The sequence below is a fragment of the Narcine bancroftii genome, chromosome 7 (genome assembly GCF_036971445.1).
Source record: "Narcine bancroftii isolate sNarBan1 chromosome 7, sNarBan1.hap1, whole genome shotgun sequence".
Lineage (NCBI taxonomy): Eukaryota > Metazoa > Chordata > Chondrichthyes > Torpediniformes > Narcinidae > Narcine > Narcine bancroftii.
Window position 1 is genome coordinate 35,044,386 of NC_091475.1, and position 72,089 is coordinate 35,116,474.

Consider the following 72,089-nt stretch of genomic DNA (forward strand, 5'->3'; position numbering starts at 1 on the left):
ATCAGTCCATTTCATTCAACCTTCCCTCATTGCTCACTAATCCTCGATAACCTGTCAACATACAGCTGCCCACCTCTACACTGTCCATGTGGTAAACCATTCATTACTTACCTGACCAGTTGTCTATGTAAAGAGCTGTGGTTACAGTAAACCATTGTGGTTGTAACATAATTTAAAGGATGGGACAGAAGGAAACGGGACAATGTCATGGATCAGAAATGCAGTGCAAACAGGAAAAGGTTTATTGTGGTCTCAAATCAAAAGGCAAATACTGTACATTTAAATAAAAGCCAGGCCGGTATCAATCATATGATAGACCAGCAAAAGAGTTTTACAAAACAAAAATAAACCAATATACTCTATACAGTAGCAAAAATTTGGTACCTCAACTAAAAACTGAAAATTATAGGATAATTATAACTTTTAAGATTACCTTCAATATATATTTATGGAGAAAAGGATAAGAAGGGAAAAAGGCAGGTTCATTTAAATTAAGGTTCAAATCAACCAAGGCCCAAATAAATTGGGAGAGGACCAAAAGTATGAATGGCAGCTCCTGTTCCTATAATTATAGTCCACCAATAAAAGCTCACTCCATCCTCATCATTCACCAATCAAATTCTAAGCTTATTTTCATCTTCACAACATTTGCTAATTGAAGATATTGTCCTCCATATCATTCATCGCTCTCCACAGTAAACAATGGCCATTCGTCTCCACCAACATCACAACATTGGACTTGACCTATTAATCTCTGCCACTCAAAACAAATCAATCATACAGTAGTCAAAGCCCATGAACCAAAGCTATGCCCTGCCCCACATCCACCAATTGAAGCCCACTCCTCTTCCTCAAAAATCAAAGGCCCCTCATGCATGGATGAGTGAGAGAATCTGCAGAAGTTGATGGTAGTTTTGGGAGAATACAATGAATTATGTGTATAGGTGGCTGTCAGGCAGCATGCAGTTAGTAGGCCAGAGGGCTTTTTCTCTTGCTGCATTATGAGATGTCTCTATGACATCCTGACCCATCTCAAGCAGAGCCTGGAGCTCCCACTTTGACTATCTCAGACCCACAGAACTGGAGTGGAGGGAACTAATCCTTGTCCCCACAGAACCACTTGACTCTCACAGTCATAGAAATGTTGAGAGACCCTTCAGCCCATCACACCCATGATGACCATCATACTGATCTATACTCAAGAGAGAAACACAAAGACTGAAGAGGATGAGCCAACAATGAGCGGCTGGAGGGACTCAGTGGGTCGGTCAGTCAGTGGATTGACTGAGTCCCTTCAACAGCTTATTGTTTCTTCACTAATCTAAACTCACTTGATCTTTTGGCATCCATAATCTGCTGATTCATGTGGTTGCCCAGATACACCTTAAATGTTGAGAGAGTACCTGTCTCCAAAATCTTCCTTAGGCAACATATTCCAGATTTAAACCAATTGCTGAATGAAAATAAAATCCTCAGATCCCCTATAAACCTCTTATCCATTGCCCTAAAACAATGCCCTCTGATTTTACATTCCTCTTCTCACTGCTACCTTTGAGCCTAAGCTACAGAAGCTTGAATTCCAGCACCTCTAGATTTGAGAACAATTTCTTTCATACAGCTTACCTGCCCTTGTTACACTCATCAGGACTGCTCCAGCACGACAAGAAGACTCTGCACCAATGAAATGCCACTTTTATTTTTCTCACATATCTATAACTGAATATTTATTTTCTATCATTTATATATATTTTTCTGACAGTTATTTAATATATGTTTTTTTTAAAATGATGTACCAAGTAAGAATTTTGGTGCATGACAATAAACTCATTATCATTATCTGCTAAGGGGAATAGCTGCCAATCTACCTAATCAATGCCCTTCCCAATTTGATGTATCTCTACGAGGTCCTCTCTCAGCCTCCTCCACTCCAAGGAAAATAAACCCAGTCAATCTATTGTCTCCTCATAACTGACACACTCTATCCCAGGCAATATCCTGGTGAATTTCCTCTGCACTCTTTCCATTGCTCTATCACATCCTTCCTGTCGTGTGGTGAACAAAACTACACACAATACACCAGCTGTGCTCTTTGTGCCATTTGCTTCATGCTCTTATATGCTTTGCCCTGACTAACGAAGGCAAGATTTATGACATGAATAAAAATGCTAGTGATGTTTTTACCAGCAAATTTAACACTAACTTACAAAACACTGCCTAGTGTTGCTTGTTTAAAGACTCAGAAATGACCCATGTAGGATCAGTTACAGGGTGCTACTCCCACTGTTCTGATCTAATATTATTCCTCAAAATTAAAAGAGCTTCTGAAGTAACCTATCTTGGCCAAAAAAAGGAGGGTATGGCCAAAATAAAAATAAAAGTGCAACATATCGTTACAATTTAAAACTTTGAGAGGAATAGTTTAAAGGATTTAAAAATCTCTTGGTACACTACTCAGGGAATGCTCCAACACCACAAAGGACTGTCTGCACTATTGCTAAGTCTTTTTTTTGCACAAGGATAACTGTGAATATTTATTATCTATCTTTTTTTTTTCTGTGTGTTTATTGTTTTTTTTTAATTCAATGAAATATTTAGTATGTTTTTTTTTTAGTTGTTTTATAATTGCTTTTTTTTTAAAACAAAGTACCTGTTTGGCTGCAGCAAGTAAGAATTTTGGTGCATATGTACATTGTACAATGTACATGACGATAAACTCATTATCATGATCTTGAAGTGACCCCCAATATTTCACCCTGAGGGAAATTCATTGTGTAGGATAAGTTCAGTACCTAATGTGCTTGAAAACTGTTTTTTAAGCAGTATCCATATCTCTGAATGGGCAAATTGTTGCAGATCACCATCACAGTATGTTCAGTGCATTAAATAATGTAACAGCAACTTCAGAAAAAATAGTAACAGTTATGTATTTACAGGCCTACAGCGAGAACACTATTTGTGTGCAGAATGTTTCTGCGCAATCCTTTAGTGAATGAGTAGACACCCCATAAACCCTACTAGCAGGTTGTAACATGACATTCACCCCCCCCCCCCCCCACCCCTCAAGTAAAACATTCCAGCAATTGCTTTGGAGACAAAGGTGCAATCATTTGTCCGGAATAAAAGCAGCCTATATCCACCATTGGTCCAAAATGAATTAAATGACTAACATATGAGATTTGTGCCAAATCAGAAGATTTGGGACTGAGTAATCTTCTGTTTTTTTCTCCTCAATCTATTAATTAACTCAAATCCTGAGCTCCTCAGTATGTGCTTGTTGTCATGTGCAGGACAGTGAGGTAAGTTATGTTCTGTGAATAATCGAATTAGTTGTTAAGGTGGTTTATATCTAGCTAACTATTAGAACTGAATTTCTGAGAATTATCTAGGAAATCAATAATTCTCCTTCTAATGAGATCCAGTGTACTTGAAGTCCAGAAAAGACCAACTGATGCTAGAATTATCTAAATAAGGAATCAGACACATCAGGAAAGCTCACTAAATCAGACTCCTTTCCATCATTCACATGTTCAAATGTAATGTTCAAACTTGCCTATCATGAATTTAATGGAGCAACTAACAACCAGCATATTCAGGCCAGAATCTGCACCAGGTCATCAGGCTTTCACTTTCAAAGCCACCGTTTCATTCAGCAGGACATGAAGGAGGAAACAACTTGCCTCATCCTTGCAATCCAGCCACGAGCTGGCCACAGTATTATGGGGGATCTCCGTGACAGAATTGGAAACGGGGTTCGGAAGGCAGATGTATGAGCAGTTGAAACCAGAGACCATCAATGCAAGTCCGGCGCGGAACTATTTTCATCCAGGGCCTGGCGCTGCCAAACAAGTGTAGTTTGGGTGATTCATTCAACAGGAGACACAGGGAGGACGAAGTAGGTGGTAAGAGCTCGTGAGGGGCATAAATCATCGTCATAAACAGTTTGGACTGTTTCTGTGCTGTAAACTCTTAAATACATCAGCAAGTGCTGCGTTTCTCTCTTGCTGGCAGTTTTTCGCCCCTCTCTCCCCCACTCCCCTCCGACAGATTTCCTCACCCACAATTTCACCCCGCCCTCCCCTCTCTCCCTCAGCATTCCCTTGTACGCAGGTGTCCATCAGACTGAGGTGATGTGGTCAACCACTCGTGTGCCATCCAAGTCCACCATCTCCATGCATTCAAGCTCCTCGAGGTTGCTGGAGCTTCTCCTCTCCGGCCGCTTCTTCGAAGGCGGCACAAAGGTCAGCATCACAGGTAGAATAGCAAAGCAATGGAGAAAGGTGAAGAGCGCAATTAGAAACAAACACCTGAATAGTGTACAGATCAAGTTAGAAGGCACCGAAGTTAGTGGGATTATACCGACCATGTAGCAAAAGTTGCTCTGCAAAATGGCCACTCCATGCAGTTCCAAAGCATTTTTAACCCACTTCGTCCTGGTTAGGTCTTTGCCCAAGACAAACGTAGATATGAATGGTGCACAGTTGTCAATGGTATAGTTTATCCCATAGATCAAGCAGAGGACAGAGATGCAGTCCAGCTCCACTTCCCACAGAGTCATGAAGCCAATCACCCCAAACTCCACTGACGCCACTGTCACAATCAGCCAAATGTTGACCAAAGAGTTGGCCACCAGGAACACGGTGAAGAAGAGGACGAAGAGCGCACTGAGGCACGAGTTCTGCAAGGGAGCCCCCACGGACGAGGCATATCGATCCATGTAGATAAAGGACGGGTTGAAAATCATAAACTTCACCTTGTAGGTCAGGGAGAGTTTCCTCAGCGTCTCCAGCAGGTCATAAATCTCTTCTCTGGTGTTCTCCGCTGTCTTGGCCACTAAGTACATCCGTGAGGCGATCACCTCCAGCTCCACATTCGGTTTCCTCACCAGTATGATATCATCCAGGAACTGGGTGTATTGAGGAGATTTCAGGAAGGAATTCTGTAGGGTTTTTAGGAAGTACCTTCTTGACACTGCACTAGTTACATTCATTTTCTTAAGGTAATTTAAATATGTTTCGAACCATGATATTCTAACAAACCCTTCTGTTATTTCCAGCAAATCCTCCTGAACGCTGGCATTCCAGTATTCTATTGGTTCATAAATGTAAAACCCAATGACAGGACTGAAGCTACTGAAATATCTCTGCTGGATAGTGTGGTAGGAGACAGTGCGGGACTCAGTCGCCACCACGTTGTTAAGATCTAATCCTTCGCTAACCTGCAGGTAGCCCATTAAGGCAAAAGAGATATAAACGAGATAAAACAGAACCACAAAAGGTTTGACATAAGTATTTGTAATCCAGTCACAATAGTACTGCTTCAGAAACCAAAGCAGGAAATGGTTTTCATAGGTGCTTGTGTCGCCCGGAGCCGTTGCCTCCTCCTGAAACTTGGACATCATGATAAACCTGTACCATGCGGGTTTACCCTGTAGATCATCTGGTTTTGGCACTTTCCTGCAAAAAATGCTGTGCTGGTAATTGTTTTCCAGGTAACCAGTGAAGACCAGATTGGAGCCATAGAATGCCATTAGGTAGAGGTAGTTAAAAAGTACAGATATGCATGTGTTCACACAGAACTCCTTCACGACCTCTATATTGGTGAAGGGGCTGGCACCAATGCCGAATGTTACCATGTACATAGCAGTGGTGAGAGTAATGGGAAGCATGGTATCAGCATACACCGTGGCAATCCTCTCCTTCACATGCTGATCCTCCACAGTCTCCCTCCAACTTGAGAGCATCTCAAACATGCCATACAGTCCGTGTCCTGAGGAAAGGGAGACACAAAGGCATTGGTTAAAATCAGGGAGTCAAAGAATTGAGGCAGTCCAGGAGGATATATGGTGCTGTGGCAAGTTGCAGCAATGCCAATCTTCTTTTAGCTGTTTCTTTCCTGCTGTCATCTGACTCTTAAATGGGCCTCTCATTGGGGAAAGATGATGCCCTTGCAGTGTTTTAATTGGACTTTCCTCTCTCCCCTGCTTTTTGTGTTTGTAACACTGCACCCTGTTCTCTTTGACTTCCTGTAACACTACACCCTGCACTTCTGCTTTATTATTGCACAAGTTGCTGGACATAAAGACAAACAAAAAGTCCGCAGATGCTGGAAAACTGGAGCAACACACAAAGTGTGGGAGGAACTCAACACTTCTGCTCAGTTCCTCCAGGACCTTGTGGGTTGCTGTGCTTAAATACGGATTGACTTGCCTTGATAGCATGCGGAACAAAGCTTTTTACTGTAGGTATGACAATTCAGTTCAATCTCTAGGTCCCTTCACACTTCTTTTCCTTGGATATCTTGGCCTACTGACAGCATGTAACAAAAATAGAGCGTATGGGCTGTTAGGGAAGGGTTGATGTTGAGTAGGTTTATGTAGGTCAGCTCAACATCGTGGGCTGAAGGGCCCATACTGTACTGTTCAATGTTCGATGAGGTGGCTGCCCTCAGAGGAGGCCTCGCCTTTGTTTAGCGATCTTGATGTGCAGGCAGACAACAAGCTCACCAGATCTTTCAAGCTTATCTAATCCCCTTGCACAGCTTTGGATACCCACCAAGGGGCTTGTTTAGGTGGGGGGTAGGGGTAAGGGTGGTGGTCAAAGGGCAGCAGCATCCTGTTTTAGTTTGTAACCATCAGTGAATGCTAATTGAGTGCCCAGAAGAAGAATGGGGGTTCCTACCTATGGCTGGCCCTCTTTGGTCCATAGAACAGTTCAGAAACCAGAGACTGCTTCCCTCCCTGTCCCCCTCCCAACTACCTCCTCTCACCAAGTTTGGCTTTCTTTTACATATTCTAAATGAGAGAGAGGGAGAAAAAGAGAGAGATAGGGAGGGAAAAGGAGTAGAGAGGGAGGGAGGGAGGAGATAGAGAGAGAAATTAATCTCAAAATAGGAAATCAAACATCAAACAAACCATGCAATACAAACCCAAAAGAAAATGATCTTAAAGTTCTACAAATCATAGAACACAAACATAACAGATCGAGATCTGAAACCTTGCTAGATAGAGATCTCAAAATGCTGTGAACAGAGATCTAAAACCACTAAATAACAGTAGAGGTCAGGACAAACAAAGGCTTCAAACCCTTCACATTGGGTGCTTTTTTTGCATCCTTTAGAAGGAGGCTGCTTGAAAAGTAGGTTAGGTAACAAGTCAAGGTTGTGGGTCACTCAGTGGGTTTAAACATGCGTGTTAAGGAAGGCCACTACCACTGATTGGCTTAGGATGAGAATTTATGATAAGGAGCATTGTCAAGATGATGCAGTTACAGCTTGGGCAACATCACCATGGCACATTCTCAAATAGTTCAAAGCTACTGTATAATGGTTTGAAATATACAAGCCATTGCAGAGGAAAGATGACAGAGGAAATTAAACTCCTGATTCCTGCAACTGCACATTGCACCAGAACTTAAGCAAGAGTTCTGCCATTGATTATGAAACTTAGGAAACTTCTACAATGCACTGTGGAAAGTATACCAGCAGGTGGCACCACAGCCTGCTTTGGGAATTCGACTGCCCAGGAATGCAGAAGGCTGCAGAAGATAGCAAACGTAGCCAAGTCCATCACAGGCTCTGATCTCCCCATACATTGCAGACATCTTTGAGAGATGCTGCCTCAAGGAGGTATCTAACATCATAAAGGAGCCCCATCACCCTGGTCACAACCTCTTCTCACCACTACCTTTGGGCAGAAGGTACAGAAGCCTGAAAACCAGCACCTCTCGGTTCAAGAACGGTTTCTTTCAACCTCCCCTTGTTACACCAATCATGGGCTGTTCCAACAGCTATAAAGTACTATCTGCACTCCTGTGAATATTTATCTAGTGTAGTTATTGCCTCTTTTAATTTAATTCAATTAATTTACCATTATACTTTTTCTTTACAGGTGCAAGTATTTCAGTGCAAATGTAAATTATACAATGTGTATGATAATAAACTCTTTATCATAATCGGTGTTCTATCCAAGAGCATTAACCATTTATTAGATGACTATGAGATTTGAGCCAGGTCTGTTGTGAAGGCTTAAACTCCTTTGTTATAAGAACTGCCTCAAAACCAATTGTACTGATTTGTTCTTGAAAGGCCTTTATCCACATAAACTGTCGAAGATGTAAAAAAAGAAATCAACAGATAGAGAACTCTCTAACACCTATTATTAACAAGCCATATACAGTACATGAACATCATCTCTTATTACAAAGTGTAGACGTGACACATCTGGAACAGAAACTCTAATAATACAGTCACAGACAAAGATTGTAAAGTTCTAATTTTTATACAAAGTTCCTTATTCCCCAGATTCCCAGCAAATGGGGCAATTGCCTTGATTTACCCCCTAATATCTTGACATTAACCCTTAAATTCCAGCAAATACAATTTATTCCATCATTCAGAATTTATTCCTTGGTGTTCCGGGTCTTTCTCGTAAATCTGTACTGTCACAGGTTAGGTGTGGTGCAGCTAAATTCTCATCAAGGTTTCATCCAATTGTAGGACACCATCCATTCTCTTGTTTTGTAGTCCCAAGGTATATAATCCAGCATATTAATAGCCCTCTGTATTATATTCAGTGTCATCCATGAGATTCTAATGATCTGTGTGTGCAGACTCTTCAGGTCATCACAGTTTCTAACTTTGCATCATTTGGAAAATACTCTAATCTATTCCTTTTTAGCTCCAGATTAAGTGATTCCTCATTCGCCCACACAGAAATCCAGAGGCCACACATACTATTTCCTGAAAGAGATAAGCATCTCATCAGAAAAGCAGGGCGTCCAATTATGGCATATTGCCTCAGCAATGGCAGGTGTCAATCTGGATTGGGATTGAATGCAGGCTTGTAATTTCAAAGAGAGTGTGCTTCCCTTGCGTCAAGCGAAAGTTGCTGGAAATATAATTATGAAGCGATTTCAGTGAGACCCCAAAATTAAAAAGGCCTGGGACATATTTGTGGTTAAAGAATGCACAAATAAACTGAAAATAAAAATTATACACAAAGAAGTATGGTAAATACACAGACACAAAAGGACTGTATATACTTTTGCAGGTCACTTTTTTGTTGCTCGAGAAGTAATGTAAATATTTATTACCTTATGTTTTAATTGTCTCTTTTCATTTAATTCAATTAGTTTACTATTAGCATTTTTCTTTATAAGCACCTGTTAGGCTGAAGCAAGTAAGAATTCTGGTGCGTCTGTACATTGTATAATGTGTATGGCAATAAATCCATTATTTTTATCACCAAGCAAATAAGCAAGTGCATAGCAGTGAGACCCAAGAACCACAGATGCTGAGTTTTATGAGCAAACAATGAGAAGCTGGAGGGACTCCAGAGGTCAGCCTGCATCCTGGAAAGAAATGGGCACATCACGTTTCAGGTTAGATCTGAACAATATGGAGGTCCCAACCCAAAATGTTGACTGACCGTTTCTGTCCACAGATGCTGAAAAGCTGAGTCCATTCAGCTTTTCATTGTTTACTCAGGAACATGCCAATGCTTACACTTCAAGCGATCCCGGTCACAACTCTACTTTCCTGCCTGTTCAACTTTCCCCTGGTCACTTCTACGACCACTATTCCCATCAACATATTTTCTCACTATTCATCTAATAATGAACATAGTTGATGAATGATGACAGAATTACTGCCTCAACCATTGAGGGAGAAGTGAATTCTCATCTAAATTCTCCTGTCCTGTTTCCTTGCAGTTCATGTCCTCGATCTAGGTCCCTCTTCTATTGGAAGAGGGTTCTACTTGGCTAAGATGTTTCATGCATTTCAGGCTCCAACAATGAGAAACAACTTTTCACTTCTTTCTTCGGAATTGTATTCTTTACTTACAGGCAACGGTTCAGGAATTGGAAGTTGTAATCTCGACATTTTTCCAATTAAGAGAGGAGTGTAAGAGTTACAGCGTCTTGCAGCAGTGAAACAGACCTGTCAGCACACCAAGTCCGCATTGACCAAGAACCACCTATTTACACGAGACCTACTGTGAATCTCTTTTCTTTTAATTCTCCCCAGATTCACGTCAACTCTCCCCAGATTCTACCTCTCACCTATATTCTAGGGGTAATTTAAATTAACCAAGCAACCTGCCAGCCAAACTGTGGGAGGAAACCAGAGCACTCAGAGGAAACCCACGCGGTCACCGAGAAATCACACAAACTCCACACAAGCAGCACCAGAGATCACATTGAACTGAGGTCTCTGGAGTTCCAAGGCTACCCCAAAGAAGTTTTTAAAAATAATCACGACCACAGAAATTTGCAGCTAACTGTTGTGAATATTGATTAGAATGTAAAATATGCAATTACCTTTTCTGGATGGTAGACTCATAGAGTTCAACGGCATGAAAACAGGTTCTTTGGCCCAATTTGTCCATGCTGAATAGGTTATCTCCATTTATCTGGATTCCACCCATATTCCTTTAAACCTTTCCTATCTGTGCACTTGTCATCAAAATGTCTTTTGAACACAACAATTATCCCCTCTTCTACCATTTCTTTATTTGCCCGCCAACCTCTGGGCGAAGAAAGTGCCCCTCAGGTCTCTTTGAATTTTTTTTTTAAACAGGAGATGGTAGGTGTATGGAACAGGCTGCCAGAGGAGGTGGTTCAGCCAGGTACTATTGCAGCATTTAAGAAAAAAATTGGATGGATACATGGATATGCTAGGTTTAGAGGGATATGGACCAATTGCAGGCAGGTGGGATTAGTGCAGGCAGGTGGGATTAGTGTGGTGGGATATTTTAGTCGGTGTGGGCAAGTTGGGCCGAAGCGCCCGTTTCCACACTATATGGCTCTATGACCAAATCTTTCCCCTCTCACCTTATTCTACACCCTCTGGTTTTGATTCACCTCCCCTAGGAAAAGTCTTTTATTATATACCTTATCTATGCCCATTGTGATTTTATAAACCTCTATTAAGTTCCCTCTCAGCCTCCTATGATCCAAGTAGAAAAGTCCCAGCCTATCCAGCCACTCCTTAGAATTGAAGCCCACTGGTCCTGGAAATGGTAGGATGAATCTTTTCAGCTTAATGATATTTTTTTCTCTGGCTTGGTGACGAGGACACCACACAATACTTAAATGTGGGCTCACTCCATGCCCTGACCCAAGAAGGCAATACACAAGTACAAAAATGGATGGTAAGTCCAGTTTTATACGTACCTAAAATAATGAAGGGAATCCCCAGGAAGGTTGAGTTATATTTCCCTCCCATTAAGTTGATGATCCCTGCTGATGTGAGGGTAGCCAAAGCCATGGTTACTAAACCCAGGAGTCCAAGCCAAGGCTTGCTACGAACACAGTCTTGCATGGAACAGCACAGCATAGCCAGAATCCACACTACCAGCAAGCTAGTCACCAGGTACCACTCTGAAACCTTGCTGCTCTTCTGAAAATCTTCCTTCAGTGATGAAGATGTAAAGGGATAGAGCTTCAGCTCTTTGTTGGATTTCTGGAAACTCTCAATGGTCTCACAAAAAGTCGACTCCCACTTCTCTGCCACCAAGTCATTCAGAGAACTGCTGGTTTGCAGGTAGTAAGTGATCTGCATTGCCCGAGCAGACCGCACCCGGTCTCTGTTCTGCAGAGTGACGCCACCAAGCTGATGCCCGATAAACACCTCCCGGCCATCCTTCAGGTAGGTGTTTGGGTAGTTGATGACGATTCCTGTGTGGTTCTGCGTCCAGGCTGCCCTGAGCTCCTCCAGCACATGCACAATGTCATCCAGGACGCACATCTTATTGTCCTTGAGAATACACATGTGGGCAAATGAGTAGTTGAAGCCCATCATTGGTACCTGAATCCGTGTCACAGACGAATGCAACTGGAAAGAAGTAAGAAGAGGTTGTGGAGTAAATTAACCAGAAAGCAAATGCTTGACATAATTCCCCATTCATTACTTGAGATACTTTCAATTACATTCTGACAAATCAGATCAAATTAGGAGGCCAACCAACCTAAAGAAAGTGGTGTCTCTTGTTACCAAGTCCGTTCAAATCTCTGGACATTGACAATCTACGCAGAAAGTTTCAGTGGATGATTCCCTGAGTTAATGGGTGGTGGGTGTATGGAACAAGCTGCCAGAGGAGATGGTTGAGGAAGGTATGATTACAATGGTTGAGAAACATTTGGATGGGCACATGGATAGGATAGGTTTAGATATGGAGGCAGGTGGGACTAGTTGTTGGGACATTTAGTTCAAAACACAGAGATGCTGGAGGAACTCAGCTGGTCTCATAGCGTCCAGCAGAGGTAAAGATTTATTAGTGATGTTTCAGACCTGAGCCCTTCTTCAAGATATATGGTACTGGACATTTAGGTCAGCAGGTTGGGCAAAAGGACCTGTTTCCATGCTGTATGATTCTAATTTAGCTCATACTTAGTCACAAAGAGAGATTGAACACAAGCTCTTCCTCCTATAATGTGTGTATGGCTGCTTACCTAATGCAGAGTAGAGCAAATAAAGAGGCACTGATCCTCGCTTTCAACCTTGAATCCTGCCAGATATTCTCCCTTCTGCCTATATTTAAATACACAGAAAAAACTAATATGCTCAGAAGTTGCCTATTATTGAACAAACAAACATTATTTATGTATATCTCTGGCTTTTAATCATGTCCTGGCTGCAGCATTGGGAGCATGACCAGTAGGTGTCCAGGTGAGCCCACAATGTGTGCAAGGGTTAAGTGGTGATAGGGGCTGAGGGATTCTACAATGGATGTACTGGATGTCACAGACATGGTTCAGTCATGGGCCTGCCTCCAGCTGGAAGTGGGGAGGTCAGGGATTGGTGGTCCTGGGCCAAAATGGAGCTCTCAGGGATGGAGGGATTGCAGAGACTGAGAACTCCATTATGGGACTTTACCAGAGTGGAGTCCCAGGTTTGTAGTGATGCTTTAGTCGTCATACACTTAATGTTTCCTGTTTGGCAATTGGTACACTCAATTAACTTGGCATTCTTAACTTGAGTTGTCGGCAATCCACTGCATGCATCTCTGGAGGAACTATCAGAATGTCTTGCAGTAAAACTTGTTAAAACCTGGGGACAAAGAAGAAAGTACCCCTCCCATAGGAATGTAGACTCAAGTGAAACCACACACATGATTTTCTTGCAAGAGCTTTCGAACCAACTATGGAAATCACTAGGTCATAGATTTAATCCCCATCCACTAAGAGGTTTTCATTCGCCTATGTAATTCCTGTGTCCTAATGCAACCAAGAGAAAACACCCTAACATATACTTGAGATCTGCAATAAATGACCTATATTTTATACAATAAACACAGAAATTTACTGGAAATACTCAGCAGGTCAGGGAGTACTTGTAGAGAGAAAAATAGAACTGTTCTGATGAAAGACCATCAACCTGAAGCATGAACATTGTTTTTCTCTCTCTACACATGCTGTCTAATTTTTTTTAAATAAAAAAAAATTAGACGTACGGCACGGTAACAGGCACTTTTGGCCCAGAAACCCATGCTGCCCAATTACACCCAATTAACCTACAACCTCTGGAATATTTTGAACAGTGGGAGGAAACCAGAGCCCCTGGGGAAATCCCTCTCAAAAACAGGAAGAACATACACACTCCTTACAGATTCTTTGAGAAGCCCCAGAAATTCCAGTTTTTAAATTTAGCTTTGCAAGATCTGAAGTTTCTTACTTATCAACTATATAAAGTTAGCATCAAAACAATGTGTATATGCAGAAATTAGCATTAAGCAGTTAGAATGTACTAGAATTAATACTAAGGGTCTCAGCATCTACAGCCAGTAGGTAATGAAGTTAACACAATACACCCTACATATACTGGAGTTACTCTAGAGTTTGCATGTACAGAGTTAACTCCAAGGCTTGCATGTACAGTCAGTATTTACAGGAGTCAGCAGTAAAAAGCAGCAGGCAGATATAGGTGTTTGCTTCCAAACAGCCTGTATGTATGGGAGTCAGACTGAAGCAGCCAACATATCCTGGAATACCAAGTAACCTGAAAATAAAGCAGAAAGTATCACAAAGTCTTAGTAGGATAGACAGCATCAATGGAGAGAGAAACAGAGTTAACATTTCATCAAAAGTGACCCATTCTAAGACAAACTGGAAAGGTGAATTATATGAAAGTGTTAAGTGCCAAGTCAGAAGACAAAATGTTATTCTTTGAGCTTAATGTCATGCTCCTTTGGAACAGTGTAAGAGGCCAAAAACACAGAGGTCTTTGCTGGAATACAGAATTATAATGGAAGCTCAGGATCATCCTTGTAGACCAGTGGTTTTCAAACTGCCCTCCCCCCTAAACTCATATCCAACCTTAAGCAATCCCTATGCCATAGGTGCTCTGTGATTAGTAAGGGATTGCTTAAGGTGGTGTGTGAGTGGAAAGAAAAAGTTTGAAAAACACTGTTTTAATCGTATCTAATTGACTCGTTATGTGCACGGTTTCATAACTCCAAATGAAATGGGCCAATGATAATTTTTCTCAAGCAAAATATTTCAGTAACAATTGGGTCTAAAGCAGTGATTCTCAACCTTCCCTTCGCACTCACGTACCACCTTAAATAATCCCTTACCAATTATAAAGCACTTATGGCATAGGGTTTGCTTAAGGTAGAATGTGAGTTGGGGAGTCTACAACCATTGTTGTAGACTAAACAGAGATGCTCTGCAAAGCAGCCACTCAGTCTCTCATGTGGATCAGACAGCTTTGTTAACACCAAATCCAGCGCACTAATTTGGATGAGAATCGTGGCTTCACCTTGAGTTGATCATTGACCCAAAATATTGACCAATTTTCTCTCTCTAGAGCAGCCCCTTATATATCACGGAACTTGTATGTAGGTAGCACCAGGTAGTCTTATATGTAAGGTGGCTTATATGTGATGAAATCTGTACTGGTAACCTCATTTAAGGACTCTTGTGTACTTTATTGATTTTCTTTTTGTTCTCTCTGTATTGCACAGTTTCTTTACATTCAGTGTCTGTTAACAGTTTTTTGTTTGTTTACATGTTTATGCTGTGTTCTGTTTATTTTTTTGCACTACCAATTAGTGGTAATTCTGCCACACCTGCAGGAAAAAGGAACCTCAAGGTTGTATGTAATGTCATGTATGTACTCTGACAATAAATCTGAACTCTAAATCTAATCTATTACAAGGGTAGCACTAGCCAGTTCTCCTACAATGCAGTTAACTAGAGATGAACTGTATATAATGGAATGAGTATCATGTTACGTAGCATTCTTATAATGACACAGAAGGAAACCATTTAGCTCATTAAGTCTGTGTTGGCAGGCAAGAACAATTTCAACAGTCCCATTTCCCCTAATCGTATTCTTCTGTCACCCTATTACTTCCCTTAGCCCCATCAACACCTTTCAAATATTTTACCACTTACTTGTAAAATTATGGGAGGTGGAGGAGAGACATCTAGATCATCTTGTTTGAGGGCAAATGGAATTTAGCAAGTGTGACCAGAAGTGTACTGCTTGGCATGAGGCTACTGACCTTCAGCACCAATTAATTAACGAACCAGCATGCTTTCAAGATGTGGTGGGAAGTCTACTTAATCAGAGGGAAACCCCAAATAGATTTGTCAAACATAATTTCCTTTAAGATCGACTCTGCCAAGTCCTATTACTATGTGATACATAATTAATGCAGACAAGTAAAATTCATATAAATAGGCACGATGGTTGGCATAGACATGGTGGGTTGAAGTTTCGATGCCATATGACACTGTAAATAACCAGCTTGCTCTCCAGGACCAAAACTGCCCAGTTGTCCATCTACATTCGGTCAAACTGAAAGGAAGCAGCCAGGTTGAAGCTCTAGTCAGGGCAGTTAGCTCAGAAAACATAATTGGAAGGCATCCACATGGGGCAATTACTCAGGTAATTAGTTCATATTAATGCATGAGTAGTAGGTTTCTTTTGTCATTATTATTTTGACATTGCCGTTAATTACAAAATTTAATTTCAATCATTTTAGCAGTAACACTTTAATGAGTATAGGTGGAGGGTTTGCTGGGACTTCTGAAGAATGGATGAAAACCTGATGAAATCAGAATTGCGAGCAGCAGTCAGCTTTATTGCTCATTGGGTCTGCTCATCTATTCATTAAAATTGTGGATGATTTGATCGTGAACTCAGATTTCAGGATTATTGTCAGAGTACAAACATGACATCACATACAGCCCTGAGATTCTTTTTTCTGTGTGGGCGAGGCAGAATTACCACTTGTTGGTAGTGCAAAAAAACTGTACGCAACATGAACATGTAAACAAATAAAAAAACTGTAAGCACATAAGAACATAGAACTTAAGAAGTAGGAGCAGGAGTCGGCCATCCGACCTGTCGAGCCTGCACTGCCATTCAATAAGATCATGGCTGACTGTATAATAGAGAGAATTTTTAAAAATCAATAAAGTGCACAAATACCCTAAATGAGTCCCTGATTGAGTTTGTTGTTGAGGAGTTTGATGGTGGAGAAATAGCAGCTGTTCCTGAACCTTGTTGTGTAAGTCTTGTGCCCCCTATACCTCTTTTCCGAAGGCAGCAGTGAGAACAGAGTATGTCCTAGGTGGTGTGGATCCTTGATCATCATTGCTGTTCTCTGACATCAGAGTTCCCTGTAGATTTTCTCGTTGGTTATGTGAGTTTTACCTGTGATGATTTTGGAGGTCTTTATGCTCAGGGGTATTGGTGTCCCCATACCAAATCATGATACAGCTGGTCAGCACACTTTCCACCACACATCTAGAAATTTGCCAGGGTTTCGTGTCATACCAAACCTGCACAAACTCCTGAGGAAGTAGAGGCACTGACGTGCCTTCTTCACACGATGTCATTAGTATATTGGGTCCAGGAAACATCCTCCAAGATAGTGACTCCCAAGAACTTAAATTTGCTCACTCTCTCCACCTCTGATCCCCCAATGAACACCAGATCATACACCTCTGGTTTTTCCTTCCTGAAGCCAACAATCAGCTCCTTAGTTTTGATGACATTGAGTGCAAGGTTGTTGTTGGAGCACCATTCAGCCAAGTTTTCAATCTCCATCCTGTACGCTGACTCATCCCCTTCCTTTATACAATCCACTCCGCGATATTGTTGGCAAATTTGTAGATGGTGTTATTGTCCTACCGAGCCATACAATCGTAGATGTGAGTAGTACGGGGACTAAGAACGCAGCCCTGTAGTGCTCTGGTACTGATGGAGAAGTTCTTACCAATCCTCACTGATTGTGGTCTGGAGGTGAGGAAATCCATATCTAATTACATAGTGGGGTGTTGAATCCCAGGTCTCGGAGTTTGCTGATCAGTTTTGAGGGCACAATGGTATTAAATGCCGAACTGTAGTTGATAAAGAGCATCCTGATGAATGCATCTTCACTCTCCAGGAGTTAGGGCTTTGTGACAACTGGAATGTACCCATGTCGCCGCTCAGACAGGAGCTGATATGCTTCAACACCAGGCTTTGTTGATGTAAGTGTTACTGGTCAATAGTCATTAAGACAGGTTACTATGCTCTTTCTGGGCACCGGTATGATTGACAGCTGTTTGTATCCTGCCAGAGTGATATGCTGAAGATATCTGTAAATACATTGGTAAGTTGGTCAGCACAGAATTTTAATACTCGGCAAGGTACTCACTCCATCCAGACTGGATCCTTTCCTCGGATTCACTCTCCTGAAGGCAACACGCACGTCATCTTCAAATATGGACAGGATAGGATCATCAGGGAATGTGGAAGTGTGGAGGGGTGGCTCTTCCCTGTTGCTGTGGTCAAATCGGGCATAGAAAGAATTGAGATCCTCTGGGAGTGAAGCTTTGCCGTCTCCTACTGCACTAGATTTGGTTTTGTAGCAGGTTATGTAATTTAGACCCTGCCACAGCTGTCCTTTCCTGCCTAATCCCCACTTAAGAAAAATCATTCTTAACCATAACTATTTCTGCCTCCACACCTGCTTTTAATATCTTCTTCAATGAAAACTGGAAATATTTGTCCATAGTCTCCAATGTTTCCTTATTTCCAATTATTAATTCCACCCTCAAGCCTAGCCATTCTGTTCCTTGTGTTATATTTGTGTGTGTGTGTAAAGAGAGAGAAAGAAACACAGAACACTTACATTTCTTGTAAGTTTACTCTCACATACTATTTTTCTTCTACTGGTAGTTTATTCTCATAAACTATTTTCTCTCTATGTATCATTCCCTTGCTGATTTCTAATATTTTGCCAATGAAACCACATATTTTCAGAACATTATTTAATGTTTTCAATTTGATACCATCCTTCATTTAACCACATATAGATCACCCCTCTCGTATATTCTTTATTTCTCAGTGGGATATAACTGTATTGTAAATTGTGAAATAGCTCCTTAAATGTGCACTGTTGCTTGACAACCATGCCAGTTTACTTTGTCGGTGAGATCAAGTGGAAAGAGTAGAGAGATTCAAATTCTTAGGAATAAACATCTCCAATGACCTTACCTGGGCAAAGGACGTTGACACAATGGAAAAGAATGACACTGATGCCTCGAACAAGACTGAGAAAGTCCTGCATATTCCTTTGTTCCTCAACACTTTCTGCAGACTTTCGTGTTTCCCTCCCTCAACACTTTCTACAGGTATACCGTTGAAGGCATACTTGCTGGATTTATCACTGCAAGGTGCAGGAGCTGCTCTGTTCAAGATTGGAGAAGCTGCAGAAGGCAGTGAATCCAGTTCAGAACTATGCAAACTTCCCTCCATTCCATGGACCCCATCAACATTTCCTGCTGGCTAGAAAAGGCAGCCAACATACTGAATGGCCATCCCACCCTGGACACACTCTCTTCTTGTTCCTCCCATCAGGGAGAAGACTGAAGAGTGTGAAATCACATACCAACAGTTTCTTCCCTGCAGCCATCAGGCTCCTGAATAAATCCTACATTGCCATCATGCTGTCCTTGCTTGGTATTAATTAATTTTTTTAATTGTGACGGCAGTATAAATGTTAGTCAACTTGTTAGACTACTCATAGAAGAACCCTTCTCACTGTACCAGGTATAATGCAGCAAATAAACTTTAAACTTAAACCAACACTTGGTATAATTTACCCTTAGTTATATAAATAGTATCAAACAAACTCATTTCAACCCTACACTTTGAGAGTGAAAAACTGATTATAAAAATTTGATCTTGATAGGAACTCTCTTTCCCAAAGCATCATCTCCTATACATCATTACTTAATCCCATATCAATACACATGACCAGAAGCAGCCTGACAATGGCTGTACAATGTGTGGTTGTAGGATCTGTTCTGAAGACTCTGTGAACTTATCCTTTAAGCTACCCTTACAAACTTCATTTGTCTAATCAACATAAAGATTCAAGTTTCCCACAATTAATACCTTTCCTGCATATCTCAGTGTTTCTTTATTAAAACTCTTTCGAGCTTATAGACCACTCCCAGCTGTTTCCTGTCCTCACTCAAACTAATTTGGATTATTCCAAACTAAGATATTTTCTCACTACTGTACTGATCTCATCTTTTATTATCAGAATTACTACTCTCCCTTTCTGCCCTTTCTTCTAAGATATCCGGTACAAGATCACCTCTGTTCATCGTTCATTTAATTTTTTTTTGTAATTATCAGCTTTTATTTGATAATTATTCAAAAGATATGTCAGCTTTAAACCCCCAAAGTATTCAGAACACAATAACAAAAAAAGTTGCATCATCAATACACGTAGTCAGAAATAATTTGAGTAAGCTGCTTCTCTGTGATAACTGAGATGCCTTATACATATACAATATTGAGAACTTCAGGGCAAGGAGATCTCTGGATCACCCATGACAGTGCTCCCAAGAACAGAAACAAAAAAAACTGAAGTAATATGGTTCATTTAATTTCTGAATGTACTAAAGCAAACACACTTGAGGAGATGCGGCATTGATTTAAAGTGCAGCAATTCAAAACCCTTTGCCATTCTCCATCAGTTGTCACTGCCAATGCCAGTCATGTGGAACATGCATTGTAGATGATCAGCTGGGAAGCCACATTTACAACGTACTGAGGCATCACCCTTTCATGAATCTGTCAATTTATTCCCACAGAGGCCCACACTGTTAAATCTGACACAGGAAGTACCTGTAAAATGCAGAGGAGATTCACCCGTATGTTTACCCGATTGACCTAAAAGGAGCATAGATAAGATAGAGATATTTTCCTCAGCAGAGACATCTATAACTGGAGGGCACAGATTGAAGATTTAAAGGAGGTTTTTTTTTGCTCCCAGAGAATGGTTGATATCTGGGACATACTGTCTGGATGATTGAGACAGTTCCATCATAGCATTCAAAGAATACTTAAAAGAATATGGGAAACAGGACAACTTATAAGGCTTCAGACTGGGTGGAGGAAAATGGAATAAGACCATAGAATAATACAGCATAGTATGGGCCCTACAGCCCATGATGTAATTGCCAACCTATATAAGCCTACTCCACCATCAATCTAACCCATACCTCCCGCCCAGCCCATAACCCTCTACAGTAAAAGTTCAAAAATCCAGATGCAGAAATCTGGAGTGCCCAAGAATCTGGACTTCTCAAAATCTCTCAAATGTTTTAAGTTTATTGGGCTTTTGTGTTCATGTGTGCGAATGATTGAAGAAATACATTTATTTTTTGTACTTTATATTAAAAAAATGTTAATAAACTATCAAAATGTACCCGTTTATCTCTTCATTATTCTCTTTAAATTTGAATTTTATAATTTTTTCCAGATATCTACAAGTCAGACATTTTGTTCAGTCCAAGCTCTGATTTTCCATGGATTTCTGAAACAAATATACTTGATTTACTTTTTGACTTTCAATTTTCTCATAGAGGCTCATTATCAATTATTTATAGTAATTTGATGAATTTGAGAACAGTTTCACTTATTAACATCAAGAGTGATTGGGAGCATGAATTGGATTTGTCACTTCCAGATGAGGACTGGGATATTGTTCTAAATTTGATTAATGAATCCTCATTTTGTGCACCACATTGTTTGCTGCAATTTAAGGTTGTACACAGAGCACATATCTCAAGAGTTAAACTATCTCTCTTCAATTCTGATATTGATCCATTATATGATAAATGTAACATTTTTGAGGCTTCATTGAAACATATGTTTTGGACTTGCCCTAGTTTAGAAAGTGTTTGGAAAAAATACTATCAAACTTCATCAATCATTTTTAAGGTCAAATTAGAACCATTCCCTTTAATCACTCCGTTTGGTTTTTCTCAAGAAGAAGAAATATTATTGACTTCATCACAGAAGCGAATTTTAGCTTTTACCTCATTGATAGCTCGACGGGTAATTTCGATGAAATGGAAAGACAGTGCTCCACCTACTCATATTCAATCGTTACTCATTATGTCCTTCCTAAGTTTAGAAAAAAAATCAAACACAGTGTCAAAGATGTAAAGGTGAAATTTTATAAGACGCCGGGCCCATTCATGGAGTATTACCATAATTTAAGGAATTAGAAGTTTGGATGCTCCTGAACAGCAGTGTCTGGTCTCCAAATGTCATCCTTTGTTTCCTATTTTTATTAGATATGCAAGTTTACCTTGTTAGAGGGAGGGGTTTGATTATTAGTCGGGGGGGGGGTTGTCTCTTTTTTGTTTTCTTTTTTCTTTTTCAATATTTTTCAGATAGTAGGTTTGATCTGAAAGGGTGCACACAATTTACATTATGTATAATCAAGGTTTTATTTGAAATGTTCAAATTTTTTTCTTTTCTCATACTCTAGCAAAAGAAAAAAAACATCGAATTTTAAAAGTACTGCCCGAGAATCCAGAAAATCCCTGAGCAGTCCAGATTTTAGGACCTTTACTGTATTTTTATACATCTATTTACCAATCTAAGAGTCCTTTAAATGTTCCTATTCTATCAGCATTCCAGGCACCCACCACTCTCTGAGTAAAATACCTACCTCTGACCTAAAGCTTTCTCCACTCATCTAAAACAGATGTCCTCTAATATTGGCCAATGCCACCCTGGAAAAAAAGTCCAACCTATCTACACCTCTCATACGCTTTAATTTTTAATTTAATAGACATACAGCACGGTAACAGTCCTTTTCGACCTACGAGCCCATGCCGCTCAATTACATCCAATTAACCTACCACCCCCAATACATTTTGAATGGTGGGAGGAAACCGGAGCACCTAGAGGAAGCCCACACAGACATTGAGGAGAACGTGCAAACTCTTTATAACAGCACGGGATTCAAACCACAATCGAATGAATGCAATTTGGAGGATCCTTTCATCATAGCCTTTTTGGATGACTGTATTTTTATGCTTAGGTTGTGCTGAGACTTGGTCCAGTTTAAGGCCAACTCTTTGTTCATTCTGTAAATATAGATGAAAGAACTAGGAAGCGAAATGTTTCAGAAGAATATGCTGCCTTCCTTGTTCTATCACCTTCAAACATTTACATGCTGTGGTCCAGACATGACAATATTGTCCCAATTGGTATGTGTAAAATTCCACTGCGTTAAAAGGAAAAATGATACTCTAAAGTCTTGCTGCCTTCAGTGTTCTGAAGTGTAACGACCACCTGCTTTTCCACAGTGGGTCTTGGACAATGGCAACAAAATTTCCTGATCAGCACCACTGATAACCCACTAGTCCCCAAGCTAAGAGCTTCCTCTGGTCGATATCTGCTACATTAGCAATACATCAGTCTATATTATATCATTGACTTTTTGGGTTGTCAAAATGTAAATACAATGCTTCTGTTAAACACCCACACTGCCACTGGATTCCAATAAATATTTTGACCGTGCACTGAAACATCCTGATGAAAGTAATTACTGCTGGTGGAGCAATGATTGTGGAACCATTGGGTCTGTGTAAATGAGAAACGTTGACATAGGTTCCCCACAGTGGGGATGTGCAGGCCAGGCTGCGGACGATGCAGGAGTTCAGGAGGAAAATCCACGGACAGCATCTCTGAAGGGACTCTCTTTTGCGTCTCTTTCCCTTACTGTTGGAGGTGCAGTGCTATGCTCCTGGTGCACCTTTATGGGAGGCAAAATTCGACAAATTTTGTGCATTATTACATTACATAAAAGTCCAGGTGAAACTTAGCAGGTTACACAGCATCCACAGAAAGTAAAAGGCAGTAACCTTTCAGCCCAGAGCCGTTTTCAGGAGTGCCATAATCAGGCAGACACCCGAATAAAAAAGTGGGGGGTGAGAAAGGGGAAGGAACATAGGCTAACAGGTAATAGACGAATACAGGAGGGAGGATAGAAAAGAAAAGTGAAGTGATCAGGGGAGAGGGCAGAGGGCTACGAAAGATAGACCTCTGATATAAGAAAGGGAAGGGGTTGTGGAGCTGGAGGGAGACAGAGGGATGATGAAAAGAGAAGATGAAAATGAAAAGGAGAGGGTTAATGGAAATTGAAAAAGTTGATATTGATGCCATCTGGTAATGTTTTATTACATTATGTATTTCATTAGTTAACAATAAGGGACTGTGAAAGGTTGTTGTAGGTTTCTGTGCAGACAGGTTTGAGGCTTTCAGAGGCAACTTTAGGTGCTGCCCTACCACGGTTGAATTGCATATTGGGAGTCAGACTTAAATCTCTCTCCTCATGGGACTTTGGCATTGCTGACAGTAGATCAAGAAAGGGCCTCTGTTCACTGATGTTTGCGAGAAGCCTACCCCCTGGGGACCTACTCCTTCCAAACTTCCTCCTGTTGGAATTGGAATCTCCACTGGGTTTTATGTGGCCAACATTGTAACTGTATTCAGCTACAGTGATGAATCACAGATCGACACCAATGGAGGGGGGCCCAACTCTTAATGCTCCATCACGTGTGTGAAGAAGGCACACCAATTCCTCTACTTTCTAAGAAGTCTAAAGAGATTTGGCATATTGTTGAATATTTATCAAACTTTGAAAGTATACTGGCTGGTTTTCACAGATGCACCAAGCATCAGAGCTTGGTTTGGCAACTTAAGTGCCCAGGAACACAGAAGGCTGCAGAAGGTAGCAAACATGGTGACCTCCATCACAGACCCTGTCCTCCCATCCATTAAAGACTTCTATGTGAGGTGATGCCTCACAATGACAGCCAACCTCATAACAAATCCCATCATCTTGGTCACAATTTCTCACTGATGCCTTCAGGCACAAGGTACAGAAACCTAAAGACCAGCACCCCTAGGTTAAACAAGTTTTTTTCCCAACATCAGGCTCTTGAACCTCCCTTGTTATACTAATCATGGACTGCCCCAACACTACAAAAGGTCTGCACTATTGCAAGTTAAACAGAAGCTGGGGTTGAGGGCAATTCACCAACATGCTGGAGAAACTTAGCAGGTCACACACCATCCAAAGGAAGCAAAGGTAAACCACCTTTTTTTGGCTAGGGCTCTTTGCCAAGTTTCAAGCCTGCACCTGGGCATAACTGAGTCAGTGGATGGGGTGGGGTCTGAGTGTAGGCTTATCATGGGATTCAGAGTCACATCCAAGAATGATCTGGAAGTTGGTGAAGTGAGACGCGTGGATAAGGGAAGGACCTGGTGTAGATAATTAGTAGAGTTTACCCAAGTGAGATCACAATCTGGAATACTGTCACATATCTCTGAGGAATGTCAAAAAAGAGACACTTTTGCGATAATGTCCCCAGATATTCCTGGCAATGATCAAATAGAAGTGATATCATTTCATGCACCTCTGTATCAAGATGAGGCTAAATCTCAAACGGAAGAGACGGTGGGATTTCATCAGGAGTGGTAGGATCAACCCTTCTGTCCTGCAAAAATTATAGATTTTTCAACACTTGGCACTGGGAAAACACCCACATTTCTAGACCCAATTCCAGTACTTTGAAGACGAGCATGTGAATTTTTCTTGGTGTGAGGTAGGCTGGGAAATGTTCATCCCTCATTTAGCGTCACTAAAAACAGATTTATCTGGTTATTATCACATTGTTGATATCAGATGCAAATTTGGCTGCCACAGTTCCTACAACATTGACAGCACTTCAAAAGGAGACATAATGTAAGCATTCCCGAGACACTTCACAGAAATATAATTAAATACTTAGATACATGGAAATGTGTTAGAACATTGGTCCAAACATTTGATCACATGGGTAGATTTTACAAAGTGAAGGCAGATGACAGTATTGTATAGCCACTTGCATGGGAGTAACCAATGTAAACTGGAAAATGGGCCAGAATTGGAGCAGAGATCTCTGGATTAGTGAAAAAGGAGGGATCGTAGAGATGTTTGGTTCCATCAGCCAAGACAGGAATAGTCCTATCAATCATGTCTAAGATGACAGACAGATCAAGAAAGCTGAGGAGACATTTTACTGCGGTCATGATCACATCAGATATTGTGTACAATTTTGAAAGGAAGTCTTAGAGATAAGCAGTGAAACTATTATGCTACATCACCTATCACCGTGGTGGCTTGATTACACACTTTGCCCGTCAGTATGTTTTGTTCTTTGTAGCAAATGGTTTCATAAATAACTTAGTATTTCTGTACTTTACCTATTAACAGCAAAACATTTCACTTACATCTTTAATTTGAGAAATTGCATTCTTTGGCTTCTGAACTGATTTCTGATCACTTGAGTTAGTAGCAATTAACAAGTTCATAAAGTTAGCACCTAGGGTCTTGCATAAAATAATTAATACACCCAATTTAAATTTTTTAATTTAGACATACAGCACGGTCACAGGCCATTTCAGCTCACGAATCCATACCGCCCAGTTTACACTGGAGCCCCCCCAGAGAAAACCCACGCAGACAGGGGGAGAAGATACAAACTCCTTACAGACAGCGCGGGATCCCAATCACTGGCGCTGTAAAGGCGCTGCACTAACTGTTATGCCAACCATGTTGCCCTATGATCATGTCTATTTTATAATTGTGCAATGGTTCAAATTCAGTGAGAACTAACTTGGAACTCTTTCTTATTTACACGGCCATTTGAACTGAGTTTTATTTTTCCAATCACTGATTTTCATAAGTACTTAAACATCTGCTTTTTTGTTTAAGAAATAGGGCAGATCATTCTCTTGACTAATTCAAGGCAAGGTGACCTGCTCAAAGCCTGGATCCTTGAACAGCATGGTGACTGAGTGCAGCTTGGTGCAGGTAACTGTCTGCACTCGCAGAATTACTTTGACAGCTGCTGAACCCCTGTTGCCAAGTTCATTGGTATCAACACTGAAATTTGGAAACACTTGGGAATAATTAAATAGAAATATTAAAATTAATTTAAAAATTAAAACTTTAAAAGTATTCACACCCTTAAATTAACAATTAAATCATATGAAATGCTCTTCTTGACCTACTCTTAGCAACCAATTTTTCCCATACTTTTCAATGGGACTGTTGTACCAAGTTTAACCTGGCACAGATTCAGCGGTCAAATTTTCCAGTTGGAGAGCTCAGTCGTCTGTGGAAAGCTAGACCCTATGAGGAGTTCATCAGAGCAGCTGGTCACACAGGCAAGGTGCTGCCATTGGCTTAATGCCACGATGAGGGTGGGCTTCAATATTTCATCTGAGAAACAGGAATAATTCAGCAAAGGAGCTGGTGCCTTGGTAGTAGATCTGTCCCAATGTTAAACTTCATGCAATGTCAAACATTGCCAAAATTCAATTACAATTTTATACATCAAAGCTACGATGTCCTCCTATCGAAAACCAAAAATAATTCATGATAATGTTATGAGAGGAAACTTTTTTTTCACTCAATTGTGAGAACAATTTTAGAATTTAAGGTATGTGCTATTTCCCAAGAAGTTTTAAAATTAAGACGTCAAGGCAGCATGAATAAAAAACTTTCAATTATTAATAAGGTGGAGTAACAGAAAACAGATGTTTAAGGTGGATGTTAAAAGAACCCGTGGAGATATGAGCAAAGTATTTTCGACATATCACCTGCCATTCACTGTCTAAATGTGTAGTGGAACCAGGTTTAAGTTTTCACTTTCAGACAGAAATTGGATAGATATGAGGGAATAAAACGCAGGACTGGGGAGAAAGAGCTGGGAAATGTACTGAGCAACAATGCATTGGTGAAAGTAGGCAATCCTCAAGTGGGATTGGATGTCCAACATTTACAGGGCACTCACAGAATTAGTTCAACCAGAGAAAGTAGCCAGGATAGCCAGTGACAAGGAAGCAAAAAAAACCTCATGAAATGTAGAAAAAGTGCACAAGATGAATGATCACCAGTATAGCTGGCAAACAACTCAACACAGAAATAGATGGTGATAAGGATGTTGCAGGAGTTTAAGATAAGGGCTATTATAACTTCAGGTCTAGGTGGATTGAATATTGAATTTGCATGATATCTAAGAAAGTGAAAGTATGAAGGGTTACAGCCAAAACATTGATTTCTATTGCCTTCCATGGATGCTGCATGACCTGCTGAGTTTCACCAGCGCTTTTGTGTGTGGCTCCTTAGTATGAATACCACTTCTTAAGAGGAAAATATAAATTAACCACGATTTGAATGGTGGAGAAGCCTCAATGGGCCGAATGGCCTAGTTCTGCTTTCATGACTCATGCTCCCATACTTGCTTTTCTCTCCAAATTCTTCCCTCACACCCCATGGTCTCTTCCCCTACCTGTCTCTCCTCTCCCAACTTCATTCTTCCTGTATCTGCTGACCAGCTTGTTTTCCAAAATCCTAATTCATTTTGCCCAGTACTCTCTTCATCTTCTCATTTCATGCTCTTCATCCAGGAAGGGTTGTTTTAAAATTTTCATCCAGTTCTTTTTTCTCCAGGTCTTTTTCTATGTTGTATCTTAAACATAGATCGACATTTCGGGCTGAAACCTTTCACGAGTCTTGGTGAAGGGTTCCAGTGAAAAATCTTGACCATTCTCTTTCTCCAACTTATGATGTTGATCCCAGTGAGTTCCTCCAGTAGAATGTGTTTAGCTCCAGCTTCCAGCATCTGTCATCTCCTGTGTATCTCCTGGCCATTGGTGCATGCTCAATTTTCAGCATTTCCATGTTTTGAGCCATACCTACTCCTAAACTCTGACATTTTTTTCCCAAGTCTTCCTTTCTTATCTTAGACTAGCCTTATAGTCTTCATTTTTGGTCACCTGTCCAAAAATCGTCCATTTTAAGTATGGTGTCGTTTTGTTTGAAGGCTTTCTAATGAAAGAAGAGGCAGAAAGGCAGACACACATAGAGAAGTTGAGGGAGGAAGAAGGGAGAAAGAATGAACAAACGCATATAGCACCTCAGAAATTTGGAATGTACCAAAGTGTAGAGCCAATAAAACATTGTCACTGTAACAATGGCACCCACTTTGCACACTTTCCCACAAGTTGTAAGTAATGTATTAAGCAGTTTTAGTACAGTTAGTTGAGGGATAAATTCTGGTCAGTCATTGAGACAAAATTCATATTTTTCAAGAAGTTACTTGCATCTGTTTGTCTAACTCAAAGAACAGCTATAAATTAGCATCTCATTCTGAAAAATGGTAACTTCGATAGTGCCATACTACCCCAGTAATCGACTGGATCGCCAGATGGGATTATCCAGAACTCACAACTTTTTGACTCAGAGGACGGAATGCTGTTAATGAGCCAAGGTTGAGAATGGCATTTCTCATGAAGAGGGCATTTTAAATTGTGAGGATCATACTTGGGTGGTGCAGGGAAGATAACTTGTGTATGAGGGTGATCTCTATGATGTTAGTTCTCAACCTTTTTCTTTCCACTCACATACCACTTTAGGTATTCCCATCGGTGCTCTGTAATTAGTAAGGGATTGCTTAAGGTGGTATGTGGGTGGAAAGAGAAAGTTTGAAAACCACTGTTATAATGGTACCTAATTGACTTGTTATGTGCACGGTTTCAGAACTCCAAAGGAAATGGGCCAAAGACAATTTTTCTCAAGCAAAATATTTCAATAACAATTGGATCTAGAGCAGTGGTTCTCAACCTTCCCTTTTCACTCACATGCCACCTGAAGCATTCCCTTACTAATCACAGAGCACCGATGGCACAGGGATTACTTGAAGTGGTATGTGAGTGGAAAAAGGTTGAGAACCTCTATGTTAGCATCTTTAGGCATTCTGAGTGGTATCATGACATGGAAAAACAACAGTATGCTTAAGGGGTAGTGGGTAGAGATGATAGCTGGATGTATGAGAGAGGATAGCTTGATGGTATATTTGATGACATTTGAATTATATTAATGTATGTGTTTATTGTCTAATCATTGTATAATATACATATGCACCAAAATTCTTTCTTGCTGCAACTGAACAGATATTTGATTAAAAAAAGACAACTAAAAACAACCATATATTAAATATTTAATTGAATTAAAAAGACAATAAATACACAAAAATAGATAATAAATATTCAGTTATTACTAAATGTTATTTAGTAATAATGCAGACTATCAATAAGCAGAATGTCTAAATATGTGGGGATGTTCTTTAGATCTGATGATACATGGATGATATAAAGAAATGGATTTTCGGTGAATATTTGATTGTAATAGGAATACTGGAATGAATAAGAATGTCCATGTTGAAAGCATGAGTTTGGGGATCTAATGGCAAGCTTGAATGAGGATACCTATCTGACAGCATGAAGGGACATCACTCACAAACATGATTGGAAGAAGGTACAAGGATGAATATCTTACAAGATGGTATCTGATACTTTGGGGCTTAGATGTGACCGTGTTTACGTTGTGATCACGTGGTATGAAAAAGAGCACAAGGTTTGATAACTGATAACAAAAGAATACTTGATAATATGAGGGAGAGTACTGATAGAACACAGGGGATACTAGTATCTGAAGTGACGAAAAGGAGTAGCCACAGAAACAGGCCCTTTGGCCCAACTTACCTATGCTGACCAATTATCAAAGAATGTGTAGTTTAAGGATAAAAATTTGAGGATATGAGTGTGGATAGCTGAATCTGGATGGAACAATAGTATCTGATAGCATATCAGTGGAACCCTACTGATATGAGGCTAGGAGATAATTGAGTTTGGATGGCACCTAAGGGTAAATAGTGGAGAACATGAGATTCAATTATATCCCACATTGAGGATAGTTATTCAAAAACATAACCAATAGATGCAGGAATAGGCTATTTGTTTGCTTCTGTCTACTCCACTATGCAACAAAATCACAACTGATCTATTATAGTACTTCTCACACCACTTTCCTGCAATAATCTTTTATTCTTTCAATATCCAAAAATATATCAGCATCCATTAGAATATACTGAGTAAATGAGCCTCCACAACACTCTAGGGTAGAGAACTCCAGAGATAAACTGCCTCTGGGTGAAGTGATTTATACAGCTGATACAGCTGATTCTTTATTCTGAGACCATGACCCTTGGTATGAGTTACCCTGGGCACAGGCTGCATTTACTTTGTTACGCCTATTGGGAAGTTTCCATATTTCAATGAGATATCTCATCTTCCTGAACATAATGCATCTCATTCCTTGGAATCAATCTGGTATATGTTTGTTGCAGTCCTATTCTCTTCATTGAATAGGACAAAATTCCACAGATGCAGTTTTACCAGAGTGCAATACAATTGCAGAATCACCTCTTTACTTGTGTACTCAAATCTTCTTATAATTGACTGTTTGCCTTCCTAATTACTTGCAGGGCCTGTTCACTTGTAATGACTCATGTATAAGACAAACAGGTATCTCATAACATACTGTAAATACTTTTCAATGTCTTACCATTGAAAAGGTACCTATTTTCCCCTAATAACTTGAAAGATTTCACAATCTATCATATTATGTGCCCTACCCATTCACCTACATCTTCCTGAAGGCTCACCGCAGTTCAGACTGCCTCCCAGATTAATATCATTGGTAAATTTAGATTACATTTGGTCCTCTCATCCAAATCATTGATGTGCACTTTGAGAAGCTGGGATCCCTGCAGTATTCTACTGGGCAGAGCCTCTAAACCCAAAAAATGATCTATTTATTTCTATTTTCAACTTATAACCAGTCTTAGTCTATGCAAATATATTGTTCCCAATAATATGCATCCTAATATTGTTTTAAAATCTCTTGGTGACACATGTAATACCTTATTTAAAGCCCTGTGAAATATGTGGCACCTACTGGATTACCCTTATCTATTTTGCTTTTGACCTCCAAAAAGTAAAATTGATTAGTCAAATTTTATAGGTTAGGGTGAGTATCTTACAATGTGAGGTGGAGAGGTGATGTGATGAAAATGCTTTTCTGTTGACACTGGCTGAATGAGTATGATGGTTTGCAGTGCCCGATGATCTGAGGCAGATATTACGCTATCTGATGGCGTGTGGATGATATGAAGTAGCTGATGAGTGATGAGTGCAGATAGCTCCAGGTGGTAGGAGTTGGGCTGATGCTGGGATACTCTGGCTTGATGCTGAGGTGAGATGTTTTGGGATGAGGGGTGTCAGTGCTGGATCAAAATGGGTTGTTGCAGGAGATTGAATAAGGCATGTTGCTGCTGAGATGGATTGGTGCCAGGATGACCTCAACTGGTAGCCTGGATGAGGTGGGCTGGTGCCAGGATAAGATGGAATAAGGTGGGCTGCTGATAAGATTGGTTGGGCCACTGATTGGATGAGCTGAGGAGAGCCATGATGGGAATGAGATAGTTCCAGGATGGGACGAGGCTGACTGCTAATGGATTGGGCCGGGACGGTGCCAGGATGGGATGGGTGGAGGTGGGCCACTGATGGAATGAGCTGGTGCCAGGGTGGGATAGATTGAGGTGGGACAAGGCGAAGCACTTATGGAACATTGATGGGATGTGATGAGGCGGGCTGCTAAAACGAGAACATGGGATTAGGCAAGATGCTGATGGGATGACCTGATGCACTGATAGAATGAGCGGAGATGTTAAGGGATAAGGTGAGCTGCTGATGGGCCGTTAATGGGATTGGGCAAACTGCTGTCTGGACGTGTTGGGACGCATCGGGACGGGACACGTCGGGATGGGACGGGATGTGTTGGGATGGGATGGGATGTGTTGGGATGGGATGTGTTGGGATGGGATGGGATGTGTTGGGATGGGATGGGATGTGTTGGGATGGGATGGGATGTGTTGGGATGGGATGGGATGTGTTGGGATGGGATGTGTTGGGATGGGACGGGATGTGTTGGGATGGGACGGGATGTGTTGGGATGGGATGGGATGTGTTGGGATGGGATGTGTTGGGATGGGACGGGATATGTTGGGATGGGACGGGATGTGTTGGGATGGGATGGGATGGGATGTGTTGGGATGGGACGGGATGTGTTGGGATGGGACGGGATGTGTTGGGATGGGACGGGATGTATTGGAATGGGACGGGATGTGTTGGGATGGGACGGGATGTATTGGAATGGGACGGGATGTGTTGGGATGGGACGGGATGTGTTGGGATGGGATGGGATGTATTGGAATGGGACGGGATGTGTTGGGATGGGATGTGTTGGGATGGGACGGGATGTGTTGGGATGGGACGGGATGTGTTGGGATGGGACGGGATGTGTTGGGATGGGACGGGATGTATTGGAATGGGACGGGATGTGTTGGGATGGGATGGGATGAGGTGGGCGGGCTGCTGACCTGGAGGATGAGCCGCGTGTGCTGCGGGTCGAGCAGGTTGCCGCCGCCTCTCCCTCTGCCTGGGGCGGTGATGATAACTCGACCGTAGGGGCCCGGGCTCTGTAGGTCGGAGTAGAGCAGGTGCTTGGACTGGTTGACAGGGAAGAGGCTGTTCACCAGAGTGCGCTCGATCTTGGCCAGGCTGTGGCGCGGCGCGAACAGGTACTCCATGTTGTCCTCCACCTGGTAGCGGCTGAAGCTGGCGCCGAACAGGATAGCAAGCAGCACGGGCGCCGAGGCGAAGAACACCGGGTGGTTGCCGATGAAGAAACCCAGGCGGTAGAAGCACGTCTTCAGGCCCCGATGCAGCAGCTGCCGCAGCATCGTGAGCGGGGCCCGGCCGGCGGCCTCACACGGTGGCGGCGGCCGCCCAGGCCTCGGAGCCGGCCGCCATCCGGGAACGGGGCCACTCCCTCAAGCCCTTGCGATCCTGCCGGGGCCTACCCGGGCCGGGCCGGGCCACCTCCACCTTCCCTCACGTTGCAGCACAAGGCTCGGCCGCTCCCTGACAACTGAGCAACAGGCTGCAGGCGGGGCTTGGGCTGCCCGGCGAGGGAGGGGGAAGGGATGGAGAGCAGCCTCTCCTCCTCTGTGGCACCGGCTGCGAAATAGGCGACAGACCGCCCCCCCCCCCCCCCCCTCCCTCCCTCCCCCCCCCCCCTCCCTCCCTCCCTCCACCACCACACACACCGGGTCCTCCGTCCTCTCGGTCCGATCGCAGAGGGGAGGGGGCAGCTCTCCCCGCCCAAACTCACTCCACTCAGCTGCGGGAAGCTGCCTAGCCGCGGTGCCTCCTTGCTCAGCAATGGAGACACGGGGCATCCTACAGTCAGGACCATACGAGCCATGATTATTCGGCGCGGCTTCATTCTTGGGTGTAATCCTAACGATCTTCCTGCAATGGCCTCGAATTCTGGACTTAAACCAGGTTGTCACCTCTTCTCTTTCATTATTTTAACCCCCCCCCCCCACCCCCAGTAATAAGTCTGATGGGGTCTGGGAGAGAACCCCCTTGCACTTTTCTAGCTTTAATCCTCATGGCCTCATCTTTGCAAATGATTTTGTATTTTGCATTGCCTTTGATTGTCTCCAATCGTGGATTAACCAGAACTTCATGCGCTTACCATTTGCCCATTTTTCAAATATTTTTGAATGTTGATTGTGTTTTGTTCTTGATTTATACTGGTGTTTTAATAATTTGGGAATCACTACTTGAATGATTATGTCGATCCAATCTACTTCATAATTTTTAAACAATTGGACTCCTGTTTGTAACTTGTTCTAACAAAAAGTGCAATGTCATAGATCAATTTTGAACTTGGTTGAAACTTGGTTGATTAAAACCCGTTTACAGGTTAACGGTGTGATAGTTCAGAGGTTTAACTTTGGACTATTAGTTTAGTTGACCAGTACTTTCCAAGTTCAATATCCTTCCTCCAGAGAATGTAGTAGAACTATGTTAACATGAATGCACATTAAAAAAAATGGACCCCTTTAAGCTTATTGAAGCATTTAAATAACATGGATATAGCCCAGTCAGTCATATTGAACTGAATTTGTAAATACAAAGCCCTCTGTAGTGCACTACCAGTAACCACAAAGACTAGGCTGAGGGAACAATAGGCTTTAATGTACAGAAGAACCTTGCTGGCCTGGATCCAGGTATAGGAATGGCAGGAGGGGAGAGGTGGCTCAACCTTTATGGCCCAGGACCACAGGGGAGGAGTCATAGGGTATGAGTCATCAGTGGGCAGGCCAGCTCCCTATATACAGTAGTCAACAATAACTATATCTTTGGCTTGGCTTCGTGGACGAAGATTTATGGAGGGGGTAAATGTCCACGTCAGCTGCAGGCTTGTTTGTGGCTGACAAGTCCGATGCGGGACAGGCAGACACGGTTGCAGCGGTTGCAGGGGAAAATTGGTTGGTTGGGGTTGGGTGTTGGGTTTTTCCTCCTTTGCCTTTTGTCAGTGAGGTGGGCTCTGCGGTCTTCTTCAAAGGAGGTTGCTGCCCGCCAAACTGTGAGGCGCCAAGATGCACGGTTTGAGGCGATATCAGCCCACTGGCGGGGGTCAATGGGGCAGGCACCAAGAGATTTCTTTAGGCAGTCCTTGTACCTTTTCTTTGGTGCACCTCTGTCACGGTGGCCAGTGGAGAGCTCGCCATATAACACGATCTTGGGAAGGCGATGGTCCTCCATTCTGGAGACGTGACCCACCCAGCGCAGCTGGATCTTCAGCAGCGTGGACTCGATGCTGTCGACCTCTGCCATCTCGAGTACTTCGACGTTAGGGATGAAAGTGCTCCAATGAATGTTGAGGATGGAGCGGAGACAACGCTGGTGGAAGCGTTCTAGGAGCCGTAGGTCAACAATAACTATATACTATGGAAGAAACACATCACCACATCCTCCAAACAGGAACGTGCCATGCTATCTACATCACGGACAACAATTTTTTTCAAAAGGTTTGCTTCCTGAAAAAAAAGGGAGATTATGACAGACAACATCATGCACAATCAACACAAATAATAATTTCAGGAAGTTGGAGAATTTAACATGTTTAATTGCATAATGAGGCAGTTAGTTCAACTGACCTCAAAAGGTTTTGCTTGCTGATTTTCATTTGTACTCGGTATCTGATCCCTCTCGTGTTAGTGTCCAACAATAGTTGGCCAGCATTGATGGATTCCAGTTGCTCTGATACCGCTTTTCCATGGTTGCAATGTCCTGGTGAAACCTTTCACCATTGTTCAACACTGACTACACCAAGATCAGCAGGGAAAGAGTCTAAATGCGAATGCATAAAATGAATTTTCAATGACATGTTGCACCTCATGGTGCAACAAAGTAGGCTTAAAATATTACAGGAAATCACAAAAATAAGTTACTAGAAAAAAGGTGTGCGATAGAAAAATTTTTAAGGTGAGTTTTGTGATCAGCAGTCTAAAATCTCTAAAATACACCCAAACCTATTCAGGAAGCAAAATCTGTGTTGTCCACTTGTATTGAAAAGCATTAGTGTGCTTGAGAAAATGGAAATGTTTTGTTGCCAGACACTTGGCCCATGACCCCCATACATACATTTTAAATTGAAGCTCATTCTATTGTTCTTATGGAAGGTCATGTGCACCTTTTTATGCATATTAAGCTCAACACAATCTGCTGGAGAAACTCAGCAGGTCAAGCAGCATCAGTGGGAGAAAAAGAATGGCCGATGTTTCGTGCCATGGTCTTTTACTACATTTCTCCAGTATCAACAAAGGTTTTGGCTATCCTTTTTATTTGACTGATACTGCTTGACCTGAAAAATTCCTCCAGCAGATTGTGTTTAGCCTCAAGATTCCAGCGTCTGCAATCTCCTGTGTCTACTGTTGGGCTGTTTTGTTATTTCTTCAAACATAAATTTCCCTTTTGAAATCTGCACTGACCTTATTCTGTTGTAGATGTTTTGCTATCATTTCTTTGAGAAATACTTCCAATCTTTCTCACCCTTGACACCCTCTGTTAATTTAAGTTTCCTGCCTCCAACTCTCTGACTTTCCCAGGCATCTGATCCTGCATACTTCCATCCCCCCCCCCCCCAATTGGAACAGCTGTTGCACACCCCCCCCCCCCCCTTTACTTCCGCTGTGAACATCAATCCAGTCAGTCAAATGCAAAGCAACAGTTCCAAACCAAGCTGGAGTATCATCCTGATCACAACCTCCTCTCACTGTGACCTTTGGGCAGAAGGTCTTGAAACCTGAAGCCCAGCATCTCTGGGTTCAAGAATAAATTTTATCCAACAGCTATCAGCTCTTGAACTTCCTCTTGTAACACTAATCAGGGACTGCTCTGTCAAGACAAATGGATTGTCTGAAAACTCTTTTTTCAATAGGATATTTATTATCTATGTTTTGTATCTATTCTCTCTTTATAATTTAATTAAGTATTGTTTTTATCTTTATTTTTACAAAGTACCTGTTCAATGCAGCAAGAATTACAGTGCACATGTACATAATACAATGTATATGGCAATAAACTTTATCACATTATTGTTCAAATTTATTATCATCTGATTGTACAACCTGACAAAGTAGTGTTCTCCAGTCTGCAGTGCAAAAACATGCAAACACAAGACATAACTCACAGAGACCAACAAAACATATGCAGTTCATAAAAAAAAATATTGTTTAATAGATAGTAGAGTCTGAGAGGGTTAGTGTGAGCAGTTCATTCAGTCGTTCAGCAGTCTCAGTGCTTGTGGGAAGAAGCTGTTTCTCAGCCTGGTAATTATGTTCCTGTATCTCTTTCCTGGCAGTAACTGAAAGATGCTGTGTGCAGGTAGTAGGGGTCTTCAAACTTTTTGCAAGCTCTCTTCAAACAACGATCCTGGTAGATCACATCGATGTGGGGGGGGGGGGTGGGAGGAGGGGGTTGGGAGGGAGACTCCTGTGATCCTCTGTTGCTATTATGGACCTGTGGGTTGACCTCCAATCCAATGTCCTGCAGCAACTATATGTAACCAACCATGACACTCAATAGAGCTCCTGTAGAAATTTGACAAGATGATGGCCAATAGCCTTGCCCATCTCATTCTCCTTAGAAATTGGATTTGCTGCTGCACCTTCCTGACAAGTAAGGAGATATGAGTTCAGGATAGGTCCAGCTCTTAAGTGGACTCCAAGGAAGTTGAGTCTCTCCACTACCGAGTTATTAATGTTTAGTGGTGAGTGGTCATTCCTGGTCCTCCTGAAGACCACGATCATCTTTCTCTTGTCCACATTAAGATTCAGGTTGTTATACTCACTCCATGAGATTTTCTACCCCTTCTCTGTAGTGTGACTCATCATTGTAGATGAGGCCAACTACCATCTTGTCATCTGTCAACTTGATACCTTTGGAGCAGGATCTGGCGATGCAGTTGTGTGTCAGTAGTGTGAACAGGAGCAGGCTGAGCACACAGCCCTGAGGTGGATCAGTGCCTGATGTTCTGCTGCTGACCTGGACAGACTTTGCATTTGGAAGTCCAGAATCCAATTACAGAATGGAGAGAATCTCTCCATTCTCACCCTACTCTGCTCGGCAGAATGTGTTTTCAAGTTGAGCATTATCTTTGACTCCATTCTCTACATCTAAATAAAAGCTGTTGCTAAAGCACGCCCTTTGGGTGCCTATATTACTGTGTGATATGTGTAGCTTTCTTCACCAGTCACACACGAGTCCCTCTCTCTTTTCCCTGCACATTGGTAACGTAATAATTATCAGTGCTATTGTCATTGGCAAAATAGAAAATGTAGTGGACTCCTGTCTTTTCCCACCTAATTTTACCTTCCATCTCTGATTTCTATCTTCTCTTGCTTGACTTTTCAATGTCAATTTTAGGGCATTGGTTAGCAACCAGGTACCCACTATAGACAATGGGCACCTCTATCTACCTTGTGCACTTTCAATATCCTGCTTAATACGAGGACCCAGCTTCTCTTGCCTTTTTATGAGTTATAGAGTGAATGCAGCATAGGCCTTTCAGCCCATCTCGTCCTTGCCAATTGATGGCATTTGGGGCTAATTCTATTTTCCTTCATTTGTTCCACATCCTTCTATACCACGGGTCCCCAAACTTTTTAGACTATCGACCTCTTCATGGAATACTTGATCCCTCATTGACCCCTAGGCAGGGAGGTCACTACCAAAACTAAAGAACACATACATCTTTCTTCCAAGCTTAGTCCATCCTTCCATTCACTCAACTTATTCAAAGGCTGACAACATGGTGCCCACCAAGGCCCTCTCTTGCAAGAGGTTGGCCACAACTGCCATAGGCGCAATTTTCTATTGATCCCCTCTGCTTTCTACTGCAAAATTCAATCAATCTGGGTGTTATCAACCCCCTTTCGAACCTCTGGCATTTATCAACCCCTTGGATAGTCCCAGTGACCCCCAGGGGTTGATATTGACCACTTTGGAGATCCCTGTTCCAAACCCTTTCTATCTATCAATGTGTCCAAATGTCTTTTGAACATTATAATTGTACCCACTTCTACAGCTCCCTTTCACAATGAGTGAAAAGTTGCCCCTCTAATCCCTCTTAAATCCCTCCCCTCTCATTTTAATCTATGCCTGTGCTATATTGTTCTATGTACTTCCAGTAGAATCTACCCTGAAAATACTGACATTCATTTTATCCATTCCCTCATGATTTTATAAACCTCTACAAGGTCATCCTCTCATCTTATGTTCCAGGAAATAAAGACCTCCTCTATCCAACCTCTCCCTGTAAGTCAAGCCCTTCAGTTCTGGCAACATCCTGGTAAACCTCTCTTGCCACTTTTCTACGAGATCCCAATAGCCCTCGATTATCTACCTAAAACATGTATCTGAGGCTTAAATATACTTAATGACAACATCTGCAGCCTTTTGAGTTCGAGAATTCCAACGATTCACAGCCCATTGAAAAAAGATTCTTTCTCATCTCAATCTAGATTAAGTGCCTCATTATTCTGAAACTATCCCCTCTCTCCCAGCTGTAGTTTCCCACACAAAGGAAAACCTTACCTCAGCAACTTACTTGTCACAAACTGACAAAAACATAAATTTAAATTTAGACATACAGCACAGTAAACAGGCCATTTTGACCCAGGCCCATGAGTATGTGCCGTCCAATTTACACTCAATTAACCTACACCCCTGGTACATTTCAAATGGAGGGAGGAAACTGAAGCCCCCAGAGAAAACTCAGGCAGACACAAGGAGAATGTACAAACTTCTTACAGACAGCACAGGATTCGAACCCCAGTCTCAATCACTGGCGCTGTATGGGTCAATGAACTCAATACTTCTTCATACACAGTAGGGGTGGCTATACTTGCTTAACATAGAGCAACATATGATAAACTTCAGATGTTTGAAAGCCATATGTAAAAATATTTCAGACATGTTTTTACTCTTGCATATTTTGTAACAAAACTTTTACATATTAAGAAATAAATGTACGTAATATTTATTCAAGTGTGTAGTTTTTAAACTAATTTGTATTAGTTTCAGTAATCAAAAAGCACACATAGACATCCCAAATATTTTCAAAAGCCTGACTGATTCTCTGTGGAAATCTCTGCCCAAAGAAGCAGTAGAGCTGCCTCATTGAATATATTTAAGATACAGTAGTTTGGAATTAAGAGTCATGGGGGAAAGGCAAAGCTGGGTCCACGACCAGATCAGCTGTTATCTCACTGAATGTGGGAGCAGGCTTGACGGTCTGGATGGATGACTCCTCCTTATCCTTATTCAGGAATCTGCAGCATCCACAGCCAAGCGCAGGATGTGGGAAGCAACCTGATGCAAAGTTGTTTCCTGCTTCAGGACGAGGCCAAGGGGCCCACAGCACTGCTCTTCCACCTTTCATTCATCTCTTCCTAGTTGCTGATGAGAATGGGAAGCAGAGGTTGGGGTATGGAGGGGTTTAACCTCTGTACTGCCTGGTGCTGATTCTCCATCTGGTTTGGCAAGGGCTTGCCCATGGTCATTGACAGGACTTTCACTGCTGCTGTCAGCTCCATCTCGGTCTTCCCTTAGCACCTGGATGAGGTCCTCACTGGGGACCTCCTCCTTCCACTCATCATTTCAATCATCTTGCTTCCCCCCTCCCCCCACCAGAGTGCCTGGTCAGACCCCACCTCTGGGCCAGGCCATGTCCCATTGGAGCTCTCCTGGCTCAGGCCCGGCTTCTGCAGCCACTCCCTGCAGAGGACCCTCCTACCACACACCTAATGTTGGCGATGCTCTGCTGTGGCCTGGCTCAAACGAGAACCTGAGTCCAGCATGCACGGCTCACTCCGTTTCTCTGGTGCCCACTCCCTTTCCTCTCCTTGTCAATGCTACCCAGGCTGTGACCATCCTAGGACCCCTGGTTTGGCTGCAGGGATTTGGAGTGTCCTGGGGCAGCTTCAGGAGTGCTGGTTAACTCCTCCAGCCAACATATTTCCGTGACCTGCACATTACATGTCAAAGAAGAGCCGCAGTTTGGTCACGCCCATATAGTCATTTAATCTCAGGATCAAACTGGATAACCCTCTCTAAACTGCTTCAGAGCTAAAAAGATCTTTTGTTCAATAGATAAAAAACTATACTGTGCTCTACTTTAAATGTGGTCTTATTAAAGCTTAGTAGGTTTTCAGCAAGAGGTTCAAGAGTCTGATCACTGTTGGAAGGAAACTGCTTGAACCTAGAAGTTCTGGTCTTTAGGCTTCTTTACCTTCTACCTGAAGGAAATAAGATGACATTGTAACCAGAGTGACTAGGACCCTTTATGATGAATTTATAGATGCATTGACCACCGCCAGTGGGCTGATAACGCCTCAAACCGTGCATCTTGGCGCCTCACAGTTTGGCGGGCAGCAACCTCCTTTGAAGAAGACCGCAGAGCCCACCTCACTGACAAAAGGCAAAGGAGGAAAAACCCAACACCCAACCCCAACCCACCAATTTTCCGCTGCAACCGTGTCTGCCTGTCCCGCATCGAACTTGTCAGCCACAAACGAGCCTGCAGCTGACGTGGACTTTTTACCCCCTCCATAAATCTTCGTCCGCGAAGCCAAGCCAAAGAAGATAGATGCATACAATGAATGGGTAGTTAGAGGCTGTGATGGACCTGGGTGTGTTTGCTGCCTTCTGCATTCCTGGATATTTGAATTACCAAATCAGCCTGTGATGCAACCTATCAGTCAACTGTAAAGGCAGCCTCTGCTTTGAAAGAAATCTGAGGAGATTTACCATGTCAAATACTTCATAGAATTTCTACAAGTACACTATGAAAAGTACACTGACTGGTTGCATTGTGACTTGGTTTGGAAACTCAAGTACTCAGGAATGCAAAAGGCAGCAGCCAACATCATAAAGGATCTCCCATCACCTGGAGAGTATCTTCTTGCCACTATCTTCAATCAGAAAGTGCAAAAACCTGAAGTTCAACCCAACATGCATCAGACTCTTGAGCATTCCCATGCTACCTGAACTATAAACTACTCCAGGACCACCAAAACATCTGTCTGGTCTATTAAAACCACATTTTTCTTGCACTGACTGTAAATGTGAAAAAGTATCTATCCCTTTATATTTATTATGTTTATTTTCATCATTGCCATCATTTATACTATTTGTAGTTGGCACTTCATGTGGGTCTGCAGGAAGAATTTCAGTGCATCTGTACATTGTACAAGGAATTTAATTCTCACCCCTCACAGGCAAATTTGTTAATCTCAAACAGCAAACAGTGGAAGGCATCATGTCATAGTTGGTGGAGCTGCCATCTCAGAGCTCCAGTTATGCTGGTTAGTCAGAGTTTGCACATTCTCCCTCTGCCTGCATGGATGTCCAGTTTCCTCCCACATTGCCCACTGGATACCATCCTTACTATATGGATTGTTGGGAGAACATGATAAAAAGAAAATTAGAGGGAGAATGGCATTTTTGTTTTGTAAGCCCATTAAGTTTATTCTGGAATTAAAATTATGTGGAAATAGTGGGGCAGTCAGCAATATATATGTTTTTTGCCCCATCAAAGTCCACAAAATGTCCAGAGACTATTTATCTGAGTTTTAAGTGCAATGTTCTGATCATTGCATCTCATTCTAAAGAAATGCAGAACTGCAAGAGCGGCCAGCAGTGCAATATTATTAGTGTTCAATGAGATAGCAAATACTGGGTATATTTCACAGTTTTATTTTTGACAGCTGATTCTTTACCTACAGAAATTATGCAAAAATATTTTAAATTACTTTCTGTTAAGGATTTTATGTAAAGATGGGACATTGGAAGAATCATTAAATTCACAGCACATAGTACAGAGCTCTAATTATGAATTTTAAGATATCACAGCATACATTATTTCCTTGTATATTTAGTACACCATAATATGTCTTGACAAAAAAAAACCAAAACAATTGCAGAAAATGCTGTCAAACTAGGTACAAATCTAAATGAATGCAACAGGAATAATGTTTTGCAAGTTAATGTGCTCTTATTCAAATTTACCATCTTAATTTAAAATACCCACTTAAAGAGAGACATTTTATTAAAAAAATAATGCAGTATTTTACACCGAACAAGACTAATGAACTTTAATTGAAAATCTACACAGATTTTCTTCACAAGAAATCAAAGCCAGATAGAATTGTACATATTTCTGCATTACATTTTGGGAAATTTAGTTATCGTTTCCTTTCTGTCGTAGGTTTCTAGATTTTCCATTTTCAACCTTCCTTTTTTTGAATACGGTCTCTCCTCCTGCCTCACTCCCTAGAGAAGTTATTTCTTTTTGTTTAAATTTGACTTTGGGTTCCTGGGTTACATCGATCACTGTTGGAGCAGAGTACTCCACTGTGGGCAATTCCAGATCTATCTGTTCTCTAGAGAATAAGGGAAAGAGTAAAGCACTCAATAATTAGTTTGCATGTTGCAAAAGTAAAACTTTTGGGCAAAATCTGAGAAACTACATTTTCCATGACTCCTTAACACAATCCCAAGAATGATCTGCAACACTAGTAACTTACACAACCATAAAATCCCTGTTATGATATGCAAAAATAGCACAAGGAGTTAAGGACTGGGATTGCTAGCAAATACAAAGAAGGCTGAAAACACTCAGCAAGCCAGGCAGTTCCTGTAAAAACAGTTAACATTCAGATCCAAGTTATTTTGTCAGAGCATGGAAAGAAAGAAAACAAATTAGTTATCAGTTGCAGACAAGTTTAAGTTTTTCCATCACGTGACTACATACACAACCAGACGAAACAGTGTTTCTCCGGACCTCAGTGCACCTTATTTCTCACAAATTGAGCACATAATAACAACATACATATAAATGTAAAATAAATATGTAAAAATAATTTACACATTTTCATTTTATAGAGACCTCATTTTATAGGATACTGTTCATCCATCTCAGTCTGCAGGAAGAAACTATTTCTCAGCCTAGTAGTCCTGATTTTGATGCTCCTATATCTCCTTCCTGATGGTAGTAGAACAAAGATGCGTCATGATGGTAGGGAAACTCAATAATTCTTTGAGCCCTATTTAAGCAATGTTTCCCAGTAAAAGTAGTCAAAAGAAGAAAGGAAGACCCAGTGATCTTCTCAGCTGTTTTAATAATCCTCCGTATTGACTTCCAGTCTAATGCTTTGCAGCCTTCATACCACACAATGATGTAGCCAGAGAGGGCACTCTCAATTGTGTCCCAGTAAAATGTTATCAAGATGGAGGCCGAAAAATAGTAGGTGTGCTGGAAGCAGAGAGGTCAAAGGGAATATTTCTGGTGTGGCAAGACCAGCTGGATAAATTTTGCAGTATAGGCAACTTAGGCTTTTTTGCGTTATATATTGCCAATACCAGGGCTGCACTACATGCACATCAGGGTACAGTAATAGCTGTTTGTGAATTTGGGTGGGGGAGGACTATAGGTACGCAGCAGGAGGACTAGGTTCTTGGTGCCATGGGAGTCTGTCCAACTGAAAGGAGAGATATAGGCCCCAGTTTAATGGTTGGTCAAAGAGATAGCACCATCAGCAGGGCAGCGATTTTTTTGCAGCAGCTTGCAGTATATGGTCGGTTGTCTGAAATAGGACTCAAATCCACAAATGCCCAGTGGTAACAGAACCACCCACGTTTTCTCTGGACCTCACTTTACCTGCAACCTCTCTCCTGCTTCTCCCATAAAAAATTAGGATCACTTCCTCTTGTGTCTGCAAAGGCAGTGACTTTTTACATACGCTACCTTTTGATTGTCTTCAGCCTACACTGCCCCTATCACGAGGCTAACTCCCTCTCACCCACATCTCTGATTTCACGGAGCTCTTACCGTCAAGCTTGGCAAGTAGCTGGGGAGGACATAGCCTCCAGATTCAGGGCAGTAGATTTAAGACAGAGATGAGGAAGACCTGCTTCTCCCAGAGAGTGGTGAATCTATGGAATTCTAGACCCAAGGAAGCAATAGGGGTTGTCTCACCCAATATTTTTAAGACCCAGGTAGATTTTTGCATAGTAGGGGAATTAAAGGATATGGAGAAAAAGATGGTGGGTGCTGAGTTCACAGTCAGAATCTTGTTGAATGGAACCAAATATAGAATCAGATATCCAACCTGATCATTATGCAGTCCAATGGCCATTTATATTTACGACACAAATGAGTAACCAAGATTTTTTAGCCGCAATTTAATCACAATAAATGGAAATCATTAGCGCTCCAGTTACAGGAAGAAGTCCCCTTAACAGGTGGTCCGGGAAATCAGAAAACCAAATGCAAGATATATGGAATGACAAAGTCAAAATACACCAAGCTTTATAAGGAAAAAAGTGATCCCTTTAAATACTAACACAGTTAAGTTAATCAGTGCACAAATAAAGGCAAAATACGAATTAAATTGGTTTGGAAATTTATTTTTCTTTGAACAGAAAGATGAATGAAGCAAATCATGAGAAGCAGACCTCGGAGAAAAAGTGATATACAGCCATGAGACGGTTGTAGAAATGTGGGTGCCAGTGCTTCTCTCTAGGGGTGGGGTGCAGGTGGCTGAACCAGGGCAGATGGATAAAGTAGTCTCTATCTCAAGCTTCGGGGGCTGAAGGCATTCCACCAGGTGCCGGTGGCTTCTGGAAATCAGGACCAGGAGTGGAGGAGATGCGACGAGAGAGCAGGCAGCTGGGCGCAGAGGTTTGGGCTCCAGCAACTAGACAGTCCTGGGGACAAGTAGAGGTGGCTATATCCACAATAACATCAAAGAAGGTGGCATGATCCTCCACCACTCACTGCCTTTAAAGAATTTTCTGTCTTACCTTATATGTACAACATGGGAACACCTTGCCAGCCTTTGAAGGCACACAGTAAAAAACCTTTTCACTACATCTCAGCACACGTGACAATAATAAATAAATTTAATAACTGATCAGCTGCTCACCTCTCTTGCACTCTTACTGCTTCCCATTCCCCATATGGGTTTACATTCTTCTTCTTGAAGACTTTCTTTACTTCCTGTTGATGCTCGTCTTGAGGCAACAAGTTTTCTGCTTCTGTGTCAATTTTCCCTTCAGACTTGGTATCACTTTCAACTTCTAAAGCATGCTCCTTCTGTAACAAAATAGACTCAACTTATTTGAGAAGAGATGCATGAGGAAGCTATGGAAATGAGTACAATTAGAATGTTCAAAACGCATTTGGAAAAATATGGATAGGAAGAGTTCAGAAGGAGATGGACAAAATGTAGACAAATGGGACTCACCCAAAATGCTAGCTTGATTAGAATGGATGAGTTTGGCAAAGGGTCTGTTTCATGTTGTATAGCCCTTTTGACAATTTTCAGATTACTTGTACGTAGACAGGGGCATAGCTAGGGGTGGAGCGGGGGAGCGACTGCCCCTTGAGCAACTTTTTCAAAAGTGGCGTCTTTTCAGCCCAGCAGCCCCCATAGCCTTCCCGCACCGCATATTCACTCCCCCTGCCCCCACACCGAATCATGACTGTACCTGAAGGCAGCGTTGCAATAGTGCATTCTGTGCCATTGGTTAACAGCCTGTTATTCTTTTAAATTTCCCATTGACAATGCCCTTTGCCTTCTGCTACTGAGTCAATTTTTAAATCTATCTTGCCACATCCCTTTGATCCATTCCATGGCATTTTTGAGCAACCTTCGAGTAACTTCAATCAAGTGACTTTCTAAAATCCATTCATACTTTATTAATTTAAAAGCCTCATTAGCACTCCTCAAAAAAATCTTTATCAGATTTATCAGACACATCGCTTAATAAATCTATGCTGTCTGCCCATGCCTCGATAAGTACTGATTTATGGTGTCTTCAAGTATTTTTATCCAACAATTTGCCCAACAACATGGCTAAGGCCAGCACCACATCAGTAACCTCCCAGTGTTCTAGCACCTTGCCTTTCCTAAAGAGCAATAAGTCAGTCTAGGTTATTGAGTATTCAGGATCCTGGGTTAGATTTTATCCAGCGATTCATCTGCTTTTAAACAAGTCAGATCCACCAATACATTTTCTCACCATGTTATTAATATCAATGGCCATTATCACTCCATGAAGGCTTTTGCAAAATACTCTTAACAAAATTTTACAACTTCATGCTTGTTTTCATCATCAATCGGTCCTGCTCTTTGCTTCCCAATACTCTTTCCTTTCATCTAGACAGTGGGAGTTTTCTTTAATTTTATCAGCTAGTGATTGTTTTATACCCTTCTTTGGTGTCCAAATTTCATCTCTACACTTTCAATATTCAAAAGCACTCTACAGCATTGAGCTTTTGTTTTTGCTTCATCCGACACGAGATTCATGTCCCCTCAAAATCCAGAGGGGAAGGGACAGTTTAGAACTTTTAAGTTCCATTTTCCATTAAAAAAGCCTGCAGAATTCTCATTCACTTCTCATTGAAAAACTCTCACTGCAAGATTTGTAAGCATTTTCCACAGATCACATGAATGTAGTATAAAGGAGAGAAAAAAAAAATCACAGCAGGAAACAAGAGCGTTTACACTCCCAGCATAATTATCTCTTTTCAAAATGAGAATTCTGCATGGTCAAAAAGGTGGAAAAGTATATTTGGTGAAGATTCTGCTTCTAATGTTGTTCCATCCAATAACTGAAAATCAATTTTGATGAAAGGTCTGGACCCAAACCATCAGTTTTTTATTTCCCTCCACATAGGCTGCCTGACTCATTGATCCACCATCAACTTTTTTTTGTTCCCGATTCCAGCATCCGTAGGCACTTAATGACTACAATAACTGCCTGGGAGTAGGAAGACATCTCCCTCTTCCGCTCTAATTTATTTATTTTATTTAAAAGCATGCATTCCGTCAAACTTGAACGCAGACATGTAGTAATGGCAGCCACCCTCTCTCCAGGCGACACTGGCAGGACTCTGCCAACTGAGTATGAACGTGAGACCTTTCTGGGCAAGGAAGAGGCCAAGACTTTCGATCAACTCAGCCCAGAGGAGAGCATCAAGAGGCAGGGATAAGATGAGCAAAGGGTGCTGGGTGTTTTAAGTACTGGATGCCTGGCTGTGGCTGCCAATTAAAAGTGTGTGGTTGCAAAATGTGTGCATGCACACACGTGCACAGCTGTGGTCGTGGCACCGTTTTTATGTACTCTCACTCCCCCAACATTTAAAAACCTGGCTATGCCCCTGTGCATACATACATCAGATGTTCAACAACTTTGTAGACTTACCTCACCTCTGCATTCTTTTAACAATCTCGGTTCCATTATTGTTGAGGTAACAGAACATACCTGAAGAGAGACGTTGGTTTCACTTTGTGGACTGGACGTTTCTGTGTCTTTAGGCAGTTGTTCTTCTCCTGAAGAGTCCCCTTCAGAGCCTTTCTCTGCAGTTTCTGCAGCTGTTGATTCTTTAGCAGATCCCACAGTCTCAGTCTCATCCTTGTCAGCTGTATCTGAGCATTCACTAGCAGAGACGAAGCCCTCTGGCTTTTCCCATTGCGATGCTAAGAGATACAGAAGTAACACTGTAACTGCAGAGTATAAACAGCAATAAGCAAGTGAGCAGACCTTGTCCCAAGACAAAAGCAGCCTAAGTACCAGTTAAACTTCCAGAGCATAACTTTCATTTAAGCAAGTCTGTTGTGTCCCAACATATTTAGGATAACTAAAGCTGGCTCATGAATGCAGCCTTCATGTTGGGCCTGTTATCTATGCTGCTTCTTGATTTATATTTTGGGCTACTACAACATTTATTGCCCAAACCTGATGGTTAGCTATCTTTGTGAACCGCTATTATCTGCATGCTGCAGTTATCATACAATGGAGTGGCTTGCTAGGCATTTCCAGAGGACAGTTAAGAGCAACCATCTTGCTGCAGGTCTTGCTAGATGTTTATTGTCATATGTATCAAGATACAGTGAAAAGCTTCATTTTGTCTACATCCAGACAGCCCACAAAAAGTTGCCACACTCCAGCGATACTGTATATTTAAAAACTCAAAAGAAAACCACCTGGTGACAAGCTTCACTGTGACTGTGGTTAAACTGAATTTCTAGTGTTTTAACATAACAGGCAAATAAACTTAATTCTCAGCAGCTTCCTCCCATTCCAGGAACCGGTTGGTCATCAATGGGTGGATTGATCAGTCACAGTCCTGGTAAGAGTGGCCTCTGTAGTCGCAATAAAATGTCCCAGCTCCGACACCTACCTGATGGCAAACTTCCTCACCTTAAGTACATCAGGGAATCAGATAGATTTTGTAAGCTCAACTTCACACTATTAGTTGTATTTTAAATTTATTTTAAATCTGCAATTACAATTCATAATTGCTTCGGAGGAAGTTGAACTCATGTCTCTACATGTCCAGGCCACGTTCCCTTAGCCCAGCTAATGAGAGGTAATCATGCAAGCCTGTGCCCAACGTCCAAATTGGCCTGGGAAAATTACGGTAGAGATGCGGAGGATTACTTGATTAAATGTCATCGATACCCTTGTACTCTGTTACTTGTTTTGCGCTGTGCTAATGTGTCCAATATAGGGAGTCACTGTACACACACAAACAGAAACTATGTAGATTTATCAGTAGCCCTATTAGGAGATGAAAACATTGTAAAAACTCTGAAATTTATCTGAAGCTTGCCTCACCAAAAAAAAACACAAGGGGAAAATATTAAAATCACAATTCATACCCCATAATCTAGAACTTGTCTGCAAAACTAAACTGGATCATTTTGTTCTAACAGGGTGGAAAATAAACAGTCAATGGAACAAATACTGGAGATCTGAAATAAAAACACAAAATGCTGCAAAATGCTCAAGTCTACAATCTGCAACAACAACTGTTTCTCTTTCCACAGATGCTACCATAAACATTAACATACATACCTCTTGTTATATGATTGTAATAGTAGGTGCAGCCTTCTGGAGTAACACCTTCTACCCATGAAGAGGCCACCAGATCCTGATAGAATGCAATAATACAAAGAGTGAGGCAAAGTATATTTCTAGACTGTGTAAACAGACAATGTTATTTACTCTGATGGAAAATTTTAACACCAATCTGATTTTCTTTGCAACCAATTCATATCTGGCTACATTGAATTCAATTAATGAGTTAACCAACTGTTGGAAAGTATAACCAGTTGCATTCAGTTTGCCTTTGACCCCCTGTTTTTTCAGACACTCGTAAGATGGAATTGCGCGTCAGGAACTTGCACGTTATTTGGGTTGTATGACCACTATCATATAGCAATTATCGGTGCTGTGATAAATTAGAGGTTTCATGTGTGCTTTGGCTTATTCTTCAGCACAGCATTAAAATATAATGCCCAGTACAATACAAGGGCAAACCTCTGGTCAAGCAGTGTAATTTTAATAACCTTGAGATTATTACTGTTAAATGCATGTTTTTTTTCTTTATGAAATAGAATAAGGACATGAAACTGTAACTAAGATGGACCTGGTTTAAAATTAAAAAGATGCATTTACATCTTAGGCATCTCACCAATGCCCATATGGAACCATCCTAATCGTAATATTCTGTGACTAAAAGAGGTGGATTTATTAATGAAAGGGAAAATATTGCACAAGCTGATGGGAAAACTTTTTTACTCCTTGAATAGTGTCACTGCAATCTTCTACATGTGTCTGATAGAGTAGAAACAGATTGAACTTGTTTAATGTCTCATCTGAAGAGACATCAAGAACTTGATATATGCTAGAATAATCCCATTACATTGTGAAAAATAACATGCACAACATTAAAGTTTGAGGCTATCATAATTCCATAACCACATAATCATTCACCACCTAAACACGCAAGTCCTCCATATGATGCTCTTACATCTGAAGAACTTGGGAATACAAACTGTTCATCTTCATGAGCTCCAACTCCAATAAATTTACAGTTTTTGTTAAATCTATTATGCACTTTGACAAAATCAATCACAACATACAACTTCCTACCCAAAACTGTGGGAGTGGAAGTTAATTGATCGCACAAGGTCAAGGCCTATAACTGACACCCACCCATGTACTGGCAGGTGAGCTAAAGAGCCTTCTGTTCCTCCCTCCCAGGATGTACAAGTAAAATGAGCTGGGATCCTTAAAAACCAGTGTGATATCTCACCTGAAAAGCTTCCCGTGCATCGGGTTCTCAACAAGCATCAAAGCACAACACACCACCACGTCAAAGATGATGTACCAGGTTCATTTCGATGATATCCGAAAGCGCAAGCTCAGAAAACAGTTAAAAAGGATCACAGAGAAGCAAAATGGTTGCAGTTTTATCTGGATACTGCCTGTTCAAACCTTATAAACTGAGGCTCTAACTTCATTCATATCATCCGTTGTCAGTTAGATGGTATAAAGTTAAGGTTTTTTTACAGGGAATGCATATACTTCAAAATAATTGCCGGTCCTGGCAAGCACAGGACTGTGCCTGCTATAGGGGGTATTTAATTACAAAATAATGGTTAATGTAGAGTACTTTTGGTCTACAGATACAATAGGCCTCAATGATGTGGTAGGCAAATCCAAACCAGCAATGTACCTGTTGTGCAACTTCACTCTGCACAAAGTTTGAGCTCCCTTGGAACCCTTCAGGCTTTTCCCATTGTGATTCTGTACAATGAAGAAATAATTGCCTGTGAGTCTCTCACTGGTACTCAGCCTGAATACAATCTGCACATTATAAGTTGCCATTTCCATATGGAATCAAAGCTTTAGCAGTGCCTTTGAAATGCAAACACACACCACTCCATGAAAACATAGACTAAGAATTTGATTTAAATCATTGTGAACAGTTCTAACATACCTTTATAATCATCCATGCAGTACAAAGTTTAGCACTTCTGATTAACTGAGCACAAAATAGTTCCAAGGCTGCAATAATTTAGCTTTCTTAAAACAAAAGGCCACTCAAGGCGAATCAAAGTTTTACACCTGAGCACATCCAGAAAATTTTAGGTTCCTCCAGAAAAATGTGGATGAAAAAGTAATTGCATTAAGGAGGAAAAGATGTAGCCAATTTTGAGGTTACTTTGAGTTATAAAAACACACTTGAAAAGCTATTAATCTGGAACTCAATATACAATGAAACAATAGAAAATGATCTACAGTGGGAATTCAACAAAAAAATTAAAACAAAATGTTGTACAGGTACACAATCCTTTATCTGGAACCCTTGGGAGACAGTGTGTTCCGAATTTCAGATTTTTCCAGATTTCATAAAGCCAGATTTAAGCCCACCCTAATTGTGCTGCCGTATCCATCCACACCCCCTTCCAGTCCCTCTGCTGTCTCCCCCCCCACCGCCCGACTCGTGCTGCCGGTCTCTCGCCCGCCCGACTCGCATTGCCATCTCTCTCACCACTTGCCAGTTTTTGAAGCTTTCCGGATTTTAGATGTCCGGATAAAGGATTGTGTATTTGTACCACCTAGTTTAGGAAAATACCATTAATATTTACCTTGCTTATTGCAGCACATTATTTAAATGTATACTGCATGGATAACAATTAAACAAGACATACACACCAATAATTTACAAATTTACTGAGGTTTTCATAAAAACATATACAACTTGATCTTGTCAGTTTCTCAAAAAATAATTTGAGGAGGAGAAAGCATTCAATATTTTTACTATTAAATCAAAACCACTGAAAGTGAAGGAAATCTTGATACAAATCCATCTCCTACTATTTGGTCGAACAATATACATCATTCCCACATTCTGTTCCAGATTTGACATATTATTTTGGGAATCAAATCACGCAAAGGTAATGATATGCAAAGCCATGAGTTTATTGACCCTAAATCAAGAACTTGCATGTCTGGTAATACATTTTTTTGTCCAAGTTCATTATTCCTTACTTCAGGCAGAGGCAAATAACACACATTAATGACCAATTAGAAAGTGGTTCAAACAGACCCACTTGGTCCCCAAAAAAAAAACACACTGCTGCCTCCCCAAGTGTCAAAATTTCCATTTCAGTTACTCCTGAAAGAAAATAATTCTATTTCCAGTCTCCTTCCCCTTTGCCACCCTCTCTCAATGGATTGCATTGTTCATCAACAGGCTTTAAAATCTAACTAAATCACACCAGCAAGCATTCAGTAGTAGTGTAACATTGAGTAATTTCTAACAGGCAAAACTAAACTATATAAATAATGAGCATCTGTGGCTGGCAGTCACGTGCAGAACGTTGTTATATTTCAAGTAAAAATACAATGCTGTAAAATCGCAGCAGGTCAACAGCACACTTCATATGGCAAAAATAAAGATATATAACCGTTTCAGGCTTGAGGCCTTCATCATGAGTGAAATGTAGGCAGAAGCCTGAATATATTTGTTATATCTCAGCAAGGAACTACAGTACAACTCTAATTATCCAAAATGGTTGGGACCGGGGCTTATGTCAGATAAACTTTTTTTCAGAGAACTGGTCATTTTTTTTTAAAAACAGCCCAAATCACTTGTATCAATGTTTAAACAACAAGGGAAGGCTTTTTAAGCATTAAAATGTTTAATTTTCAGCAAAACAATGCAGGCCGCTGCTGATCAACTGCCGCCACAAATCCCCTGGGGAGGCTTCCCAGGCTAGTCTTCCCAGAGCTCCTGAAGCCTGAGTCCCAACTCCGAATCCTCTCCAAAGCCTACCGCACACGGAGTCCAGTGTGCGTGTGCAGTAGAAGGCTGAGGGGAGGGTTTGAAGTCGGCATTGGGTGTGCCTAGGAGGGAAGGGGAGGGGAGAGAGGAAAGGAAGGGGAGAGGGAGAATAGGGAATGCCACCAAGGCCGAGGCCTCGCTCCTGCCTGGGAGGCCACTCTCCTTGATGATGCCAGGACAAGGGATTCTTCGAACCGCTTGCAACTGGGAGACAGTGACACGCAGTTTGAGAGGGAGTTAGAGAGAAAAGTCAATAGGGGAAGGTAAATAAGAAATGGAATGAGAGAGGGGAAGGAGTTACCTGAAATGAAGACAGTCATTGTTCTAATTTCATGTGGAGTGTATTTTTTTTAGGTCAGTTTGGCTCCGGAAAAAAAATGAGATGAGGATTTCTGATTGTTTCAAATATCCTCATTTATCTGAAATTTTTTTTAAATTTCAGATAAATGAGGATTTTGGAGAATCTGATTTTGGATAATCGGGAGTTGTACTGTATATTTATTAAGGCATAAATTTAACATCTTACGAAGTTCACTTCAATTTAATAGCCTTTCTTGAAGCTTGTTCAATTAGCACGTGTTTTTTTCCTGGAAGCAAGGATTCACTAATGCCTTTATTGCTAGTTTTCACACACAAATTCACGTGATTAGAATGGAACTTCTATAAGAAAATACAATGAACAAAATACACAATTTTTTAGTCTTGCTTGTATTGCATATGGATAAGTGCTATCAGTTAATGTTTTTACTTACCTTGTAAAGGGTGACATTAAAATTAGGTCTGGCCCACTGGCCCTATTTTTCCCTCAACTCCATTTGATGATCAATAATTAAGATAATAAAATCTTAAAGCATAAATAGAGAATGTCTGCATGCCAAAATTCAGAGGCTTTAAATTGGTCTTCAAAAGCAGGGTGCAATACTCTAATCTTATATCGAATAGGTCAATCTGCACAAAGGGGATGGCAGATGGGAGGCCAGGTTATAGCCCTTGATATGAAGACAGCATTGTCTGACTGTAAGAAAGAGCAAGGTGGAATCAAAGGGAAAATTCTACACGGGTTGAAGTCACACCAAGCATAGAAGGAAGATTATCATGGCTGGTTTTTGGATAATTAGCTCTGCCCCAGGAACTTGTTACCAGGACTACCTCAGAGCAAAGTTCAACGATCTTGACCTTCCCTCCATCACAAGGTTGGAAATAAAAGGTGTTTGGTGTATTACAATGCTCAGACCTATTTACAGCACCTCAGATAATGAAGCAATCTCCACACATAATCAGAATTAACTGTTGATTCTCTTCTGTCCAAAGCCTGCATATACTTCATGCAATGGGGCTACCAAAATTGCACACAATACTGTAAGTGCAGCTTAACCAAGGTTTAACACGATTGATTAAAGAAGGTAAGCATGTCAATGTCTATTCTCCAATACAAATGCCAGGCGATGGCCATCTGCAATTAAGAGAGTCTAGTGACCTTCCCTTGATTAACAACATCATTGCTATTAACATCTCATTCACCATCACATTTTCATACTCACAATTGACCAAATAAATACAATAATTCAAGTGGAGGTTAGTGGTGAGTTCTGCAGAGCAATTCAGCTTGACTCTAGGAATCCTTTCCACCATATGCAAGTCACGATTACGATGGGATACACACCAGCGGCTTGGATGACAGCAAGCAGACCACTTCAGTTACAACTGTCCTTAATGTTAATCTCAGCCTTTTCTTCTCGACCTTTATCTCCATCTCAGGGGTCAGATTAGGGACCGAAGAAAAGTCCACAGACCCTTACAGCTTTTTTGAGTAGCTCCCTTTCATTCTCTACACCTATACTTTGGAAACACTATCCCTTTTCCTTAACTGTTCAGTTTCCTGCATTTCTCATCCCAGCCTGACTAAGGATTCCTTTTGTCCTCATCTTCCACCTCAACCATCTTTCACACTCATAATTTTCTCACACCTTCACACTCTTTCCATGTTACCTAAGCCCTGCAATTACAGATGATGTCACAATGAAAAAATGGCAAAATATCTGAATGGAAATTGTTCCACCAGGAGATACAGCATGGATTCAGGAAGGGCACGTCACTTACTGGAGTTCTTTCAGGATATAATGAATGCAGTGGACAGAGGCAAGCATGTGAAATACTTACATTTTCAGAAAGTGTTTCATGAGGTGCTACAAAAAATACTTCTGCACAAGGAAGCATGGAATTGGGGGCAATGTATTAACATGAATAAAGGATTGGCTAGCCAATAGAATGCAGAGAATTAAGTTAAATTAGTGTCTCTCTGGTTGACAAACAGTGGTTAGAGGGGTGCTGCAGAGATGGATCCTATTCCACAACTGTTCACAATATACCAATGGTTCTCGACCTTTTTCTTTCCACTCACATCCCACTTTAAGTAATCCCTGTGCCATAAGTGCTCTGTGGTTAGTAAGGGATTGCTTAAGGTGGTATGTGAGTGGGAAAGGAAGGTTGAGAATCACTGCTCGAGATCCAAATGTTACTGAAATATTTTGCTTGAGAAAAACTGTCATTGGCCCATTCCTTTTGGAGTTATGAAACCATGCACATAACGAGTCAATTAGGTCCGATTAAAACTGGTTTTCAAACTTTTTCTTTCACCTACATACCATCTTAAGCAATCCCTTTATCACAGAGCACCTATGGCATAGGGAATACTTAAAGTGGTATGTGAGTGTTAAAAAGGTTGAGAACCACTGCAATATACATAAATTATTTGGAGTCTCATTAGATATGCCTCAAGAGGGGGAAAAAAGGGGAGAAAATGACACCGTATATTCAAGAGGGAAATGTCTGTGCATATTTTGGTTCGTATGGTTCATAGTGTGAAAAATAAAAAAAATTATTTTATAAGTAGAAAAGCAAACTGTGTAACTGACAGTCTGTAAAAAATATATAGATTGATCAAATGTATGTGTAAGGGTTTGGCAGATGGAGAATAACAGTCATCCACTTTGAAAGGAAAAATAGTAAAGCAGACTATTATTTAGTGAAAAATGCAGCAAGCTGTTGAGAAGAGACCAGGGAGTGCTTGTAAATGAATCACAAAAGGATGGTTTTCAAGTGTAGCATGTAAAAAGAGACAAATGGAATGTTGGCCTTCATTGTTAAAGGAACTGAATTAAAGAGCAGGGAAGTTCTACTGTAATTGTACATAGTGAGGCTGCACCTGGAGTACAGCATCCAGTTCTGATCTCTTTAACTGAGAAAGAATATACTGGCTTTATAGAAGGTGCAGAGGAGGTTCAACAGATTTATTCCAGAAATTAGGAGATTGCAAAAAGAGAATATGTATCTTGGGATTATACTGATTGGGGGGTTAGAAGGAAATGGAAACATATAAAATTAGAAAAGGAATAAATAAACGTAGAAAGGTTTCTTCCACTGGCAGGTGAGAATAGAAATGGGCGATATAACCATTTGGAGGATTAGATTTAAATCAGAGGTGAGGAGGAACTGCTTCTTCCAAGGAATAGTGAATCTGTGGCATTCTCGGCCTAATGAAGCAGCAGAGGCTGCCTCACTAAATGTATTTAAATTAAGAAAGATAGATTTTTGAATAATAGGGAAATTAAGGGTTATGGGGAACAGGCATACAAGTCAGCCATGATCTTACTGAATGGCAAATGGGCCAGATAACCTACCCCTTCTCCTATTTCTTATATTCTTTCACTTCCTATCTCAAACAGTCCTTCTAAATGTTCTAACTGACTGGCTGTAGAATAATGGGGATGTTAATTATTGGGCAATGTCTATGGGAAGCAGGCAAAATTGGCATAATAAAAGGTCACTAACGTTGTCTCTGCTTCTGTAACGTTTTACTCTTCAGTTTTAGCCAGTTCTGATACAATTTCAGTTTTTCACTCTGCTGAGATGCTGCCTGATATGCTGGGCTTTTCTAACATTTATTTTAGTTAGAAGTTTCCAGTCATGGATGGGATTTTATCTCATTTCTTGCAATTAAAAAAAAATTTCTCTCTCCTATATTTTTAACTCCAGACAGATTAGCTTCCATTAAGCAGCCTTTAATACTCTCTCACCCAGCATCAACCTGTGGTCTCTACCAATGACAGAAGTTCCCTTTATTCTCTCCAACCTTCCCCACCCCCCCAACCCCCATTCTACAATTTAAAATGCCTTCTTCAAAGTTTGTTCATCTGTGATGAAAGATCATTGATCTGAAACATTCATTTGGTTTCTTTCTCTATAGATACATCCTGATCTGCTTAATTTCCCCCCCATTAGTCTGTCCAGAAAATATATTGTGGCTTCATCATTAAGTCAAAATTCCAAAACTTGCTACCTGATTAAAATAGGTGCATTTACTTCATAAAAACAGCAAAGTATCAAGATGGCAGTGTTAGGGATAGGGCAACAAATTCTAAGAACAAAACACCCCTGAATATATTTGAACCACAAATTAGTCATGTACCATTTTGCGAACCTTTTGAATTAATCCTGACTTGTGGTAGCAGGGAAAAAAATGGGAAAACAAAACTCCTTCACCAAATTCATTAGTGACAAAGAAATAAAACCTGAAGAATCAGATCAGAATAGCAAATCAAATACTGGCATTCTACAACTGGGAGTTACAAAACAATGACTTCATGAGCCAGATCCCTCACTGATAATTTCCTTCAACATAAAACTGCAGCAATTCCAATGTGAGAATAATAAACATGTCAAAGTGTCTAACTACAAGGGGACTATAATTCTGCACCATTTCCAAACAACTTGATGAAACAATCAAAAGAATATGGGCCACAAAGGTGTGCAGCTCATGTGAAGCTGATCAGAATAAGTGTCAGATTAAACAAGGCCCACTAGAATTTGAAATGGACATCACCAATGCAATAACTATTTAATGTTGATGTGTGAAAACAGCATCTTGGCATAATGTTTTTGACAGATTCTCTCCAGTCTTAGGCACCAGAGAACAGAAAAAAAAAAAATTCAAGTATCTACAGACTGGATAATTAACACATTTGATCCAGCTAGTGCTACTGGAGTAGAAAGACACTGTTGATCTAAAGTTTGGTCAAAGTACGAAGAATTTTTAGCTGAGGAGAACCAAACGTGGTACAATAAAAGCTGAGCAGTCTAAAAGATGATCAAATTCAAAATGAGAAGAACATCTTATGTAGTACATTGATTCTTCTATTGCTATCAAGGGAGGTTATGATATTCTGATGCAAGGAGAAAGCAGAAGTACAAGATTTTCACTGCCTTGTTGAAAGTAATGGAACTGACCAAGATTCAAACTCCAGAATTACCCAGAAATTTTGCACATTACTTGAAATTTCTTAGGACTGTGTCACCGTGATTTCCAACCTCCTGAATGCATTCTAATAAGAATTTCAGGAGGTTACTGAGGCAGCCAACATTAAAGCAATCCTGGATATGCACATTATGTATCTGAAATATTTATCTGAACGCGTGTGTGTGCATGTGTAATTTTCCTCCAAAAACTGCTTTTATGATGCAAAGGGTGTGCACAATTCAGATATGCAGGTGCACAACAATCCAAATAAAACATCCCAACACCCTTTCTCGCAAACTACATCACTTAAATAGCACTTGATATATTATAGTTTTATTTAAATTTAGGTTTAATTTAAGAGGAGTTAAGCTATTCAGAATGATTTTTGTTCAAGAAAGAAATGTTTCCACAAGGCAAGTTCATAGAAGAAATTAAGCCAAGATTCAGGGAGGTTTTTAACCAATGAAACATTTTCTAAATCCATTAACTGCCAAAGCTTGAAGTAGAAGCAGTTTAAGAGGCAGGGGAAAATGGATATTAGACGACAGAATCCAATAATATGAAGGATGCAATTTTAAAGAGATGAAAAGGAGTAAAGCAAAACAATGATGACTAATAAAAGATAATTTAAAGGAGAGTCAATGATCAGGTGACCATCTTTCTGATAATCTGTTTCAGTGATTAAAGAGGAGAGTTTCACTTTTAAAGAACTTGATGGACTGGGAGTTTTAAAGTTAATTACTGGTTGCTGGACTTGCTGGTAAATATTTGAAAGAAAATGTTTCTTTATTGTTTTGTGTATATTTCAATAATGAGTTGAAAAATAGTAAAATACAAATATGGCCAAAAACTATGGAACTTTGGCTCCAATAGTCTAAGAATGTACTGAAATTTTCTTTTTTGAACCAAAGAAGATATTTCAAATTAGCCAAAATACCCATAGGAAGAATGAAATACGATGATTCTGAAGAGTGCAAAATGTAGAATAAAAGCTTCACCTGGAGATGAATAAAACGGACAGATATTTAGAAGAGAAGCACAACAAAGGGTCTGCCATTCAGAGAAGCTGGTGGCAAATTTATCCAGAAAATATTTTAAAATTTCCAGAGTCCATATCTGGACAGTCTGCGAGTGGACACACGGTAGCTGAACGAGAGGAAAGGATTAGAGAAAGCACAGGTCCAAAAAAAAAAACCCAATGGGGGTTAAAGAAATGAAGTAGAATAAATGAATAGCATTAGGTACCTGTTGAAATTGCTAGATTTAAATTAGAGAAAAAAAATCCATACAAGTTTCCAAGTATTACATCAACAATTTACAGTACTTGGTATTACAATACAGATTTTTTAAAAACTGCATATTTGGAATCTGAACAAAAAAAGTACCAAATGGTATCAACAAGTCAGGCAGATCTACAACACAATGCTTTCGTTTTTGAAGATCCTTCATTAAGGACCATTCTGACCAAGAAGCTTCAAATGGAAACACTAACTCTGCTTTTCTTTACACAGATGCTATGTGACCTGCCAAATGTTTCCTGCATTTTCTGTTTTAATTACAGAGAAACAGGAGGTGGATTTATAATTTGTTTAGTTGCAAAGAGCAGCTCCTACATACTGGCTTCAATTCTGCTCGGCAAAAATCTGAATTTTAAGGTCGATGATGAAATCAGAAGTATCGACTTTATGTTCTTTTCTACACATCAAGCTTTATTAATTTAAAAACTTGCTGAAGAAAATTTACCATTTTTGCCATTGTTGGGGGAATGTCACACATGTTTAACAGGCATATTTTCTTTGAAATCCACTCCAATTCTTACCTCCTGTTCCAGTGTTGTAGTAATAGGTATATCCTTCAGGAGAGACACCTTCCACCCAGACATTTGTTTTATTTTGCTTTGTACCATGTTGTGTATCAGAATCCTTTACTGCTGGCTTTTTCTCAGTTGTGCTTGATGACGATGAAGCTAAAGAGACAATACATTTTTGATTTGTTTACAGAACTTAAGGAAACAGAATGATTTAAAATATTTCACAATTTGTACTCACCAAGAGTTTTTGAATGGTGTAAAGTTTAATTGCTCTTTTTGTTATTATTGAAACCCTGCCCAGTTGACACTTATTTCTCAGTGTAGAAGTTACCTTCACACAGGATTCTCAGTTTCTGTCTTTGAACCAAGTGGGTCGTCAATTTATCTCCAAAACCCAACTCCACATTTAAATTCTGTCTGGTTCTTTCTTCTTCAGGGAAATTCTCACACTTGGGATTCAAGTTGGGGAAAACATATGGGAATACCATTAAAAATACCTTCAAAACACCATTATAGCAACCATCACATTCCACAGGCAAATAACATTTGCACAAGTGTTCCAGCTGTAATCAGTGGTGGGAATTTATTCATCTCCATTCATTGGAATCAGCAATAAGCAGAACAGTGGGAAGTTTCACCTAAAAATATCCATGCCAAACAAGAAGTAACAAGACCAATTCCACTTTCCTGTTCTTGGTCTATAGCTTTGTGACAAGCTGCTCTTTCTGATGCCTTTAAACAGTGATAATTTTTCTGCTCCAAGTACACTCTTCTCAGCAAGTTCAATATCCCCTTGTCTCCTCTATTCTTTGTGATTAACTTTATCCTCAGCTTCCCTCTCATCCCTCTACCCACTAAATTGAGTTACTTCTCATTATTAACTCTCCAATAAGGGAAACAGGTCAATAACATTTACCCCATACAGTCCTCTCATGGTCCCTCAACCCAGGTTTAAAAAAAATGGTGTAACTCAATTTTGTACACTGACAAAAGCTTCCCTCAGCTCACAATGAAACCAACTCCAACATTACCAATCCTTCTTCCGAGGTAAACTCCTTCCTTGGCAACATCCTGATACCAGTGCATTCTTGTGGAGATCAGAAACATGTACACAGTCATTTGTGTCACAATTAGTTGCAGTAAAAAAAAACAACACTGAATGCTGAAAACACTCAGCAAGTCAAGGAGCTTCAGTGGGAGATTCAATGTTTCAGGGCAACCCTTCATCAGAGATGAAAACGTGAGAAAACTACCGTGTTTTAAATGTGCAGAGAACAGAGGCAATGTCTGTGATTGGGTGGTGGTTTCAAGATAACGGGCAGATGGACTGAGTAGGGAAAAGAAGAAATTAATTGAAACAGAACAGAATAGCCATATCGTGGTTGTTTGGGGGGGGGGGGAAAGTGGGTTAAAGGGATGGGGTAATGAGAGCAGGTAGGATAAAGGCATCTTGCTGTCAAACCCTTTAAGAATTTTGTATATTTTTAATGAGATTGCCCGAATCCTATAAAACAAGAGTTTCCAGTCTACTCAATCTCTTCTCATGCGGCTTTCCCAAGCTCATCTCAACAAGTGTTCCAATAGATCATTGTTGCACTCCTTGAATGACAAGTAAATCCTTTCTTAAACAATGAGACCAAAAAAAGTACATATTTCTGGTATAATCTTATCAAAGCCCAATACAATTCCAATAAGATATCCTTGCTTCTGTATTCTCATTGTCTCATAATAAAGATTTATTGTATCATTCCTTCTTACTTGCTACACCTCTGGGTTGATCTCCATTAACTTGTGCACAATCACACTATTGCTTTGAATATTATCCAATCTCTATGCATTCAGCAAATATTTTTCTGTAATGTACAACAAATTGGATAACTTATTTTTCTCATATTATTTTTTTATCTTCTTATTCAAACACACTGACAATGTTTTCCCACAATTCTAGTTTAGCACTGTCAGTAAATTTGGAAATATGACAATGAGTGTCCTTTGTTAAATCACTGACCTACAATAGTGAACAGCTGCAGCTCAAACACTGATCCCTGTGGTATCCCCACTCGCTATGGCCATCCAACTTGAGGATTCTTTTTTTCCTCCCACTCTTTGCCTTTTGTCGAATAACCAATTTTTAAAGCACATCACCATAACCCCTAACCCTTGAACTGTAACCTGGTTGGTTTGACCAACCTTCTGCATGGGACCCGAATGATTATTTTGTGAAAGTCCAAAAACATCATTCTACTATAGTGAAATGGATTTATCTTTTCATATATTTGTGGTGACTGCTCAATCCCATCGCTCTTTTCAAAGCTGTTATTATTTCACTATTTAGCATATTCCTCATCACTAATGTCAGGCATATAGTTTGGTAATTTCCTGTTTCTTTTCTCCCTTTCCTGAAAAATGGTCACATTTTGCTACCCTCCAACCGATAATTCCAGATTCTAAGATCTTTGGTTGGTGCAACAGTATTACAGCACCAGTGATCCAGGTTCGAATCCAGTGCTGTCTGTCAGGAGTTTGTGCGTTCTCCCTTTGTCTGCATGGGTTTCCCCTGGGTGCACTGGTTTCCTCCCACCCTTCAAAACGTATGGGGGAGGGGGGGGGGGGTTGTAGGTTAATTGGGAATTTGGGCAACAAAGGTTCATGGGCTGGAAGGGCCTGTTACTGTGGTGTATGTCTAAATGTACATTTTAAAAAATTTACTTAAATTAAAAAATTTAGAAAGACAAATAGATACCTCTGTTTCTAAAGCCACCTCCTTCTGAATGCATAGATAAAGATCATCATATCCTTAACGTTTATTGGCTTTCACGCAAACCAACTTGTCCAGGAATATTTTTGATCTTTATTTACTCATATTTTTAGAGCACATCTAATAATATTAATACTGAACTATGCTAATACTGTGGAAATTACCAATTACTGGAAAGATTACACAAAAGTCTACCTCTGCTGTCACAGAGAAATAAAGAATGCAGCTCAAGTATCAGACATTGTTTACAGAGCAGACTTTAGCAGCTGCCCATTTAGTTTGCCAATCAACTGTATATGCAGAAAATAAAATTCTAAAACTGTGTTGGCTGTAAACAAAATACAATGCAGGGTATTTCTGCTCATTTAAGCTGCATTGAGTGGACTAGCCTTTTATAACTAAGTGATTGTCCTTTAAAAATCTATTCAGTCCAACTACTTCTGTTTTTCATGCAGATTTCATCCAGGTGAAGTATACCAAATGGGTCTGTTGGAAGTTAATTGTTGTTTGTCATGACCACATTTTTACTCATTACAATGAAACTTGTTGAAATAAATGGTAAACATTTTCTAAAGCTAACAGATTAAAAGAAAATTATAAGTTCCATTTTTTACTGCTTCAATGTTAAAAAATTTGATGCTTTCTTAGTCATAGAGTCAAAGCATGAAAACAGGCTCTTTGGCCTAATGCCCCCACCAACCAAGGCAGTCCCATTTGCCTACATTCAGTCCATATCCCTCTATATCTTGCCTATTCAATTGTCCTCACTTCTACCACTTCCACTGGCACCTTGTTCCATATACTCACCACCCTTTGTGAATCAGGTCCAGTTCATATCTTTCCACTCTTAACTTAAATCTACACACTCTAGTTTTGGATTCTCCTACTCTCGGGGGGGAAAAAACAATTATTTACCTTGTCTATGCCTCTCATAATTTTATAAGCCTTTGCAGGGTTTCTCCCCACCTTAGCCTCCTATGCTCCTGAGAGAAACATCTTAGGTTTATAATTCAAGCTTACCTGTTCCGTTAACATTATCATGAATCTTTTCTGCACTCATTCCAGGTTAATGATACCTTTCTTATAGTTGAGTGGCCATAATTGTGCACAATACTGTTAAGAGCAGAATCACCAACATCTTGCACAATTGTAACGTGATATGCCCTGACCGATGAAAGCAAGCATGTCAAGTGCCTTCTTAAGCATCCTGTTTACCAGTGTCGTCACTTTAGTTAATATCAAAATAATTTTTATGTGAAAGTTATTGACTCCATATTGCTTTTCATTTTATTTGATGTTTTATAATGCAAAATATAACCCCTCAACAAACCAGTTAAATTTCCAAAAGTAATTGGAGACAGGTGGCTAAAGGATTCTAAGATGCATTCAAAGTAGTAAATGTCTTCCATTCTTTAAATGCATATCTTTCAACCTTTCCATTTACCAACAAATCATATTATGGAAAAGACTTGTTAAAAACTACAATTTTTCTCCGAGTTCCTATGATAATGTTGATTTTCCCACTGCTCATCTACCAGAGCAAAAGAAAAGTCCAAAAATCACACAAACTTAGACCTCAAGAATACACCAACTTTTAAAGCTACCTGAAATATTCACTCCTAGCCTCTTCAGATCTTCCTGATAAGCTTTCATAGCTGCATTCTCCATATCAGCAAATTCTTTTGCCCTTGTCTCACTGTCTTTTGCTTTATCCAAACTTTTCTTTTTAATCTGGAAGACAGATGAAAGTGCCATATAAAAAAAAACTGTAATGTAAAAAAACTGTGTAAATAGCCCACAGTAAAAAGTAAATGCCAATTTAAAAAAAAGAGTTCAGATACCTCGCTGATTTTCCTTGCCACATTTTCTTGATGGTTCTTTCCTCTTTCGTGAAACTCCACACTCTGTAAGGAACATTCGTGAAAAGTAATGTAGGCTAGTCATTGTACTAGCTGAAGCCTCGGGATTGAAACAACAACTTCTTAAACAGCCAATTTCAGCTTACTTATAAAAATGTTGAAAATGTTGAAGATGTTGTACCCAACACCTAAATATCCTTTAACTAAAAACTTGTATCAACAAAATTCCATATGCAAGTATTTTTATTACAGAAAGTGTTTCAATATTTCAAGTGTCACAAGTCAAATAGTTCAAAATGCTTCTGATACCAATTTCACCTACAGTTTTTTTGTAACAGAAATGTTGAATATCCAAATTAGACAAAATCATCAATAATCAAAACTATGATTCAAAAGGAATAGGCCAGATTATCTTTTAATATTTCCATTTAAAAGAAATGCTTCAGTCTCTTTAAAGTGCCAAATTCAAATCATATACAAGATGAAAGTGAAAGCTTTTCACCATAAGTCCAGTATTCAAAGAGGGCATTCTGAACATGGGGTAAGGTTGCACATGAACTCATCTAGAAAGAAACTTAAGGACTTCCTGATGCTAAGTTCAGGAATTAAGTAATAATCAACAAGTACAGTGGTTTCCCCCCCCCCCCCACCTTATCTATGGTTTCAGTTACCTGTCGTCCAAAAATACAGTACAGACCATATTCAGATTAACTGTCGCAGTATCCCAGTGCTTGTATTCAAGTAACCCTATTTTTTAATATTGTTATAATTGTTCTATTTTATTATTGTATCTAATTTATAAATTATACTTTATCATAGGTGTGTATGACCAGGAAAAATCATAGTATATAAAGGGTTCAGTACTATCTGCGGTTTCAGGCATCCAACAGTGGTCTTGGAGTACATTCCCCGCGGATAATGTATTCGGAAACTACTGTAATATATTGTGTATTAATAATATTCTCAATAATAAACTATTTATTTGATTGCTGCATATTGTAAAAAGAAAAAAATAGTAGTTATCTGCATTTCTAAAAAATCTTTGAAATAAATCTTGAAATTATTTTTTGAAGCAGAAGCAGAAAGATTATAATCAATGGGATCTATTTTGGGTATCATCAGTCTCCTGTTCTCAGATGTTTGATCATAGTAAAATCGAAGCCAAATAATGCTTTCAAACTTGGTAATATTTTCATGCTACCAACATGAACAGAATGAGGAAATTAGATTTATTGGATAAATCCAAACTCAAATCCTTTTATTAAGAAAAATCCCATGCAGAGATTGGGCAAACAAACCATTAAAGCCACAAAGTTCCCATTGAGAGCATTCCATGATTTTTTTTTCTTCATAAGTTATTATTTTGCTGAGAAAATAGGCTCTCATTTTAACAAATAGCTCTCATATAGGTTGGTGCAGGCAGGATCTGAGGCAGACTTGCACATTCAAAATTATTTCAATTACAGTGTGTAACATACAGGTTTATTGTCTGCTATCCAACATTTGCAGTACTCGCAGAACTTCTTTGGCTGAGACTTCCAGTAATCCGCCCTGTAGAATTAAAAGGCATGTTAGTGCACTATTTCCAGATGTCCAAAGGTCCCATTGTTTCTCTATATACAGTACAATGCAAACACTGCAACAATATATTTCCATCTTACAATTAGAGTAAATCCACTCCCCCCCCCCAACTCTGGGGATTGGTAGATGCTGGATAAGTGAATTTACGATTGCTTGAGATTGCATTACGTGATTGGCAAACTAACTGTCTTGGGTAAACTTATACCTCTCATTTTGTTCTTTTTAGATTGGTCAGTGTTTGAGCTACCGAAAGAAAATAGACACACACACACCGAGAGCAGTTCAGTTTATACAAGGCTTTATTACTAAATCTAAAGCTGAATTCACCCTACAATATGCAAGCCCTTCCCAATTATACTTATCAACGCCTGGACTGGTCCCAACTGCCGAAGCGAGGCAACGACTGCACACTTGTATAGGTTGTCGGGGCGCCGGTAGCAGCTTCTCTACCTCCCTCGACCAGAATGTTAGCTGGACTCTTGAAGTTCTTCTTCTTGCTGAGAGATGTTGCCACCTCTTGGTCTCAAACTTCAGCAGTGGGACCATGGCTTATATTACCCAAAAGTTGTTTACTTCAGATCTTATCTCTCTGAACAAATGATTTAATTATTTTCAAGGTCTCCTGACAGTCTGCGACCAACAAAAGACAACTGCATCTCTGGGCCTCATGGTGGAAGTTGGATAATATCTACTGATTCATACTGCATCCCTGGGCCCCATAGTTGTAAATTTAGATAAAATGTCTACTAATTTATACGCAACAAGCAGGTTCTCAGCCTTGCAGAAGCAAAGGCTGCAAAAGTAAGAAACTCGGTTTAAATCTTCCATTACACTAACTAAGGCGCACCAATTTTAAACATTTGTATTTTTTTTAACCTATTTATTTTCACTGGTTGCTTGAATTCCAGATAATGAAGATTTTACTGTACAATTATCCAAAATAGTTGGGACTGGGTCTATTGTCGGATAAACATTAGACAACAGACAAAAGGAGCTGGAGTAGGCCATTTGGCCCGTCGGGCCAGCACCACCATTTTAGATCATGGCTGATCATTACCATCAGTACCCCTTTCCAGCCTTATCCCCATAACCCTTAACTCCGTAACTGGTCTTTTTTAAAAACAGCCCAATAGCAACAGCATATCACTTGTGTTTAAACAACAAGAAACAAGAAGGGAAGGATTTTTGTACGAAAATGTTTCATTCTCACAAAAGAAAATCCTGGTCACCTCTGATCAGCAACACCAGGAGTCCGAGGTCTGCGTTGCCGCCGAAAGCCCAATGCCCCCACTGCTGCCAGCAGCCCAAACCCCTGGTCAGTTTGGTCCAAAAATATTTCAGATACTTGAGGATTCTGATTTGTTTTGGATATCCTCTTTTATCCAAAATTTTAATTTTTTTTGGATAATTAAGGATTTTGGAGAATCCGATTTCAGATAATCAGAGTTGTATATTAAAATATCCACAAGTATAGGAATTACATGTCAGTGGTTTAATACATCAGCGGATGAAAACCTGATGCAAGCCTTACTCTACAACAAGACAAAATCTGACTAATTATACTGGTGAATTAACTCAAATATTTTGGAACAAAATACACCAATATCAAAATATGATAAAGTATATAAAGTTTATCTAATGCATAGATTATATTTCTTACAAGGGGAGAATGGATAGGCTGGGTTCATTTTACCTGGAGTAGAGAAGGCTGGGCTCTGACCATGACAGATATACAAAATTGTATCAATTAATTGTATATATTAAAATTGTGTACATATTAGGACAGCATGGATTGTAGTGGTTGGCCCAACACTACTAAAGCGCCAGTGACTCAGATTCAAACTTGCCACGGTCTGGAAGGAGTTTGTACATTCTCCCTGTGATCACATGGATTTCCTCTGGGTGCTCCAGTTTCCTTCCATATTCCAAAGATGGCTGGGGTTAGTAAGTTAATTGGGTCATATGGGTGTAATTGAATGTGAGTGAAGTGATTTCAAACAGCAACCACAGAACAGGCGTTATTGGGAGAATGAGAGTGGTTATGGCATGAAAACTAGGGAGAGCACGACAGCTACTCATATGGGTTCTGGAGCCACGACAGTTACAGCAGCTCCAGAGGCAGCTTTATTGGGATGATGACTGTTTGCAGAGAATGGTTGTGCCCAATTCCCATCCATCTATTTATGATGAAGTGGCTCCTGGAATGACAGGAAGCTGTAGCTCCATTCACAATGGCACTTTAACCCAGCCATTGATTGCCAAACCATCAGTTAATATGCCAGTGTGAACGCTTGCAAGTGAGTGTCAAATTGCTCTGGGGATAAACCACCAAGGAAGGGTATATCATCGGCAATTAGTTTTGAATCAGCATATCGGTTAGCACATTGTGAAAGGGACGGGGGGTGGGGGGGGGGGGGGGGTGGGTGTGCAAACCGCTGGAGGAGAGGCACCCCTTTGCTCTGTGATGCTGGGTGGTGAGTGTGAAAGGGTGGAGAGAACCAGTTAACATAGATCCAGTGTGAATAGCAAAAATGCTATTTTGAACCAGTTCATTGAATCACCAACTTACCGATTAGCAATGTGAAAAGGGCTTGTAATGAATACATTTTTATTTGCCTGACATGTTAAAATGTTAGAAACCCAGTTTGACCATTGTGTTAACTAATCTTATTACTTTGTTTTAAAACCAAGTGATTTTATATCAAGTTAAATCTAAAATGCACCAGAGAATGACAATTATTTGTGTGTGGCCGAGATAGCAGACAAAACTACGCTTTTCATTGCAACTCTGTACAGATGACAATAAACAAGGAAGATTTCCAAATTTACTCTCTGTCCTAAATTCCCTAAGCAACATAACCACAAAAAAAATCAGCAAAATCACTTTCCAATTCTGGGGAATGCCACCTATCTTTAATTTCCCTTACATCCAAGTTTCACACTAGTACAGATCCACCACCACTCCTTCCAGGACTTGTGCATCTTTTCTTAAGGAAGTCTAGACATTGTAATTGGAGACTCAGGTTTTGCTCAGTACAGATAATTTCCAGGTTACGATGTCTTACTTGACCAGGAAAACATTTTTAAAAAGTAACTATCAACCACTTAAAAATGAACAACTTCAACCTAGATAATTTTTGAAGTTCGAATGGCATAATTCAAATTCAAAAGGATTGCTGAATTATTTTCAAAGATGCAACCCACTCATTCACAAACCTCCAAATTCAAAAATAGTTTATTTCCTCTTGAATGTGCCACCATTACTACTGTTACAAGCCCAGAGGACCCTAAAACCCAGCAGCGGTAGATATTCACCAAGATAAATGGTTAAACAAAAGTTGCTTTTAATTATCTTTAAACATGAAAACAGAATCACTTTAACTTATCTCTATTGACTTAACTAACCTAACTTAACCTCCTACTAATTCTAATGTGTAATGTGTGTGTAAATTCAGAAAAGTTCTTTGATTCACAGTCCAATCTCACTTCTCATTCCTCCAAGTTCACTGGTTGCAGGCAATTCTTATACTGTGCACAGAATTTAACATTCATAAAGTTCACCAGGCTTTGGTGCTTGAAAGGTAAATGGTTATTGCTCAGGAAGGTTCTTGTCAGTTTTCAGAGAGAGATTTGTTGTTCCAGGACAGCCAAAACTGATTTACTTCCATCAGCCACTTCAGTGTCTTGCCAAAGAAACTTGTCCCCTCAGGGTTCTCCAGATGATAACCTCTTTCTTTCAGGACACCTGAATGCCTTTTTGTTTCTCTTCTTCCGAGTGAAACATTAGACAGCCAGTCCTATCCTCTTGCATGAACCACAAGGGCTTTGACCAGGCTGAACTATGCACTTACAACCAGTCTTCCAAACAGGGTTTTTCACAAGCTTGCCAGCTTGTCCTGTTCCAGTCCCAGCTGCTGTTACTGTCTGTAACACTGTAGAAGTGATCTCTGGTGTGTCTCTCTCTGAGAGAAAAACCTCTGAGTCTCTCTGGTTGCAAAACCACATGACCCTCTGTAAGGTAAAACATCATGAGATGGGAATGTGTAGGGAGTTACCCTGTACAGGGCAGTAACAAGAAGGGGAGGTGTCCTTGTACTCCTGTTAGGTAAAACATCATGAGATGGGACCGGAGAAGGAGTCACCCAGTACTAAGGAGTAACAGAATGCATCCTTGTACTTACAAGATAAGAGAGACATTGATGGATTGAGAGGCAGGAAGCTAGCAGGGAAAGGATAGCAACAGTTTTAGTCATTGGACAAGTAATGATATGATGATGTTCTAAGCATGTATCCAAGGGTATAAAAAATCACCATTTTGCTGATAACGGCAGAATGCATTCTCCGACTAACTTTGTTAGTCGCAAGTGTTACAATCCGGTAATAAAGAACAAAGAACCCTGATTTCGACTCAGCCTGGTGTTTGTCTCACTCATTCATGAACAAAGCAGACCTAACACCTCTTAGAACAGCAAGTTCCTCTCCAGACAGAAGGCAGTTCCGACAAACTCTTTCATCTGTTAACTTTTTGTAAACAACAATCCATTAGTGAATCTCTTGGGCACTCTCCAAAGCTTTTGCAAAGGCTGTGATGCTGACATGTCTAACATTAGCAGAGCTCCAGTATTTCAAATAAGATCTGTTTTAAAGTGTTTGTATGTGACCTACACTAAAGCCTTTCCCAATTTATCTCCCAAAAACATATCTATATACTCAGTCACACTACAAGATGACACCATGCACTGTTTAATTGTACTTTTCACCCTTTCTCTTGTCCACAGATGTTCCTTTAAGGTTGTTCAACTGTCAGGTTTTTGGTCTTTTGCACAAATATTTTTGTCCCTTGTTGGCACATTCTATCCAACAATACTCAAATTAAGATCATTATGCTTTAAAGCTATTGAAAAAATGCAGCTGTTGTTAAATGGCTAAAAGACAGAAGTCATTCAGCTCCTCATGGTTGCTGATCTATTCAATAAGATCATGACTGATCTACCTCGACATGAATCTCATATCCCTTTAGCTCCTTTCACACTGTCGCGGGTCTGTTCCCAATGATCTTGAAGTGTGAATCATCCCAACCTGGCAGGGGGAGTTAAATTCAACCACACACTTGATGGAGGCAAGTGTCAGAGGCTGGCCAAGTTAACTCACTAATTGCCTTCTGGTGGTGTGAAAGCACAACCTGCTCTCACACTGTCACCGCTGGAGGCAGGGCCCACCCCCCTCTTAAAATGCTGGGTTACCAATTAACCAGGTGCAGTGAGAAAGCCATGCCCAGCAAGTTTTCCCACTTCCTAGAAAGGTTGGCAGTGTGAAAAGGACTAAAATTTCCTTACCATCAAAAAATCTATGATGTCTGGAAGATACTCACCAGCAATTATCTTGAAGAAACTTCTTATCCTTTCTGAATAGCTCACACTTATTTTTAAGATTGTGACAACTCAGCCAGGGAA

The 72,089-nt window shown here is 40.5% G+C and overlaps 2 protein-coding genes across 2 annotated transcripts in view; both read right to left on the reverse strand.

Moving 5' to 3' along the window:
* Positions 1-4,091: 4,091 nt before the first annotated feature.
* On the reverse strand, positions 4,092-33,295 carry ptchd1 (patched domain containing 1). Its single transcript, XM_069889570.1, has 3 exons — positions 32,646-33,295; positions 11,172-11,832; positions 4,092-5,766 (listed from the first exon to the last, which is right to left on the reverse strand). The coding sequence occupies exons 1-3, from the start codon at positions 33,006-33,008 to the stop codon at positions 4,115-4,117; spliced, it is 2,676 nt and encodes an 891-aa protein (XP_069745671.1). The 5' UTR covers positions 33,009-33,295; the 3' UTR covers positions 4,092-4,114.
* Positions 33,296-42,365: 9,070 nt separating this feature from the next.
* The window catches only part of wbp4 (WW domain binding protein 4), a 30,366-nt gene continuing 642 nt past the window's right edge, over positions 42,366-72,089 (reverse strand). Inside the window, exons 2-10 of the mRNA XM_069889571.1 lie at positions 66,534-66,606; positions 65,038-65,100; positions 64,801-64,927; positions 60,448-60,594; positions 51,218-51,288; positions 49,552-49,627; positions 47,956-48,170; positions 45,612-45,781; positions 42,366-43,067 (exon numbers count right to left, since the gene is read on the reverse strand). Of these exons, the coding sequence (XP_069745672.1) occupies positions 42,866-43,067; positions 45,612-45,781; positions 47,956-48,170; positions 49,552-49,627; positions 51,218-51,288; positions 60,448-60,594; positions 64,801-64,927; positions 65,038-65,100; positions 66,534-66,606 (1,144 nt within the window). The 3' untranslated portion in view covers positions 42,366-42,865. The remainder of the gene's footprint in view (positions 43,068-45,611; positions 45,782-47,955; positions 48,171-49,551; positions 49,628-51,217; positions 51,289-60,447; positions 60,595-64,800; positions 64,928-65,037; positions 65,101-66,533; positions 66,607-72,089) is intronic.

Excerpts from the sequence above, each read along its gene's own strand:
- ptchd1 (XM_069889570.1), bottom strand. The coding sequence starts at position 33,008 with ATGCTGCGGCAGCTGCTGCATCGGGGCCTGAAGACGTGCTTCTACCGC. Across the intron at positions 11,833-32,645 it reads ACACGCGGCTCATCCTCCAG|TTGCATTCGTCTGTGACACG; the intron begins GTCAGCAGCCCG and ends ACTTCTTTCCAG. Across the intron at positions 5,767-11,171 it reads GATTCCCTTCATTATTTTAG|GACACGGACTGTATGGCATG; the intron begins GTACGTATAAAA and ends CCCTTTCCTCAG.